A 66,454-nucleotide genomic window follows, 5' to 3' on the forward strand; every position below is an offset into this window, starting at 1 on the left:
TTATAAAAACATTTTTGAGAATTTTTGAAATACGAGGAAGGTCAGAAATCAGTCTCTAATTAGTTAAAATAGCTGTTTAAATTACAGCAACTTCAAAAACCATCTAAGAAAGATGTTTCCTCACATGGTAGCAAGTAATGAACTTTTCATTTCATTTCACATGAATAAATTCGAAGTGCATATTCTATTATGAATATCACGTAGTACTACACTGTGACATATACATGTGGGACAAGGGAAGTTTATAGAATAGGTTTCTCATTTATTAAAGTAATTACAGTAATTTATTTTAATCCAGCTTGGAAGCCTATTTTGGATTCTAATGTAAAGTTCCAGTTAAATTCCACTTATGTAATGGCAGTTCTCAACAACAGTCATCTCAATGTACTTCACATTCTGAGGCACAAACCCAACAATATTACTGGGAGAAACCGAATAATCTAACGATTCCCTGTGAGCAAGAACTTGGCAACCTCTCGTTTAAAACAGGAAACCTCCGGCAGAACAAGGCACAGGAAGGGGCAACCATCTGCTGTGACTGATTGGGAGATGATCAGAAAGAGAAGGCAGGAGAGAGAGAAGCACAGACAGACCACAAGCAACAGACACAAGAAAACAAAAGTTAATGACATGCAAGACTGGTGTATAAATACATGTGGACTGGAGAAGAGGGGAGTGGAGGAGAAGTGCTCAGTGCATCATGGGAGGTCCCCCTGCAGCCTGAGCCTAAAGCAGCATAACTAAATGATGATTCCAAGTCACGCCAACTATAAACGTAACCAAAAAGGAAAGTTTGAAGCTAATCTACAGGGAGCGTATCTGCGTATCTGAAGGCCGTGAATCCCATTGGACCTCTCTGTAGGGACCACAAGCAAGCCTGTAGTCTCTATTGAGATATCGTTATACTACAAGGTCTTTAGGATGTGATGTGTTATGATCATTTGTAATTTTTATGCAAGGAGAGGGGATGAGAAATCTTAAGTTCATGCTCGTAATGTCACCACATTTACTCTGTTACTACATGTTGTTTTCATTTGTTGTGGCTTTTCTGCAAGACTTGTAAAAACAGTGTTCGCAGGGCAACAGTATCACCATTACAGGGGAAGCTGAAGAAAGACTGCTGGACGACACAATTATCTTACTGGTATGAAAACTGCAAGGAAACATTTGCAAGCCGAGTCCATCACCCACCACCGAGCGCAGTGCTTCTTTGCCAGGAGACCATTTGGCCCCTTACAGCTCCACACATTTATTCTACTCGTAAACAGCTAAATATCACAGACCAGAGCAAACAACTATAATTCACATAACTCCCATCTCCCTCCAGTAATTAGCCTCCCCCACCATTTCCTCCTCTGCAAGTACTTAATATTTCCAGAATGCAGCGCTGTCTCACTAATTGTTTTAAACAGCGCGTCTCTTAACATCTTAATGTTTCGCTTTAATTTAATGTAAAAACTTCCTACATAATAAGATAGTAGTCTTGACTCAAACATTTTAGCAATAATAGGCTTCATGAATAATTCAACAGTACAAAGATATATAAATAATGTTTAATTAAATACCACGGGGAAATTAGAAGCCAGCAGTACCAAACAAAACACATAACAACATCCCTGATAACGGTTCTGTTTTTTATGGCCTATTGTTTTATTATTTTGGAACTACTGATTTTTAGTACAGGTTTTAGTGGGAGAACTTGCAGCTCCTATGAACACATTTACAGCAACAGCTTATTTTTAAGAGTACACATTTTGAGAGAGAATAGTCATAATAATAAAACCTTAAAAAGAATCTGCAATTTGCATGTTACTATGTGAATGTTAACTTTTGTTAATCTGCTCTTAACCTGCTCTTTTTGATGCGTGCCTCCTATCAGCTTTCATCCCTAATTTCTGTTTAGTGTTCGGGCGTTTTGGAGTAGATTGTTGGCAAGGCTGCCTGAAATCTCTTCTTTATGCAGAGAGGATGATGCGTAGCTGCCATTTCAAATCTTTGCTTTACTGAGCAGCAATCCTCTTTCTGCAGCACACCACTTTTAAGGTAATTCCAACATTAATGTTAATGTTTAAGGATTTTACTTTGCATTGTTTGCATTGCAAATACTGAACCTATCCACTCCACCCATTGACAGCCCACTCCTCCCCCTATTTAGAAAAAATAAATGTAGGGCTCTTTAAACAAACACATTTGACTTATATTTAACAGATGCTTCATAGATGTTATCATTGTGACTCTAAAGTGCCTTCACCCATGTATTTGGTGGTAAAAATCTGTTATCTATTATTAGGTTGCATGTCTGTTGCATAATTTGTGCAGCCTTGCGATGCTGTGCTTTCTCAGTCAGGCCTTCCTTGAAAAAGAGATTTAAATCTTAAGGGACGTACTGGTTTAATAAAGGTTTAATGGAGAAAGGCCGGGGGAAGGTTGTGTGGAAGAAGGGATGCTCGGTCAGGGTGGACTGAGAGGGAAGAGAGGTGAGAGAGGAGGGGGAGGGCAGAGACTTTAATAGAGTATGGGTGGAGCATCAAGGAGACGGAGAACTCACTGATTTTCAACTTGAGCTTGTCTCTCTTTTTTTTTACAAAACTAAAAAAAGCTTTATATTTAAGCTGCAGTTCTTTACACATTCTCCACTCTCTCATTCTTCTGTGTATTTATACTTTTACTTTAATTCTTTATACTTCTGCTCTTTGTTCTTTTTCCTGTTCTTCAGTTTTATGAATGTCTTTGTCATTTTTCCTTCACTTCACCCAGCTGTTTATACAGTTCCTCCTCTATTTTCATTCTCCTGTTCTTTTCTGATAGCTCCTTATACCTTTTCTCCATTTCTTTGTCCTCCTGCAGATCTTGCTTTTGATTATCAATTTCTTTCTTCAAGTCTGCAAGTTCTTCCTTGTGACTAATGTTTTTGTTGTTGTTGTTGTTGTTTGTTTCTTTGTTTTTTATTCAACAGACCACCGGGGAAACAATTAATACACAATGAAAAGAACAGGCAACAGTAAAAGCTAAGGGTTAAGCCAGCATCACAAAACTCTAATGAAACTAAGTTCAGCTGTATACCAGGTTTAAACAAAGAGCAACACAGCAAACAGGTTTAACAAACAAGCTTCACATGCAAAGCAGATGAGGAGGACACTGCATGTTCACTTCAGAGCAGCAGTTCCCCCATTTTTATCCAGAGGTCCTTTGGCTTATTTACTCGCTCATTTAGTATCGACATTCTCCGAGGATGAGGTTATCTTTAGATGTTTTCCACAATCCAGTGATTTTGTTTGGAACATCTTGGTGAAGACTCGAGTGCGGAGTGCCAACAAATCCTCCATATCCATATTAGGTTCCTTTGGACACGGTTTAGACACGGAAACAAAGACACTTCTAAAGTAAAAGTAAACTTTGTTGGACGTAGTTGGATATGCATAAATTATAGACGGACATTTATCCAAACTTCCAAACATCCAAACTTTTTGAACCAATGCAAATTATTTGAAATCACGCGTTGTTCTTACAAAACAAACCAAAATACCCAGGAAATGATCTTTGGTTTGCAAGCATTAGGAGGCCATGTGTGTTTGTGTGATTGTGAGTCAGTTTCCTTCAAAAAGTGTTTAAGTTACTATACCTGTTCCAAACATCCCAAATTATCGAATAGTAGCTGGGATGGAAAAATTTGAGCTTTTGATTATTTTAAGAACCTTTGTAGAAACATGTATGCACAAAGTTTTTGCTTGGGATATAAAGATAACGCTTTATGACTAAGTGACGCTGTGTAATTTGGCTCAAGTTTTCAAGTTCATAAGTCAAGCTCAGCTTCAGCGCTGTCACCGTCTCACCAGTCTGAGTCTGTAATCTATGTGTAAACTGAAAGCTGACAGCTGATTCCCTCAACTTTAGATTTCACACAGATTTCTATAAATTTTAAAATAATGTATTTAGGTTTTATCAATGAAGTTACAATCCCTTTATTATGCAAGCCAAATATTTTAGCCAAGTGTATAGGCTTGCAAAATCATGCATGAAAAAATGTATGGTAATATTCCTCTAGTCAAATTATGCAACTTTAGTTTTTTGAGATCATTACATAAGATGTCCTCTCCTAGTTTTTCCACCCAGGATTTCATAACACTTCAGCTGAGTCTTCTCTTTCTGTGAGAATTTCAGACTTCTGGTGAGATGCCTGCATGCTATACTGTACTCTTTTTACCATTACTGCAAATATAACCACTGTATTCACAGTGTGTGGTTATATTTGCAGTAGTTGCAAAATGAGGTTATAGTAAATGTGACACAAGGTATATGTCAGGCTTTTATAAACACTGGAACAAGTGTCTGTATAGTTTGTGATAGTTCTGTCTGCTTGAAGATAGATTTTTTTAATAATATGGACTAATCTTGTCTGGAAAAACGTGAATTAATTAATTTAATTAATTAAATTATTATAACAAACAAGTACTATTGTAAAAAGCAAGGAAGTTGTGAAACGCTGGCTTTTGTGGGTTTTTTTTTAGCTTCAATAAATTAAAGTAAAGATGAAAGAGAAAGAATTACATGTTGCTGGCAGTATTTCTAATAACAAACGTGGATATGTCTACTGGCAGCCCAATTTAGAAACAAAAGGAAAACTATATTAGAGATGTTAAAAACAGGCTCAACACACTTGCTGCAGCCAAAGCAGCACATGTGTGGGTGTGTTATAGGAAAAGCATTTAATGAAAGTGTGTGTGTGTGTGTGTGTGTGTGTGTGTGTGTGTGTGTGTGTGTGTGTGTGTGTGTGTGTGTGTGTGTGTGTGTGTGTGTGTGTGTGTGTGTGTGTGTGCTTTAAGAGCTTTGCGTGGTGAGTAAGACTTGAAAAGTTCGCTATAGCCTAAAGTCTATTTAAGGGAAGGATGGAAAGTTGGAAAAGTCGCCTAAATTAAAAAATAAAAAAAAAACGCTCCTTATCACTGCTCTATCTTTAAGACACCAAAATATGACGAAACAATAATTACGGTTTATTTTATGCATTTTTCAAAAAAAAGTAGATATTTTCACAAGAGAAAGTCGTATAGACTGAAATAGCTTCACATGCAGCGAGAAAAAGTGCAAGGTATAAAGTTGCTCCTAAAAATCTATATGTGTTAGATGCTCATGGGGGAAATAGAAAAACTTTAAGGTCTACTAGAGACCCTTTTACAACCCCGTGCACAGGGGTACATGAGATTTCCAAGGAATGGAGTTGTTATTTTCCCGAGAACTGTTTGGTCAGTACTCAGTGGTTTTGTACTTATTGATCTCCAGTTTCAAACATAAGATGAGGTCTGCCATTACCGTGGTGACTTTTGATGGGTTAAACCTGAAATGACCCCGCTAAGCTTTAATCCTGCTTCATTTCAGGTGTGCTGTTTTCCGTTTATGCGTTATTGGCTGGTTCGTGTGTTTCTGTGCCATTAAACAACAAAAAGCACAGCTTTTAAGTCACGGCTCGCAATTTTTGAGGACATTTTTCTTGACATTCCCAGTACTTTAATCACTTCTCAATAAAAGTGAAATCCCCAGAAATGTAATAGCTTTCTATTACTGAGATCTAAACTTGAAAATCCACTTTCTCGTTGAGAGTTGGAAGAAAGCTCTTAATTGTCTATGCTAGACATACAGCCAGGAGTCGAGTAGTTTAGTTTAGCCCTAAATATGTCAACAACTCAATAAGAGAAACAAAGCAGAAAAATGATAATTTGTGGTTTTTCAAGGAATTTGTGGCAATATATTTGTTTGTCAGTTGAGGACTTATCTGGGTAACATTTTCCTCCTGCCTTTAATCTTTATGCTAAGCTAGTGGAAACAATATCTTGGCTGTAGCTTCATATTTAACAGACACATATCAGAGTGGTATTGATCTTGTCATCTAGCCCTCAGCAAAAGAGCTGCCGCAGCCATTTAATTTATCTTGATCTAAAATATCCTTGGCTACAGAGAGCATGCTATTTTTTCATCTGTCAGTCTGACCCATGTCTTAATAAGGAGATAAATATAAAGCATAAACACCATTCCATCAGAGCAAATAGCAACATGTATGTGTTGAAGAGTGCTTTTGTTGCTTTAAACCAAACACAGGTTGTGGATAGGAAAGCTGAGCTCTGGTGTGAGTCATACATTTCATATGCTCACTATCCATCCTAATGTTGTGGAAAAATTACTAAAATTATTAAATAAAAAATAATTCAAAATTATCAATGACAAAGCTGAAGACATAGACAAATGCAAAAACAAGTGAAGGCCTAATAGAGCATCTAAAGAGATCATTTGGTGATGCCCATGGATTTTAAAGTTTAGGAAGTCATTGATTGCAAAGTATTGAAAACAATCCTTTCACTGGAAATAATGTTTGTTTTGTACAGTTACCTTTGAGAAAATGGGGGGAATATGTATAAAAATATCTGTAATTCCCAAACAGTGCAAACATTATTGTTAAAGCCCTTGAATTAAAGCTGTATATAATATAATCAATCAATATAATCAAAGAATTTTACTGCAGAGACTCCATATGAGGTGTTTGGAAACTCCAAGAAAGAGAGAGAGGAGAGCTGAAGGAGCCAGGACCGCGCTGTCTTCAGTCCTCTCATTTGTCAGTCGTATTGACCGAGTGCCACTGGCTCCAGATCTGTATCACATTTAATGTAATCAACACTGTGTTTCTGTCTAGAGAAGACTCGGGACGCATACAGATAAAAGTACTCTTAGTGGAGTCCTAAGATGGTGGAGAAGAGCCCTTAAAGCATCCAGCAGTGAAACTGAAGGTGACTAAGGAGCAAGTTCTCACTGTACTCAGTGGTATCTTGCTCTTTTTCTTACTTCTGTCTTTGACAGCTGCATTGTCTATTACCAGTCCACTCAGGCCAGGGACAAGCCTGTGGGGAGCATTGTTTGTCACAATTTCAGACTTTTGACTCATAACTTTGTGCCTGAAAATAGCAGTGGACTCACTTTTATACTCCTGGTACTTCTAGTACAGAGGTTCCCAAAGTGGGGGGCCCGCCCCCGCAGAGCCATTGCAGTGTATGTTGGAGGTTGTGTTTTTACATTTTTCTTGTAAAACAAAGTTTGGGAACCACTGTTCTAATATATCAACTGTCCACTGCTTAAAAACTAAGTGTATACTTATCAGCTAGACACTGTCGATCGTTTGTGTATAATGAAAAGTTGCTATGCACGATATTATGTTTGATTAAACATACATACATATTGTACAATAGGATTCCATAACTTTCATTATGGTTCTATATGTACATGCTTTATGGTTTATCTAAATGTTAATGACATGCATAAAATGAGTCCAGAATAATTTACATGGCTTCAAATTCCAGATTTATACAGATTTATCTGACAGTAAACTTTTTCTCTAGTCCCTATTGTCATGACAAAAAAGTGATATCATGCTTTTATAGGTTATTGAAGGTGTATACGCACTATTTTAGCCCATTGGTAGGTGGCTGCTCGGTAGCATGATGATGTCATACCGTAATGTCTGACAGAAAATAATCTCCAGAGGCCTAAGATGTCTTATAGGAGGAGTTGGTGAACAAACAGAAAGTCAGGCAGACAGAGATTTAATATATTATGTTAAGCAGATGTTCAAATGATAATTGTTGTTGTGAAGTCAAAGCGTCGTAAGTACCTCAGAATCACATTATTTACACATAAAAGCCATAGTAACATTTAATTTAAGTTGGGTTTCTTGTTAGAGAAGTCCAATGTTTGCTCTTTTTTTTAGTCTCCACTTAGTCTCTGAGGAAATATCTAGCAAGGAACAATCTGTTACTAAATGCTCATTTTACCAGTTCTGTTATCCATCTTTATCCGAATCTCTCACACACACACACACACACACACACACACACACACACACACACACACACACACACACACACACACACACACACACACACACACACACACATCATATATTGAAGTTGTATAAGGATTATCAGGATAGTAAAAGACACATGCTAGGATGCTAGGAAACACATCCTCAATGAGCTACCTGATGTTCTTGGATTATCATACACTCTCACTCAGATGAGTTTTTCTTTTTCTTTGTTTGTGGGCCATGATTTTCCTCATTTAAAGCCATTTTGAGCGCCTTTCTGCCACCTCCGTGGTAGATTTGATGGCTCTCCTTTTCGCAGCTCCTGTGATGCAGAGCAGTATATAGACCTTGCACGAGTGTGCCCTCTTCATACCCCTTCGATGGGCTCACAGAATGCTTTCCAGCTGCTCCTCCTGCAACGCTCCACCAGCTCCTGATGACTGAACCTCTTCCTTTCACTCCATGTGTTTCTCCCAGGACACCACCAGCTCTAATAGGTTCACCTGCTTGCAGGTGACTGATGTGAGTGCCACATCTGACCTCAGTTAAGTTTCCAAAGCATGCTCTGGGAATGTTAGCTCCCCAGACTGAAATCACATATCCCAGTTCGACACTAATGTGAATAACTCAGCAGCTGTGGTTTGGGCAGCTAGCTAGCTCTGACAAAGGCAATGTTCCTCTGCTGGCAAATACATATGCCCTTCCCATTGCTTTGGAGATAGTAATCAGCAATAGACATCAGCATCTGAACACCTTTTCCAAAGGTACATTGAAATACACATTCACTTCATGCCTCTTTGGATAAAATGTTATTTTACAAATGAGTGATAATCACTGAAAATATCGGACAGCATGAATTTCATGAATTCAGACAGCCTGTCAGTATAAATGCCTACTTTGTAGCTAAACCAAGACAGCTAGGTCAGCTAATTTCCTGTCAGATGCAGTGTGAAAAAATGTGTAGCCTGCCAACAAATACAAAAGGAGTTTAATTGCTGTACCTGAAAAACCCACATCTCCTTGATATACCTATAGGTTGCTCCTATAGCTTCTTTGCTTTATTTCTCAGCCTGCTTCGGTTTATTGTCTGCACTGTAAGAAAAAAAGCAAAAATTATTCATGAAAAACAATCAACCTCTCTGCCTTATGCAGTTGTATAATGCACGGTCACTCAAAATTTGAATTCTACAGCAGCAGCAGCGGTAGCAGCTCTGGACTCTCAATCCTCTCCACAGAACACAAAAACACAACAAATACTACTAATGAACACTACAGTGAATGTTCCCATTTGCTAAGGAGAAGGAAAATTATGCTATTTGAGCAAACTTGCAATTAGGCAAACTTCTTCTGAAAGAGAGTGAAGGAACAAACGCAAGATTATCAGCCATTCTGTCAGATGTAAACATCCATCACAATTTAGACACCAAGATCCTCATTTAACTTTAACCTGCTGTTCTTACAGAAGTTGTGAAAATATTTTTTTCCCCTGTAATGAAGGATAATCAGGATTTCAGCTTTATACCTGAACTACTGGCTTTTTCACAGCCTGCCTGGTTTTGCCCTGTCAGACTTTATCGTCTGTTACTGTGTGGCTCAGCAGGAATCCGTGGACCAAACGAACACGGGCCAACAGGGATTCATGTTTTGCTTTGTGTGTTTGAAAGATATCATTGTGAGATATCTAACCGGGGACATTCACTTTGGCTAAACTTGAAACAGAGTGTATGTTTTTCATGACTGTGGATTTTGTCACCGATCCTAACAATGACATCCTGCCACGGTTGACAGGAGGAAAGACTGCAGCAACCAACCACCCCTCCAGTGTTCGCATGAATTTGGAGTGTTGTTTTTGACAAACTTTTCTTTCTGTGTGAATAATAATCATCATAATAATAATAATTTAGCCAGACTTTAGATTGCATTTGTTGTTCAATCGGTTGTCAAGAAGTAACCTTTGGTTCAATTCAGTTCAGTTCCACATATACACAATCAGACTGCTTGGAGACAGTGAGAAAGAAAAACTCCCTTCTAACAGGAAGATACCTCCAGCAGAGCCAGGCTGGGGGAGGGGCAGCCATTTGCCACAACCACTTGGGTTTGAGGCGAAAAGTACAAATAAATAAATAAAGCCAACGTAGACAACAGCTTCCCAGATTAAAACCCCACATTTAATCACACACACAAACATGTTTAGCATAGGAAACTGTTTTGGTCTTTGCAGTCAATTTTATCCTTTTCTGAAAAATTCAAAGCACAATTTCTTTGAATAATCTACACACTTAAATTTGATAAACATTATTAGAATAAAGTCCTAAAGTACATTGGTGGCTGTCTGTTAAGCTTTACCTCGCCACATTGGAGTAACCTCAAGTCCCAAAGGGCAAAATACTTTTTTAATTCAAGTACATTTGCTGTTGTAAAAATGCATTTTATTCTAGGACCCGTGCAGTGTTATTTTTACAGACAAACTATGTCGCCATGTACTGCAATGTGCTGAAAAGGAGAAGCACAAAAAAAGTAGGTTGGAGTATGCTCTGTTCATCTCTCTCACTCTCTCCCTCTCTCTCTCTTTTGTTTTATAACCATCTAACCCAATCTGATAGCAGCTAATGAGTGTGATTACTTTAGAAGCTGCTAATAGCTGTAGCTAATCCCCTCTCTGCCCCCTTTCATTTCATCACGCTCCCCTCCTCCTGCATCGCTCCACGCATCTCTTAGCTTTGTGACGTTCCATGCCATTATTATCAGATGTGAGGGCCCTGAGCATCCTCCTGCCGTTACCCTCCCCTTAACTATTATCCATCACTACTGACAAGTGGAAAATGTTGTGCTTGAAGTGGAGTTACTTGTGAGGTGTGTGTGACGGGAGGTATGTTAATGTCGCTCTGTGCAGCGCACACGAGCCACACCTGTGTGGGAGTCAGACTGGCTGACCCATAAGCGGCGTTGTGTGCCGCCCCCGCTGAGCTGAAAGTGACATTTTGCTTTGTGGGAATATTTTAACCTTTCTGCAAACTTAAGAAAGACTCTTTCTTTTCGCCTCCTCTCACTTTGGACAACCGCTAACAAGCCGAGTGGGCCCACGGAGCACAGCGAAAATCACATTGCCTACATTTCTTTGGCATAGGTGAGAAAATTAGGTTTTGAAAATAAAAGTTAAAAGGGAGAAGCCCCCAAAGGTGCGAGTGAAAATGAAGCGCTATAGACGTAAATGTAAATGTTCTGCCAGAGTGAATTACTGATTGAGCTTATGGGTCTGGGTATTCTCATTAATTGATATGGGCAGGGGAAACCAATCTGTGTATGCCAGTGCCAGTATTTCTTTATGAAATATAATCTGTATTACAGAAAATTAAATTAACTCTCGAAAGAGCCACTCCCGTGTTGGAGAGTACTTAAAGCTAATAAGGAATGTGTATGAAATTAATGTATCAAGCCTTCTAGCAAACTAGGATGTATACAACAGAACATACTTGTATGTGTGTGTTGCTTCATCTGCTTAAATTGATGACTCAAAAGCACTTCCTTACTGCACTTTTAGCCTTCACGCACACTTACTCAGGGTTCAGTATCTTATAAGAACATGTTAGAAGAGGCAGGGATCAAACCATTGACCTGCCTTAGTAGACAGCCTGCTCTACCTGCTGAGAAGGAAGAAGGACGTAGACAGAAACCTGCTGTCAGGGTTATCACTCTTTCCATACTGTCGTCCTTTTCTCTCGGCTCATGTTGCACTATGATAAGGTTAATTAAAGCCACATAATATGAGATGGATACATGTAACCTATGCAACTCCACTGGTGCATGCAAACTGAACTGTGAACCTGCTGGGAGACGAAACCTCACATTAAGGCGTGTGCAGCACTCACTCACAGACCAGGAAGTCTTGAGCAAAAATATTCAGTCTTTATTCTGACCTATAGAGAGGATCATGCTCAAATGCAAAAGGCCACTGAGTTTTATTATTGCTGTGAAAATCCATTAGGAGGAGTCCCACCTTTACTGCATAGAGAGCAAAGCAAACATTGCATGCATTTAAACATGGTGGTGTGGTGTTACCTTAGCTGTAGCATGAGTGTGTATGCACACTCAGGGATATAACAACAAATCAAATCCACACAGAAGTGGTGTGTGGGTGCAGAGGAACAGCGCGCCACATATTGTTTTGCCGTAGCTTTCTCTCTGGTTTTGGCTAATGTATATTAGCCCCTCTGCCTGACTTGTTTGTCTTAGACACACACACACACACACACACACACGAACACACACACTTTAAGCCTCTGTACTCCCTCCCTCTTTGCTTCCCTTTCTCTGATTTGCAGCAGGAATATTATAATATTTCTTTTCCTCATAAATCACTGTGACAGAGAAGGGCCACATTACACCTGAGTATAGGAACTCCCCGCTTTCTTTCTTCTACTCTTCCTTTTTATCACACTCCTTATTTTCACTCTCTCCTGCTTCTTCTCTGACTCCCTCAAGGACTGACACATGGCTCCTCATCAGTGCGGGGAGAACGTCAACAGCAGCCTTGTCCCCTGAGTGTGTTTTTTAGCTCTCCCTAATTGGCATGTGCATCATGACACAACAGTTCTCCTGTGTGCACTTTCACAGTTACAGAAGACCTTTAGTAAATCTAACTAGCATAGCCTTTGTGTGACACCTATCCAAAACCAGCATCATATACTTATGAATAAAGAACTCGAAGAGGAAAACAATCACGTCTGCTGGGAAGAGGACAGAGGCACCGAAAACACATTCTCATTTGGGAGCTGCCTTGCCCTGAAGCAGGTCCAGAGACCACACTTATTAAACAGTTGGTGCTATCCCTGCCTACCTACCAGGTCCCAGCTGGGTAATCATTAACCCATGCAGATGCTCACAAGATACAGGGTGCCTGCAGGATACAGCTGTCAGGCACATTAGGTCCTTCTTTAAATATACAAGCCCTCCTTCCTAAAAATTTGTGGCCTGTCAAAAATGGACAGATGAGATATTGAAGGCGACAAGGACGTGCCATGTGGTGGATGATTTTCTCTTCACCTTCTTATGAAGGAACAATGAGCCAGAGTGTCAGCAGGAAGTCTGCTTTCCACTTGTTTCAGCACAAGATGCTTAGAAAACTTGTTTCACACAGCAGGTGATCTGACTGCTTCTTATTAAAGTTCTGGGGTTTTTTTAGGGGAATTTTATAAGATCTATACATAGTATCTCCCTATAAAGTGATTACAGCTAACTAAATGTTCTGGAAACATTACTTTATCATTGATGTTTTCCTTGAGAAAACTGATGTTCTCTTTAGTTTATTCTAAAGAAACACAGTTCTATTAAATTACATTGATATAGCTGTATAATGAAAGGTATTAGAGAGGAAAAACACATGAGCAGTGTTCAAGAGTTGAGTGGTGAGCGGTGAAGAAGTCCCTTAACAACTGGAGCCTGTAGCAGCATAACTAACCAATGTTTCAGAGTCACCTGACCCAGCCCTAAATATAAGCTTTATCAAAAAATGAATATTTTAAGCCTAATCTTAAAAGTGGAGATGATGTCTGTCTCCCGAATCCAAAATCCTGACACCTGAAGGCTCTGCCTCCCATTCTGCTTTTACAAATTATGGTAACAACAAGTAGAGTTGAACTGAAGTGCTCAATAGGGATAATATACTATGGAGCCTTTAAAATGGGTGGAGCCTGATTCATCAAGAGGATTAAATTCAGTTCTAGATTTAACAGGGAGGCAGTGCAGAAAATGTATGGTCTCACTTTCTAGTGCTTGGTTGAACTGTCATACAGTCTAAAGAAAAATCTGATTTGTTAAATATTAAAATGATTTTCCAGTATTACCAGTTTGTTACCAGGGGAGTGAACTGTATAGTAAAACTTATTGTAAAATGAAAAAAGAAATCTAAAATAGTCTTAAAATCCTTTGACTTAATATTAAAGTTAAAGGAAATGTTACCAACACAAAGTTTGATTGCAGCAGTTCTTTTACAGCATTAGTGATGTTTTAAACACAAGATTATTTTTAAGTTCACCACAGGTGTCAGGTTCAATCAGGTGTTAATTCACTTTATGCCATCACCAAAGGTGTTTTAACACATAGATCACAGCCATTAACTTTTTTTTAGACATTACCTGTAGGGGCTATATGTGACAATTTTAATCTGTGACTCATGACTGAAATTTCAGGATTAAGCTTTTAGTATGCAAATACCTGAGTACTGTATTGTGAATTTATAGCTATCCAGTGGGCCTCGGGCAGTAAAACCTCAACTAAACCTTTCCGTTGCGCAAAAGGCTGTGTTCTATGTGACAGGGGACATTTTTGACACCAGTGACTGTACATTTCAAGTGTATGTGAAAAAAACAATCATATGTGTCATTGCTTGAAGTATAGTACATCTATAAGTAAGGACTAAAGGAATAGACCTGTGTTCACTTAGAAATATGGAAAAATGTACAGTGTAGCCAAAAATGCTGAACAGTTTGATAATATAGAGGTAATATTTAGTACGTTTAACATTAAATGGTTTAAGCAGAGAAAGAAAATCTGTCTGGAAATTTGGAAATTTTTTTACTTTCTAGTTTATGGACTTGAACATTTCACATTTTCTGAAATTCTGGGGGGGAGTGGTTTAATTGTTTTTTGTGCTTCCTTTTGTCTTTCAACCAAGAGCTATTGAGATAACTCATTTTGGGTAAGAAAATATAAGAAAACACAATGTGTAATTTTTTCCCAGGCCTCCTTTGTGAGCCCCCATTAAGTTTTGCATTTGCCCAAGGCAATTGAAATGCCAGTAAGCCTTTCACTAAAAGCTCGACAGGAACGTCTATCTCCATTACATGTCAGTTCCTTTCATCGGTCTTCATCTTCAGTGTCCACTATGTCTGCTCTTCTCCCTCCCTGGATACGTATGCTGCTGCAACTTTCTTTGCTACAAGCTGGTTAAAGTTCTCTGTGCAGCTCAGAAGCCCTCATATACGATTCTGTGCAGGTTCAGAGTCATTTGTCTCTTTGAATGCCGGGGCTCTGTCCAGAAAACAATAGACAAACCTTTTGCGAGGAGATCATCAAAACCAGCTCAAGCCACTGATTTATGCTAGCAGAGAATTGGGATTGGGTTAATGTTTTTTTTAGATAGCAGTGGTTGGACTTCAGTCACTTGATCTTCAAATGTCTGTGACATTAAATTAAATAGCTGAGCAGCATGTGAAATGGATGATGGCGTGAGGGTAAAAGAGCGGGATTTCCTATGTTCAGTGTTTGATTCCCGTGCGCCTGATCATGAAATTTAATTTCTGGTGGCGACACGGTTTATCCCTCCCTTCTAGACTTTTATCAATTTGATCTCTTTGATCTATATTTTAATGAAAGCCTGCAGCCAAAAGCATCAGGACCACTTGCAACCCATTGAACTTCTGCTAGCTCGGCAGCAGCTAATGGACTGTGAATTTGAACAGTGAGGCGTCAGTGCATCATTTTGAAACATACACCAGAGACCGGTGCTGGGTAGCTTCCCACAATGAAAAACATCTTCCCTGCTGATACACAGATTTTCTTCTTCCCACATGTTAGAAAATCTGAAGACGAAGAATGTGTTGCTTTTTTTGATATTTCTTTTCTTGTATTGTTGCACTTGCTATAAAGAAAGCCCAGGTGAACATGTTTCCGGTGTAAACAACACCCACCATCATCACATAACGTATACAAAAAAGTAACATGACAGAAAGCTATGTGCTCATTCCTAGCTAGATAGTGATATTCTTGCACTTGGACTAGCTTTGAAACTTTATAATTCAACATAATTCCTATCTACTAATAGTGGGCCTTGGGGCAGCAACACATTTCATCCATTGTCTGAAACAAAGCTTTCTTCCGATTAGCCGCTATTCAAACATAAGGGCTAAAGAGTTTAGATGACCATATAAATGATTAATCACATTACACTAGAGTAAAAGTAGACAACCTCCCTGCCTAATACCTAGCAAAAATATATTTTTAAATGTACTCACCCAGAGGTTAAACATGCAACACCTCTAATCGCTGGGAGATCACTTCTGATCACATAGTGTTTGCCCAGTTGCCAGAAATGTGTCTCCAAACAATTGTAGTCCGACTCAGACTGACTGCAATCACTCTTAGACAGGTTGGCAAAGGTTTGCAAATAACTGCTGTCTAATTTATCAACATGGTTGACATATTGCAATCAGTCTGAGCTGATGAGCACCTGTGTGCAGTATAATCTCTTTGCAGTTGAGTTCAACAGATTGCCAACTGGTTGTATTCTGGTTATTTTACTATATAAAAGCAAAGTTGCCCATGTCATTTTGTAGTAAAATCACTGTGCTGCAGCAAATATGTTGCTATTTGTGGAGTCATTTCTGTATCAGATCTATGAGGTTCTGGCTGCACTCTGAATTTAAGTAGTTAATGTGAATTTCTGTGAATTTCTGTGTATGTATATGGCAACAGATTTTCAACAGAAGGTAAAAGATGTGAGATTTTCGCCAAGTTATTACAGTTAATTATAGGAAAAGGATTGCAGGAAGTGGTAGCTTGACCCCATTCAACTAAAAAACGAATAGAAAACTGAAAACAGACTGACTGTCTTATTGTGGCTTTATCATTGCACCAGAGTTGCTTTGAAGATAGAAGCTGACTGCGAGTTGTCGCAGACCTGGTCCCTGTCTTTCAAGCAAACATTTCAAAAGCACTGAGGTTTCACAAGTTCATTGTCAGCTGCTGATTTTGATGGTCTACAACCGACCTGGTTGATAGGACAGGTTAAACTTCACAGCCAGAGCCTGGATGGATGGATGGATCATCTTTATCTTTGTGTGACTGTGTAACATTTGGAGGATTTTTAATAGACTACAATAATTGCTATGAAACAAGTATATTATTTCCCTCTAAAATGTAATGGAGCAGAAGTGTGAATTAGCATAAAACTAATACTCTGAAGGTACTACAAACATTTTCACAGCAGGGATGTACGATGAGTATCATTGAAAAGGTAATTTAATTTGAGCCACATTAAGTGGGGGCACATAAATACATATGCCATCTTTTTTTCTAGATTTGTTATTGCACAGTTATTGTCAATTGGCTTTCTGATAAAATTAACAAAGGAAGTCCAAATCTTAGCAAATTTACAGCATGATTCAAACATAAACAGCTAGGCTCATGAGGAGTCTTTCCTGTATGAGTCAATCACAATCAGACTGATGCTTAAAATAGATCCTGTAGCACTTAGATGTCAGAGCTGGTGAGAAGAAATAGTGAGTGGGTAAACTCAAGCATCATCTTGTATGAACAAGGTGTGAGGATTTTCATTCAGAGCACTGAACGTATCATCTAAACCTGATAAGAGGCTTTCACACAGGCTGCACTGAAGGTTAAAGGAATGTTTTAGAGATTTTTTTTTTTGAATTGTAAGATCTTAGTGATAAAACTTTGTGTGACTTCTTTATTCTTTAATTGAAGTTTACTTGAAGTTTCCCAAAATAAAAGCATCGTAATGTCATTCTGCCGCTCATACTTCATATGTGATGTATTCATGAATGAAAACATGTCAATCAAAGCACATGAGATTTTTTTGTTTTTTTAAGAAACACGGGGAGATACAGTTTCAGCAACCATGAGTCTGCATCCAATGCCTCACAGATGAAAGCTCCAAAATGTTTCAGGACGAATGGGAAGCTTTGGAAATGTTGCCCGGTAAGAAAGCTGTCTTGTTTTTTGTTTGTTTCTTTCCTATTATTTAACAAACAAATTATAATAGTGTCACACCTGGAGTAACTGACATTTTCAAGTACCTGAGATGACAGGTCTAGAACTTCTGCCATCTCGCCCGTCAACTTTGTGCTACCCCATAATAATAACTGTCAGCTGTCAACAACCCGACAACAAAACAGCCTTTTATCACACTGTTTTGCACTATGCTTGTCTCGCTAACAACCATAGTGGCGAGACCCTGAATGAAGGGAAACACTTGACGATGAACACTGTGAATAAGCATAAAGATGCTTTTTTGGATAATCCATCTGCTCTCCTACAAGGACATGCACATTGTGTATGGCCTACATTGCCAGCTCCAGTGAGGATCCGGAACAGACAGGACATTCGTCATACTCTTCCCTGTCCTCCTTTATGTGCCCACAGACTTCAAGGATTGCACGGCAGAATGACAGCGTCTCTAATAATGTTGCTGCAGAGGACAGCATCCCAGTCCTTCTGCTATAGGAAACAAGCTGCAGGCCATTTTGACCTCTCTGACCATGACTGCTTCCCCCTGTTTTGGCTCTTGGCTCTGGCTGTGAAGTTTAACCTCTATGTCCTATTAATCAGGGTGTGTAGCAGGCCATCAGAAGCAGCAGTTCGCAGTACAGTAAGAAAAAAATGTAAAATCATCACATTGCAAGTATTACAATTCTAGATCTGTAGGGTTGATGTGGCATTTTACTGTGAAAGCTTTCATTCGGAATCATGGTGGATTTTTTTTTTTTAATTTTGTTTTAAAATATTCAATCAATCCACATCAATCATGTATCTGTGCAATAACTATGTGCCTGTTTCCTCATACACACATGCTAATGATTCCCCGTTGCATCTCGATTGCATCTTCTACATATGGTGCACCACTGCCCCCCTGTGGAAAACAGTAAAACGTGATGTCGTGCAGGGTTTAATTCTATTATTAAATCTAGTTTGTCAAAATCCAGCAGAATATTGTTTGATTTGGTAAAATTTATTAGCCTGGTTAGATTTTGGGGGGGGGGGGGGGTTCATCACTTCATCTGTAACATATTGAAAACTGGTCAAAATGAATAAAAGGTATGATTTAACAAATGTGTTTGTAAGGATGTAGGAACTGCATTGTTTTGACAGCTGCTCCAAACCTTTAAAAATTCTAAATTTTCTGGGAGGCAAAATTCACAAAACTGGTATAAAAATAGAATAAATTAAACTCAGAAAATGCCCAGAGAAGTCGTAATTAAGTAGTTAGTCACTTTCTGCATTCAGAATTCCACTGGCTAAAATGCAAAGCGTCTGTAGGTGGCAGATAGCTGTAGACACTCACAGTTGTTCCTCTCTCCTGACCACCTCTGTGCACAAAATGTTGTAAAAAAAAAAAAATAAATAAATAAATAAATAAATAAAACTTTCCAATTTGGAGTCATGACTGCAGATGTGCTCTCACTTATTTTCTTATGTAATTGTGCATACCCCATCCTTTTCTCTCCCTTTCCTTAAGAATAACTTTTTGACAGTCTCTCTTCCACTGAGGCCATTTCATTTGGTGAACAGTAGATGGATCAGCTGAAGGGTGATCTGTATCTCTTAGGTCCTGTGCCAGGTCTTTGCTGGATTTTTTTTTCCTGTTTCTTAAGGACATGACTTTCTGATAGTTTTTTAGACCTGACACTTCTTCTTTTGTCCTTTACTTATCCAGTTTCTTAAACTTTTTTTTTAAAAGACCTTTACAAAGCTTGAAGAACTATTGCTCAAGACTACTTTGAAAAATTATAAGGAACTTCAAAATCCATCCATCCATTCTCTTCCACTTATCCTTATCAGGGTCATGGGAGAGCTGGAGCCTATCCAGCCCTCCCTCCCGCCCAGCTACCATAGTTAGAGAGGTGAAGTACGCCCTGAATAGGTCACCACTCTGTCACGGGGCTTCTCCAGAATATGACAGTATATTGCATCAATGTGTTTTATGGTTGATATTCATATTCTTCCATGAGCTAATTGAAATACTTAACAACATAGTGTTGATAGTTTAGATAAAATGTGATTTTTGATATCTGGTAATTTATTTGAATGTATTTGTATTATTTTGTTATTTTTGCAAGTACGGCCATATTGTTGCGTTTAGGATGCTCACTTTTGCATAACAGGAAATGTGGCACTGGGATAGTCAGTAACATGTTGCAGCAGCCATTCTGGAATGAATTAAAAGTTAAGCAAAAATGAAAAACAGCAGATCAGTTTGCAAAGCTCTCCCCTTCACTCCCTCCCTTTGTCTCAATAAGGGACAAAGTGAGCAGATGGCTCCTCACCAGTGCTGGTGAACATCAGCAGCAGCAGCTTTGTCTCCTGAGTGGGTGTGTGCACGTGTGTGAGAGAGGGAGGGAGAAAGGGAATGTGAATTTTTTACATTTCTTAAGTGGTATGTGCATCACAGCAAGGCAACATGTGGACTTTCTCAGCAACAACAACAACAACAATAACAAAACGTTACTAAGACAAAGACCAAACTACAACATCATCATCAAAGAGAGCAATCACAATCTGCCAGTCTGTCTCCCCATAAAGACCCTATGAGGAGACAGAAGGAGTGAAAATGCATGCTCTGAATCAGAAGTGCCTACAGACAATCACTTCCTAGTTGAAAAAAATCCTGAATACAGAGATTTCTCAAATTTTCACGAGTCACCCTAGTAAATATTCTAGGGCCACATAAACCATTTTTAGATTTACTAATTAAAAGTAGCAGTGATAAATTAATAAGAAAGGACACATTATTTGTGTTTTGGTTGTCAGGGATTCAAGAAATCATAGGTAATTAAATAATGCCTCTCCACTGGGAAAACTGGATTAAATTATTACCTTGAATATGTTCATCACTGCTTTGGGCCATCCGTGAACCCTTAAGAAGACCAGCTAAATGGCAGCTATCACTCTGGAGCGAGTGTGTGTGTGTGTGGAGGGGGGTGGGGGGTGGGGGGTGCTTTCATATTTTTTGTCAAAGGAGACTCGGGATCAAAGACAATGCCAGAATTTTTGACAGAGTCCTTTGGGAGAATGGTACTGCCACTGGAGTTCAAAGATGTTCTGATAAGCAGGCTTCCTGCAGTCTCACATTTGAATTTCACTTTTATCTGTGCTGAAATTCTTTGCTGTTATTTTGTGTTTTTGCAGTTCTCACAAATTTCTTGACTTTTACAGTAGCTGCTCGAGACATTGCAGCAAAAGAAATTCTCATTGTGTCTTTAGGAGTCGGGCTCCCACAATTTACTCTAGGCAGCTCTTAGAATTTTTGCAATTCACCTCACAAAATTTAAAAGGTGTGTAATTTTCTGCTTTTAAGATCCATAAATTAATATAAAAGGTCTTATGATTTAACTTTTTGCCTAAGAACTGATCAGTCGTGCAAAAGGAGAATATCTAGTGCTGAATAATAGTGGCCATTGACCAGCACAGAAAAAACAGCATCTAAGAAGACAACGTTTGTTGCCTTGACTTATCAGAGTTGACTGTCAACACTTTTGCATTAATCAATGCAATTAATTAATGTGCAATTTTAAAAGGGATGAAAGTAGCATTTAATGGTGACCTAGCATTCTTTTTTTCCTAAACCCTAAATCCCTGACCATGTGACTTAACTCTTCAAGTCACGAGAAGTCAACACACAGAAACCAGGGAGCTGGTGGTAAATTGAAGTGTCATCAGTATGCATCAGAAATCATTTCCTACCAAAGGAGAGCAAAGCAGGCAGGGAGTAAGAGGGAGAGAAAGGGTGATCTGATGGGCTATGAAAGCATTAGTCACTACAGTCACTGTAATAATGTAATATATTCAGTCTATACAAAGCATTTTAGACTCTAACATAATATATTTAATATTGACGTAGTAAGATATGATTACCATCATTAGATCAACAAAATTATATGATAATGAAACACTCGTTTGAACTGGAAAATACTTCCAGGTGATGCTTTTTCCTCTCTGTCCTACCTGCTTTTTGCAGGTGCTTATGCACTTCAGGCCTTGTTTTCAGGTGCATTAGTTTAGAGAATTTTGAAAAAAAACATGACCACTCTTCATCACTTATTATCCCTTTAACAGCACGATCTTCTATCTTCATACAGATGCTCTAAAAAGTGGCAAATACTACCTAGTTATGCATGAACAGTATTCTTTTTTTCAGAATCTTCAGTACAAATTCTCATAGGAATTTCCATATGCAGTTTTTTCCTAGGTTAGCTCTTCTTTTTGTTATTTCAGTTATCTATAGCATTCACCCCATGATTGTATTTTCAAAAACCTTTAGATGGTACCATACCACCTCTGAAAAGTTATGAAAATAACTAATGTGACGATATAACATAAAGTTGTGGATAATATATATGTAGTTTGTGATAGAGTAAGTGTGTTTTTGCTAAACTTTCAACTTAAAAAGCTATTTGTTTGTTTGTTTATGTATTATCATTATTTGTTTGTTTATTATTTCTTAGAAAAATCCCATTGGTTACTATGAAGAGTCATATTTTGAAAAGACTAAACGGAAGTAATAATAATTCCTTCCTGCTCTGACTACGCTCGTGAATACTGTAGCTATTTATTACATTTGATTGATTTCAACAACTGATTAACTGTTTTCTCCTGGCTGTGTATTTCAGCAGACGAGTTACAGTGGTTAAGCTATAAGATCGTGGCGTATTATTGTCATATATTTATCAGCCACGTCAATATCCTCAGACCCCGTAAGTGAAACTAACTTCTCGGGCTAGCTTTAGCCAAGTTAGCTCGGCTGACTTGTCCATGGCACCTCTCCGGGTCTTGTGTATCCATGGATACCGTCAGAACGCCACCTCGTTCCGTGAGAAGACTGGGGCTCTGCGGAAGCTGCTGAAAAAACACGTAGAGCTGGTTTACGTGAGTGCACCCCTCAGTGTGCAGCAAGCTAACACGGAAGGTGGGTCACCAACACCTGTTGCTGAGCCTATAGCTAACTGTGTGTTAATAGAACTTAATAATTATTAAGGAATAGTTGTTATTACCCAGTTAAAGTAAATTGTGTAAATATTTGGGCTATCTCTCATTCAAGTTTTTCTACGAAAATGAGATATTGGGTGCAGTGATTTATTGAAACGTGCAAGTGTGCAAGGAGACATGGAAAAACAGAATATGAGGCAAAAGCAGAGTTTGTTCAGTTCTAACATGCTTTAAACTCAATGTTTGCTATGGCCATATTTGGTGTGGTTAAAATTCTACTGAGTTTTAACAAGACAGCTAAAATATAGCCCGAAACAATGACACAGCCTCCACCATGTTTTAGAGATGGCTAAAGACACACATTGTTGCACCTCTCTTTTGACCACCTCTTTATATACTGATGTCTAATTGAACCAAAAGTTTGGATTCATCACTCTATATGACCTGTTGCCATTCATTTTCAGTCCAGTTCTTGTGTGATTTGCCATACCTCAGTCGTTTCTCCCTGTTTCCCTTTCTAAGAACTCCTGAAAACATTTCTAATAAGGCTACAGTAACCAATAATTCAGTTCAACTCAGGTTTATTTATATAGTGCCAAATCACAACAACAGTCACTTCAAGGTGCTAGAGGGAAGATTGATCAACTGAAGAGTTTCTGTTGGATCTTTTAGGTACTGTTTACTGCTGTAGATATTTTTTTATTAAGTCCTGGTGCTTCTTTTGTTCTCCACTTGTCTAGTTTCCTCTAAATTTTTAAGGACGCAGTGCACATCATGATAACTTTTAGATTAGATGGCACTTCAGAAATCACCTTGTCGGTGAAAAAATACAATTTTTATTTCTGTCAAACATTGTTGTCTTTGGCATTTTTCAAAAATTCACCTAAAGAAATTGTGTTTTCTTCTGACAAAGTGCCTAAAGATACAATTTAAAATTGTTTTCATATGTGTCGATATAACACTGGTTCATCTCTTGAGTTAGGTGCCTGTTTTTATTCTTGAATGATTCATAAGAACTGGAGAACTATTGCTCAAGACCGCTTTAAAAATGACAAGAATGTGTGGCTTCTTGAGAGCAAAACAAAGAAATAAGGGGTGACTCACAGTACAGAATATTATATCAGTATGTATTTTATGAGTAATTGACACGGGTATGTATATTCTTTCAGGCAATAATTCAAATACTTAACATTATAGTATTGGTTTTAAATTAAATGCTGGTTTAGATATGTGTTAATGATTTATTTATATTAGTTTGTTATTTTTCAGATACAACCATATTGTTGTGTTTTGTCATCCATATTCAGGATGCTCACTTTTGCATAACAGGAAATTTAGGGCTGGGCCGTTTAGTAATATGTTGCAGCAAGACCTTCAGAAAGCCTGGAGAACTATTACTTGAGACCACTTAAAAATATACAAGTCTGGCTGCTTGGAAGTAAAATATAAAGAAATGAGAGGTGGCTTGAGACTTTCACACAGGATTTTACGATAGGTGCATATATAACTGATCTATGTCTGATCAGAGTTTTTTACCTGTTCTATGCTCTCATTTTAAATTCCACAGGTCAAATTCCACTGTTGACCAGGTCATCTGTGGAATTTGGCTGAAAACTCAGGACAGGTTGTCTGAAAACTAATTTTTATGTTTCTTTAATCTGAACATACCTTCCTGGTTTTATGTAATCTAATATATGTGCCAGATATCACTGTTAGTCGCTGTTTTGTTGTCTGCTGTCAGCCTGTTGCATTGGCCCGAGTTATTATGTCACATCAATTTAGTGCTCGCTAAATGTTCAAAGATGTTTTGAAGAAGAACTGAGAGACTATAAAAGTAGAAACAAATACCCACAAAAATATCAGCATCTGCATCAACCCCAAATCTCTGTTGCCTTCCTTTGAAAGTAGCCACTTTCCTCTTCTGTCCTTTCAGAAGTTGCAGATAAACAGAATGATTCAGCTCCTGAGTCTGGAGGTGATGAGGACCCCAGGGGTTGGTGGTTTTCTGACATCAAGGCTCGGAGTTTCAACGCTCAGCAGCAGTGTGAAGAAAGCCTGGGGCTTGACGAGAGCGTGACAGCTGTGAGAGAAGCTGTGAAGGACCAGGGTCCATTTGATGGCATCCTGGGCTTCAGCCAGGGGGCTGCTTTCGTCGCCATGCTGTGCTCAATTCAGGAGCAAAAACTGGAGCCGACGTTCGACTTTCGCTTTGCCATCATCGTCGCCGGTTTCCGCAGCGCATGTACGCAACACCAGAAGTTTTACAACTCTCCCATCCAGGTGCCCTCCCTGCATGTGTTTGGACTGGAGGACAGAGTGATCCCTGATAAGATGAGCAGGGAGCTCCTCCCCTCCTTCCAAGACCCTCAGGTCCTCATTCATCCTGGTGGTCATTTTGTTCCTGCCGCATCTGCTCACAGGCAGACGTACCAGGACTTCCTCAAGAGGTTCCAGTGAGATTCATAGCCACAGGAAGTCTATGTGAAGATTAACAGAAGTCGACTCAAACTCTAAAATGTGGCTGGTTGATTTTTTTTTAATGTTCAGAAACATCTTGTGAGAAAATAATTGATTCCAGATGCACACTGTTTATTTAAACTACTCTGCTCTGTGTTTCGCTTTGTGAGCTAAGCAACAGCCTTATTGTAACCCTCAGTGAAAATTTATTGCCTTAATAAAGATGAAATTATGTCTTTGTATATGTTTGAGATGCGCTTTAATTCACCAGCATTGAAAAAGCTAAATCTGATTAGCAGCATGGCTTTGTGCCAGTAAAGTGTTATTATATTTGTCTTTTTAGCTGAAGTATTGTAGTTTCCGGTCACTCCTTAAAGTCGGTACAATTTTATGTAGTTATTCTTTATTAAACCAGGGACATCTGACTCTCCAATTCCTTATGAAAGTGTCCTAGCCAGGATGCACAGGAGTTCAGTGAGCAATGTTTACTTGATAATACACAGTATGCATACAGAAATACATAAATGCAAACCAAAATGATAAACTTCAAAGCTAGATAAACATAAAACAAATGTACAGTCTCATGCAGCAACCTTCTTGTCATTTAAAATGACTTTGAATTTATTTACAAAGCACTCTAAAGATTATTTAGAGTGACAGATGTAGGTGAGATGGGGGGCGCAAAAACACAAGTAGCCGAGTCTATCCCTGGTGTTATTATACTGTTGGACACTATTCTACAAATTCTGCTGTCAGCAGGTATGTTCCACACTGAGGTGATATGAGATGTGCTATTATTATTATATTAAAAAGGACGTTTACCCTCTTTCAATTCTACAGTTTTCATATCAAGGTGTCATCTAAAGTTACACATTATTTATTTAATAAGACTGGTCAAAATGCAAAACCAGTGGGTGAAAAACAAACACCCCATTTTTCAGGAGTTTGTAGGACCCCCTTTATCAGGAATAATTTGAAATAAGAGTTTTCTGAATGACTGTCTCACATCATTGTGGAGGAATTTTGGCCCACCCTTCTTTACAGTGTTGCTTCAGTTCAATGAGGTTTGCTGGCATCAATTTATGCACAGCTCTCATGGTCCCTGCACAGCATCTCAATCAGGTTGAGAGCTGGACTTTAACTGGGACACTGCATCACCTTGATTTTTTTTTTCCCAGTCATTCTGAAATTGGCTGCTGTTCTTGAGATCAATGTCCTGTTGCATGACCCATTTTCAGACGAGCTGTCAGACAGACAGCCTCACATTTAACTCTAGAAAACTTTGGTATTCAGAGGAGATCATGCTCGACTCAATGAGCGCAAGGTGCCCAGGTCCTGTGGCTGTAAAACAAACCCAAGTCACCATCCCTTCATCACTGTGCTGACAGTTGGTATGAAGTGTTTGTGCTGAAATGCTGTGTTTGTTTTCCACCAAACTGCATTATAGCCAAACATTCAGTTTTGTCTTGTCTGTCCACAGGACATTGTTCCAGAAGTCTTGTGGTTTGTGCAATTTGCAAACATTAGCTGTGCTACCATGTTCTTTTTAGAAAGATGAGGCTCTCTCCCAAACAGGCCTTACTTGTTCAGTCTTTCTCTAACTTTGCAGTCATGAACTTTAATATTTAACATGCTAACTGGGGCCTGTCAAGTCTGAGATGTATCTCCTGGGGTGACCTTGGGGTGAATTTGCTGGGACGTTCACTCATGGGAAGTTTAGAGACTCTTGAATGTTTTCCACTTGTGAATAATGTTCCTCACTGTATAAATGATGAACTTCAAATTGTTTGGAAATGGCCTCATAGCCCTTCCCAGAGTGATGAGCAGAAACAGTTGCTTCTCTAAGACCCTTTGCTGACGTATTTCCTCTTTGGCATTGTGGCAACACTCACCTGATTGTGGCAACACACACCTGATTGCTCCAGACCTGCAAACTGCCAAAACATCTGCTTGTATAGTGGTGCTCAGTTAATACATTTAAACAGCATTCCTTGGCTGTAACTTACCCCCTTAATTCCTATAGAAGCAGGTTTGATGCACATGACTATATGTAAGCTGCAGGTATAGAATTTGATGAAAGTTACCGAACCCTCAAATGTCAGTCCTCTGCAGATGCTGCAATCAGCAGGGATATTCCACACACTGAGGTGACACAAAAATCACTTTGATGATCACTAAGGCCTTTATGTTAACATTTAATGGGCTATATTAAGAGCATATAAAGGGAAGTAAGGAACGTTATAAATTTCACACTATACACTAATGTCGATATACTTTTCTTTTTTACGCCTGTAAATTCAAGAATAACTTCTACAACAATTTTTCCTCTTCTACAACTATTTTAAAACCAACACTACACCAAAAGAGGGCTGACATTTTTAGGATCTGGGTACACTCCGCCATGATTCTGGAAAGTTATGACATGAATTTTATATCAGCGTGACAGAAGAAACCTCAGTTTAATATGTTTGGGAAATATTTTGCATAAGAGCTTTGCACAAATTCTTCCCTTTTGTGTTGCATCGAGGCGGCTGTGTCACAATGAAAGCTCCCTCTTACAAAAAGACCTTTGTGCTAAGAAAGGTCCACGGTGAACTGGACAATGCTTTACTCCCACTTTTAATTAACGCTATACATCTGTGAAGGAATTAACAAGAAATCATCCGGAGAGGATGTAGCTCAGTGATCGGTTTAGTTGTTTCAGATTTTCCGGGGTGCATGAAGGTGTCGTGCAGACAGGTTTATGCGCACAGGGAAATGTGTAGGACAAGGACATATTGTTCTTTTATAGCAGAAGCATGTGCATGTCAGCCTGTGCTCGTTCAATTGTTTCCAGATGTGCGCTCTCTCCTCTCTACCTCTCTTGCTCTCTCTCGCCCCCTTCCTTTCCCTTTTCTTTCATCTCCCACCAGACTCTTCCTCGCTTCGAAACCTCGTCAACATCCTCCTCCCGTACACATCCTGTATGTCATCGGCATTGGGTGCACCATACCCTATCGCCGTGTCTGTTACATTTATGACATGGACAAAAATAGTTTTGTTTGTCTGGATGTCTCGGAAATCTCCTCTCGGCCCAAAACACCAGGCAACTGTGGGCTCATGTAAGTGCTGAATTGCCTCATTGAGATTAAATTCCACTTTAAAACTGCTTAACTTATCTTTAGCCTCAGCTTCTTCTCATAAAGAAAAGCCCCACTCTGACTCTCTTAATCAATCAGCCTTGTGTTTACAACAAACCACCTCCATCAAGCATCTGATGATCTCTTACAGCCTCTCACACGACTCCTTTCACCACTGTAGTCCTCATATTCATTCTCCCGTGCTCCCCTGTGGCCCCTGTGTCCCTCCAAGACCTCACAGCACACACACACACACACACACATGGTTTTGATAACAAGTAGAGATGAACGGAGAGAGTGAGTGAGCAAAGGAAACAGTAAAAGAAAAACACAGAGGGTCACTCTTGCCAGTAAGTTTTACAACAGAGCCGTGACTCTCGTCTCAGGAATCCATTCCCCCTGTTGCACAACAACCGGGAAATAATGGAATGAGAGACAGAGACGCACGAGGGTGGAGCCATCCACACTCTCTGCCTCCTCATCTCCCTCTCTTACTCGGCCCCACTCTGGCCACTGCGGTTAAAAAGGGAGAGTGAGGGTACATTCAAGGCTTTTTGTTTTTTGAGGGGGGGGTTGCCACAACTTAAGTATCACTTTTTCCCTCTTTCCCTCGGCGGAGGCTGGGGGAATGGAGCAGGGGGCACAGGGGTGTGTCATAGCACAGATGGGGCTCTATTTTGATTATGGAGCGTTTGTTGTTATGGGAGACAGAAGAAGGGGCGGGACAGCAGTGGCCCCTATATAAGACTTGTACTTAAACTCCAATGAGCCTGGTCATCCCATGGCCCATGCTCATCCAGAGACTGACAAAGTTGACCAACTCTGCCTTGTTATTACAGCCTCCACCGCTGACAGCTCTGCGTGGAATAACCTGTGATTACTAGACACTCAGCTGAGGACTTGAGATTTTATTATCTGGCTTACAACTTTTGGATTTACATCTTTTTTCCCCTTCTTTTGGCAGCCATTCACCATCTGTTTTGTTTTCATCATCTTTATAATCTCATTTGCCTCTGATCCCAACAATGAGAAGATGCTGAAACAGAGGGATTTGTGAAGAGTTTGGATTTTTAACTTTTTCACTCCTCTGCGAAAATCAAATCTGATGTTGAATTATTATAAATATAGTTCTTATAAATATATGCATGTCTGCATGCGTTTACATGTGTGTTTGCACAGTTACATTGGTATGTTGGTGCAGAACGGGGTGATATAACACTGGATGTGTTCCAAAGATATGGCATGTGTCCATTTTCTTGTTTGTTGTGAACAAGAAATAGAAGAAAACTTCCAGCTTTCTTGAATGCAACTAAATATTTATATTTTAAATGTGAGTTCTATAAGACTCATACTCCATACTATGATTTACTCATGAAAGTGGATCCTTTTGCGGTTTTCTCATTCATGGGAATGTTTATTTGAGATCATATTGTACAGGAGAAAAGTGAAAGGTGATACCTTTGTAGGAAAATGAAAGCATGAAACATGCAAATCTTAAAAGATCTAGTATACATATAAAACATACACGCTTACTATACTTTATTTCAATATAGGGACCCTTGTGATGTGAGAAGTGGTGTGCTTGATGCCTGTCACGTGTGCTGACATATTAAAGAGGGAACAGAGGGAGTATATTTAGAGCTGTCAGTTGAATTGCTATTTAAAGAACAGAAAGCTGCCACTCAGTTGTCGTCCGTTAACGACATGAAAGCGCACAGTGACAAAATCTGCGTCGTGTGATTCCGAGGCCCAAACAATGCACAGCGGGTGTTTATGTCTGGGAGTGCACGTGCATGTTCATAAGTGTGTGATTTGGTCATTTGTTATTCCTTGGTTTCACACTGCATACTTCTGGTTTTCCCTTACTTTGTGGTTTTCTTGTTTGTGTGGATGAAAGTGTACTTTCGCTGGGGCCAGCGGCTGCTTGGTTGCCTGTCTGCTTCCAGTCATGCGCCCAGAACTGTGACAACTTTACTGCACATTATTATTATTTCTTTGAATAATGGCTGGATGATCCCCGCACCTTGAAAAACAGTTAGTCCCAGGTGGGATCTCCTGTGACTGCTTAACCTGTTCAGTGTGAGCCTGTCTGGTTGACTCTGTAACTGTAATACCAGATGTAAATATGATCACAGGATGTGCTAATGTTCTTTTTTTTCCCTTTTTTTGGCAGAAGGAGGTACAGAGGTGAACTGAGGACACGGACGAGGCTTTCTTGAGTTAGGGCAGCGGTCGTTTGATGTATGATGTCATCTGCAGGCATTTGTCTGCTTGTCTGCTTTACTGTGCTGCTTTAGAGGCTGTGGCTGGGGCCTGGCGTGGACAGCTGTGGTTTGGCTGTCCTTATAGGTGCCTAACTGACACTACTGGGGTAAATATTAGTCATCATGGCCATGAGGCAGGACTGTGGTGGAGTCAGTTTAAGATAGACACACACAGAAGGAGAGCAAGAGGCATGTTTTCACTTCTTTCTTTTTTTTTATAAGTCAACTCTGTTGCGCCGTTATGCACAGTTATGAAGAGGCGTGGAGCGTAAAAGTGGTCATCAAGACCAAGATGATATGTGCAGAGGAATAACAACAGCAAGAACAACAAAGTTTGATGATTGCCTTAGACTGAAAGTGTAAAAGAAAACAGGGCCTAAGACTGTTAGTAGGAATAAGTGGGAATAGAAGTTTTTATCATTGGCTCGTACAAATAGGGGTGCATTGGTTAGCAGCATCACCTCACAGCAAGAAGGTTCAAACCTCCTGATTGGCCTACTGTCTCTGTGCAGACTAAAGCTTCGTTTTCTCCTCATGCCTATGATTTGCATATTAGAAGACCACACGTGAGTGGTACTCAATTCAGAATAAGTAGAATGACTTAGAGTAGACACATGCTGATCTGTTTTTGTAGAAATATGCTTGAAGAATAAATACTTGAACGCTGTCACTTGAAGACTGCGCCTTGTTGTTCTCCGTTGGTATACTTACATACCAGCAAGATGTCCTGCATTTATTTTTGTTTGTTTTCTTTTGTTTTATATTGGATTCATTTGCGGAATGTGCATGTGAGTGTGAGTGTCTCTCTGTTTTAGCCCTGATTCAGTAGCCTGTCCAAGATGTACTCCACCTCTTGCCCAGTGCCAACTTAGGATGTGCTATAGCTACAACCCCAACCAGTCACCCCCAAAGCAAGCTGTGGTATGTTCCCTTTTATGTAGTTTGACCTGCAGCGACTTCTCAGCCCTTAACAGTAAGAGTTTATGTGCTGTTCTTTAACTCTCAGCACATGGGCTTTTACGGTGCAGGGAGGTAGAGGATAAACAACTGATCTTTTTTTTCTTGTCCTTGTTCCCTTTCCTTCTATTTTCCTTTGGCAAATCAGTGAACGACAAATATTTGAAAAGATCAGGTTCCAGCTGGAGTGACGCAATGCAAAAATGTGATTCCTGTAGTGTTTTCTCTGCAAACGTCTTTGAAATGTCTTTAGTAATGACCCTTGTGTGCCTCATCGGCCTCCTTTTCAATAAAGAGCATTTTTAAATGAAAATAAGATTTCTTTTTAACTTGTGTTTATTTGATCTAATCTATAAAGGCTGATATGGTTTACATAGGATTTTTGCTCTGTGCGCTCCCTTGTATCCCGAATCACTCTGTTTTTTTTTCTCTTTTTTTTAGAAACTTATCTTCATTGTCTAAGGGTTTGGGCAGCTGCAGTGCACAAATAACATGAGAAATATATCTTACTGTCATGGAGGAATCTGGAGGTTTATAAAAACATTAGTCTTGTTTTGATTATCTTCATCAGCATCCACTTTTTCGGTTACAAAGTAGGAAAAGCTAACACATCATCGCATTGAAAGGCAGATAATTTCGCAAGTATCCACACACCACTGGGATAAAGCTTTTATTTATATTTCATTTGCTGCAGAACTTTTGAGTCTGGGGAAAAAAATGTGTTAAGCAGATGACCTTGGCAAATTCAAGCCTCTAGAGGGCAGTATAACTCTAAACATTACCGAGTAATGTTTGAAGTAGAGTGGCCTAAGTTGGAGTGCAGTCTTTATAAGTGTGATGTGTTTGTTGTAAGCATACCAAACGTGTGTGTGTGCATGCGTGCGTGTGGGTTAGCCCACCTGTTAGGACCCAGTGTGTGTTTGTATGTGGCTGCAGGTTATAGCGCTGCCCACAGGGAATTCTTGGCTGTGCTGCTTTGAAGTGAAGCTGCTCTTGTCTGATAAACAGAGAGCAGAACAGGTGTTGGAGCTGGCTGACTCATCCGTTCAGCATGTGCTCTGTGCATTCATCACTGTACTCACTAATCAAAAGAAGCATCCTATGTGTAATGAAGTTAAAAAGGAAGGCAGCGTGTGTCTACACGTGTCGCAGCTTAACTTATCGTGAAGGTGTTGGGTGTAGCGAGCAAAACACATTATTAAATAAAGTCAAAACACCATAAGCAATGAATGACATGAGTCATTCCTCAGTATTCACAGACATGAATACATTAAACTGGCATCTTTTCACCTGAACAAATAAGTGACATCTCACCAACTGCACGAGACACCTTAACTGTGAAGTTCACCATGAGCTGCAACTTCTCTCTTTCCTGATGACACCTGCCCCTAACGACCATGGCTGTAGACTGTTACCATGGTGCTGTTGCTAGAGTAACAATCTAAAGCCACGGTCGCCATGGAGACAGCAGGGTGGAGGAGGAACTGGAGTTGGCATGGTAACAGGAAACCTGCAAGGTCTCATTGGCTTGAGTGTGAATGCTACGTGCTTACATTGTGTAGGTCTCCCCCAATGCAAGCCCACACAGGTTTCCTCTCTGAGCGGGTGGGTGGCTGAGTGGGTGGGTGTTTTGTGTGTGTGGGGGGGGCACAGAGGGGAATCTCTAGCAGAGTGAACTCCTGCCATCACAACAGCCATTTAAAAAAGAATGGGATAATATCTTTTTCTTTTTCACTGGGTGTTCATGTTGCCTTCACTGTGGTGTTTGATGCATTGCCAGGCTTCAGTAGCCATGACTGTAGACTGTTACTGTACTTTGATACTGTATAAGCAGTAAGCAGTCTAAAGCCAAGGTGCTGATGCTCTGGCAACAGGACAGGGAAGAGATGGTGAGAAGGACAAACAATCCCCTCATGGAAAAACCTGCATCAGCAAAAAGAGGAGAGGTGTGAGTGTAATTACAGCAGTAAAACTTGACACATTTCCCAAAAGGCCGATCATTGGTACAATCTTTGTTGACCTGGGGAATCCCAGTAGTCTAAATAGATGATACGGAAAGACTAGAACGAGTATGCAAAACGATTCATTTTTGCTGCTTTAACCATCTTAGTGGTCATTGCTGCTGTTTGGGCTTCAGGTTTCCCAATGTAGCACCATCTTTGCATACAACGCAACTGTTTAAACGTCAGGTGAGACGAAATTAGCTTTTGCTTCTGTGCAAAATTAACTGGGAAAATGTGAATTCTGAAACACCCATTACAACGTTCACAAGTGGAAGTCTGCAGTACTCTGGCTGATTTACTCCCTTAATTACTTAGGCATATAATTCTGCTGCGGGTGAGAAAGAACAAGTGAAGGGTTGTGGTGATACGTTTTTTTAAGAAAGCTGCTGTAATTCGCGTTTACACTTCAACACCAGTATAGTTTCTATACATGTTTCATTCACTTATATAAGGTTTAAACAGTTTCTACAAACATCCTAGTTACAAAAAAGATCACCTAACCCAAGAGGCAATCAGTTAATCTCCTAAGCCAATAAATCCCTAGAGCAAAACAAAAAAAGTCAAATTTTGTTTAAAATGAGTCATCCAGTTCATCCTTTTATTTAAACACATTCAACACTGTATAAACATTTATTAAAAAAAAAAAAAAAAAAACCTGAGAAGGGTCGGTATTATTCATCCTCCACCCACTGTTTTCCTGTCTCTGACCTAGTTATTGTTTGTACCTATGAAAGTGCAAGTGAGAGAGCAGAGAGGGAGGGAGGCAGAGCGACACCAGACATTAGGGATGTCTAATAAACTGGTGTTCACATAATAAGCTGTCTCAGAGGAGCTCTAGACATATTTAGGAGTCTCCTCCAGCAGTGTAGGAGGCACCGAGACTGGAACCACTATTGGGATCATACTGTAAATGCCCTTGGCTTCTTTAACCATCCCTAGATAGGTTTTTACTGCAGACTGAAAGATTTAGCATATTAACAAGCGAGCAATTAATCACAGAAGACTAAAAAAAAACAAAAAACCTCCTTTCTCACCCTCAACATCTTTAAGCTGCTGTGCTTTCGACCTGGAAAATGAAGATGTACCTGATTAGAAGTGATGATTATGAGACTTAGCTGGTGAGTCACTGCCCAATCACATGGGACGTTTCAGAGTTATGCAATCATAGCACTGTATACTGAGGAGGGCTAACACAAGACTACTGTGTAACACTTCCTTATCAGCTCATAATAATGACACATCAAAAACCTTTTTTTAAATGAGTTTTTCCCCATAAGCAAACTATCTCTGCATCAGCTTCCTTTATATCTCCATCTTTCTATCCCCCCCACCACCACTACTACTTCTTTTTTCAGCACTACGACGCTGGGACAGCGACACAGCCGCGTCGTGGCTCGGTGCTGTTCGCGGTGCTGAACAGGACGTCACCTTTCATCTGAAAGGCATCGCTAAGGTCTAGTTTTCTTCCAGCTGTTTGTTAAGCATCTTTCTTCTTGTTTTTTAGCGTTTAAATAGTTTCTTACATTATGATCCTGATTTAAAATCATAAAAACCAACTCTACACGTTTGCCTCGCGCTGCAGCGCGCTCTTTTCCACAACCTCCCAGGTCCCCGCTCTAATTTCTTTAATAAACGGCCAGGTGACGAGTCTTGTTACGTGCCTCAGTGCTCGACTAGTCTAAGGGTACGGGCGTATGACGTCCCATCGCGAGCGCACCAATCGGCTCTCGTCCCATTCTGCCACCTGGCTTATCAGAGCGCGTGGGCAGTGCTTCAGTCTGGCTTGGTTTCCATGGCGCTGGGGAGAAACCGCGGAGACCGTGTGGGCTGAGGGTGCGGGACCATCTCGGAATCATCTTGAAGCTGGACTTTGGATCTTCACTATTATATTTGTTTTTAATATAGAAAGCCTACATTAAATATAGACTCATCTCTACGGTTACCGAGTCTAAGCGTCACACTCTTACAGTTTATGGCCCGCACAACTCTGGCCATGATGAATAATATCGTTCACGGCTTTCATTCATGTAATGCACGTCACTAAGTCTTCCAGTGTGATAGATTAGTACGTGATCTCGGCTAGCTTTGCCTTCCTAACACAAAAAACCCTCCGCTCCAAGTCCTACAGGAGCCCGTGGACAAAGACTTGTGAATGAACAAGGGGCTTCATTGACTCGCTCCACCCACTCCTCGCTCGTGTTCTCCGTGCACGAGCCTCTCACATTGCGCATTCACAGCTGCACACCAGAGGATCACACACTGCGGTGTGCGCGTGCGCGCGTGAGCGCAATGCCTATAAAAGGGTTATAGTAGGTGACTGCGTATCATCTGCAAAGTGCGCAAGAATGACGCAGGGGTGACTTCACTGACTGACTACGTCACAGTACTGGGACTGGGGGGGGGACAAAAAAACAAAGATAAGGGAAACGCCGACCGGAAGTGCAAGGAGGGGCGAAAGATGTGAGGGAGGGGGGGGAGGGAGGCGAGGACTGCAACGCCACACCGGCAGAAAGTGATGGCTATAATGTCATCACTACCACCGGAAACCTCCCGGTGCCACGCGCTCCCGAGATTGTAGATGAGGTGGGGGCTGGGTGAGGAGCACTCCCCCACAGCCACACTCCCCTTTATCCCACACGCAGCTATAACCAACTGCGCAGCTACACACACGCACTCACACACACACTGAAGCACAAGAGAGTGTGCGCGCTTTTGTGTCAGTGCACGTGTCAGTGTACATTGCACAGTGGGATTTGCACATCTTTGTTGGACAGAGAGCCGGGCAGGCTACAGAGGACCCGGAGCTGCCTTAGAGGCAGCCTAACCAGCACCTCTCTGTTTGATCAGATACCTGATGTGACCTGGATGGCAGGTGAACGTTAATCACCGGCAGTGAACGGTGGTACGTGTCTTTAAAATGCGCCTCGAGACCGCACAAGACGGCAAGGAGGTACTTATTGAGCGATTTTTTTTTCTGTCTGTAGATTTGATTTTCTAGATATCAGTGATTCTCCCTTTTTCCCAGGTTGCAGGCTGAGTGCTGCCCACATGGGAGTGAAAATGAGTCACACTGCAGCAACTTCCAAGTAAAGATGAGACTGCTGTCAAGCGCAGACTTCTGGGTTTCTTAAAAGGATGGCTCGTCAGTTATACTGTCTCCCTACATTTAGCCTGCTGCACAATTCTTATGTATTTCTTTTAAAGTAACACAAAAAACGAACAACCCTAAAAAAAAAAAAAATAATCATAATAATTAAACTTACCTTATTCAAAGCTCCCTGAGTGTCTGCGGCACTTGGCTGTGGAAATATCTCTGTCCCCTCTCTCTCTCTGAACTCGCTGTCTTCATCACCACAAGACTGTCAGCGCAAATCTGTGCCATGCTGTCTTCGCGCACAGACTCTGCCGTCCCTCTTCTCCAGAGTCGCTTTCCATAGACCGGGCTCTCCCATCAACCTTAGGCTTTTTATAGAGATCCCGTAGTAACTAGTAGAAGGCACGGAGGAGGGAGGAGGGGAGAGAGGGAGGAGAGGGAGCGCTCATTCAAAGATTCACCTACACATGTACGTGCGTATCCCACGTCATTGAGCGGAGTGCAGCTATTTATAAAGGGGAGGAAAAGTATAGCCTGAATCACTGTGCAGGTCTTTTAAAAGGAGAGAGTGAAAATAGTACGTTTGTTGTGCATGCGTGCTCCGGTCTAAGATTATCTCAAATATTAAAAAATAAATAAATAAATATTTAAAATAAATCTCGGGGGGGGGGCTCGGAGGTACTCAGTGACTTCAAAATCTATTTCCATTTGTGAATGAATAAGCGATGCATTACATAATTGCTTTGTAACATTTCGCAAAGGAAGCATTTGATCTAAATGTCTATTTATTTTTACCAGGAAGACTCGCAAAAATGTGCCGTAATTGCTCCCGTCGGGGGATTCAGCGTTAATGTCAGGTGGCTCGTTTGAGAAAATGTTATTTGTACCATTTCAAATCAACCCGCATTTCCAGCCTCTCTCGACCGAGCATGTGAATATGTAAAGAGACTTACCAGAACACAAGCATGTAAAGGCTGGAAGTTATGGATGAAAATGTGTTCACCAGTTGCTCGCCGCCGGATCGTGAGATTTGGCGGTGAATCACTGCGGCTGCCTGCTTAAAATTACAACGAAAACGTTTGGCGCAGAGCACCGACTTGTTTTATTCATTGAATTTTATTTTAATTGTTTTAAGGTGTAGATAACCCTGACTCCACATATCTGTAAAAGCCTCACGAGAGATGTCACAAGAGTCGTGCGTAATCTCAGCCCGATTTTATTCCACTCACATATTTAGGGAGATTTGGGGGAGACCCTCGTGCGTAAAGAAGTGTGTCAGACATACGTAGGCGTGTAAAGTGAGAGACTCGTGTAAAGCTGTGGTGGAGGAAAAAACGGAGTCACGCCACAAAAAGAAGTTGAGAGAAAACTCGATGTCCCCGCATGCCTTTAGGAGGGGCCAGGTGTGGCTTGTGACCTGTGTACAACCCACCTCCACACAGCCTCCGCCTATGAAGCAGGGATAATTTCCCTATTAGGAAATGTGGATTTCAAAAGAAAAAGTCTCCTTAAATTGCAATTCACCTTTCCCTTTTAAAGTCCAAATCAAAGCAAGATTGTTTTAATTGTAGCCCACACACTCTGGGAATAAACTTTTTTTCTTTTTCAAAGCCCTATACTTTCTCACACGAATGAATTTAAAATAAAAAATTTAAAACAACAACAACAACAAAGAAAATTAAACACTCTAAAAGGAAATGTACAGACCCTTAAAAAAGTCACAAAGACGTGATACAAAACACAGAGATGCAGTGGTAATAGAGGTGTACATTTTCTTGGCCAGGTCTCAATGGGTGGCTGGTTAAATATGAGTGAGTTCATTTCTATTCCAATCCAGAGAGCATCTTTGAACAGGAAGGGTTACATCCATGTGTCAGGGACCAGAGCCTCTGCTTTCTATCAGCCTACACCTTATACCAGGGTCAACCAAGGTAATGTAGGGCTTATGAAACCATGACGTTCCTTCCATTCATTCCAACTCCAGACCTTTGTTGCACGGTCAGCCACTTCTCTTACCTACACTGCTTCCTGTTTGGAACTTATGACAAAACTTCAGCTAACTTTAGAAAGTTCTAACCATTTGAGGGTTGATTTAATCACATATTGTTTTATTTGATTACCCGCTTAAGTGGAATATTTCTAGTAATTTTAAGATTATCAACCTGTTTTGAACATATTTTTACAGACTTTGTGAAATGTGATCAGTTCTGCGTGGTGTTTCTCAGATCAAGGAGATCTATGACACAGTATGACTATGAATATTGACCACTCGCTCCTTATTTTAAAAAGAGTAGCCCACCGAGAGATATAATTAACACAGTACTGATAGGGGGAGGGGACTTCTTGCAGCAAGCTAAGAAATCAGGACAACAATACACCCACGTGAGCCAGATCAACACTTTAACACCGGGAGTCATTTTATTCCCTCTGTGATTACGTTTCATTTTAGGTCTCGACTTTTTACTTCCTCTTTCAGAGAAAGTGTGGCTGAGAAATTACGACAAAAGAGGAGGAGAGGAAAACTTTCAGCCCCTGGGCCTCAGAACTATAGCATCTCCGCCGACTGCAGCCTATCATTGCTTCGTATGCACGCTGACGTGTGGTAGAGGGTAAGTTCTGGGCAAGTGTGTGTACACAGGCATACACAATCCAATTTCCTCTACTACACCCCACATGAATATGCGAACAGTGGGAGTCGGATGGGGAGGGTGAATAATTGAAAAAGTATGAATGAAGTAATTCCCCACTAATTCCCTTCCTTGATCTTGCACTCCTTCTTATTATAATGCCTCACAAACACGCACGCACACGCGCGCGCGCGCACACACACACACACACATCAGTTGCATCATGATATCTTTCTTATCTTTTCACCATTTAAAAATGATATCCAGATGATTTCAAATTGTGCTCCGGATGCTATATTCATCTTCTACATGCTATAAATTCCTATCAGACGCTTGGATCTATCATCAAGCGATCAGTGCAGAGGCAGCTCGCTCTTATCTCCAAACTTGATCACAAATCGGAATGCAGATCATTTCCTGCTCAAATCTCTCATCTGTTTGTCATGCCCAGTTGTTGGCTGTCTTTCTATCTCCTCATCTGTATTCCAAACAGAGAACGCAGACAGATAAGAGAAAAAGAAATTTAAAAAAAAGAAAGACCTTCTTCTATCCCTCCCTTACTCTCCCTCTCTCTCCTCACAACCGCCTACCTTGCCTTCCCACCTCGCCTTCTCCCATTCTGACTCATACTGAAATCCCAGTGAGCATCCTCACTCAACCCCCCCCCCCCCCCCCCCCCCCAAGCCCCCTTCGCTCTCATTTGTGTTTTCTCTCCCTTTGATTGCCAAGCTGGCTCGAACGCAATGAGCAGGGCAAGAGAGAATGAGCAAATGAAAACGACAGAGAGGGAGTGCAGAGATGGAGATGGGGAGGGAGAGGAGAAGAGAGGAGAGAGAGACAGAGAGAGAGAGGAAGACTCGGTGCTGCCAAACGTGCCTGTAATGAGGATTCTGTCAAAGGAAAGCTGGGGAGGAGGAGGAGGGTGTTTGTAGCGGTGTGGTGGGTGTATGTGTGTGTGTGTGTGTGTCAGAGTGAGATGGAGGTTTTGGAAGGAGTGGGTGTTTATTAGTGAAACCCCTCTCGCCCCCACATCTTCTTGCCTACAAGATTTGTGAGATCACAAAGCCACACTCGCACACAGTGGCAACTCCACATCCACCCACTCTCGCACAAATGCGCGTTCACCTAAGCAGTGACACACAGTGTGAACCCATTCCTACTCAGAAACTTTGAAAAATGTGCATTTTCTTTTTCAGTTTTAAATGTTGCGTGAATCAGAGGAAGTAATGTGCAGTCGGTTAAAATGGCCCAGGCAGAATCAACTAACCCCGGAATGGCATCGGCATCGGCAAGGTCGTTCCCAGGATTAGGTCTCATGTGCCAAAAGCGTGCGGGGCAACCCGTGCCCTGAGGCGATGAGCTCCCAAAGTCACATGCCATCTCTTTTCATCAGCTGCAACTCTGACAGTGACACACGCAAAAACTTCCCACCATTACGCCAAAGTCATATGCTGAATGTAATTAATGTGCAGTGCCAGCTGTGCGTATGTGTAGGCAGCCATTTGTGCGCACACGAGTGTGTCAAAGGGGAGTGCCGGTGCTGGAGTGAGCACATCTGTTTGCACGAGTTAAGCGTGGAGATGACTGGAATTTAATGCGTTGATCACAGGGACTATTTCAGCTGGCATATGATTCCATATGTTGGAAGCTTACAGACTGACCACATGTCATGTCTGCCTGACATGTATTGTTTAGTAAAAACAACGCAGGATTTTCCATGTGTCTGAAAATCAGATCCAAAAAAAGATTTCCTAGATTTTATTTGTTAACAATCACTGAGGTGGGTCAGTCATTACATGATGCTGCACAATCAATTTCCATTTGTTATGTTTACCTGTAGACCATTGTTCCCGTGCAGACAGCTACAAGTGGTGCTCTGTGACAGTGGAATGTGCATCTGGAGCCAAACATCAATCACATACACAGAACCTACAGCAATCCCAACCACATTTACACAAGAACAAGAGAAGAACACAAGAAATCAGACACATAGTTTTCATCTGAAGCCAAAGTTTGGTCACTAATATAATTTAGGGCTTGACCGTTTCACCCAACTTCAGCGAAGAACTGGGTCAGGCTAACACAGACACAGTGTGCAATAAGAAATTAAGAAGTATTGTTCTTTGAGCTATGAAATGTGATTAATATTTTTAATACAGCTTTGATCGTATAAGGTTGTAAAATGCAGTCAGTGAGCTTTCCCTGCTTCAGCCTTTGTCACACTCTACCTCCTATCTCTTTGTTTAAAATTCACTGTCTTCTGTTTGGCTGCTCTGTTGACACATCACTCCATGTACTCATATTGTCTGTTCGCTCATCACTCCCCTGTCACTCCTTCTATTTCTTTTTGTGAATTATACATTAAAAAAACAGTTGAAATGGATAGTCTCCAAACATCTAGTGCCAGCAAATATGCGTCACACAAGCCTCTGGCCCCCAGTCTGTCTTACTCTGAGTTTTCCTGTCTGTCTCTCCTACACATTGCTCCTTTCATTTCTGTCTCTCTCACTACTCGAGATGTGGGTCCCATTGCAGTTGCCTCACTTTCATCCTCCAGCCATTTTTATTCTCTTTTATTTAGACCCCAGTCCCGGCATTTTAATTCTGCTCCACACACTGTTCTACTTCCAGCGAGCGTATTCCCCCATCTGTCCCTCCTCCCTCTGCACTCCAGTCATCTCTAAAAAGTCATCTCCTCCCACCTTCCAGTGTCCCAGTGGGGGGAGGCCAGAGAAAGAGAGAGGCAGAAATGAGAGGGAGAGGGAAAAAAATTAGATTGGGGGGGCAGAAAAGATCGACACTTGATTGGGTCGGAGAAACTCCCCGGTGTCAGAAATTCACCTGCAAAAGCTCCCAGCTTCCCCCGCTTTTCTCATCTGTATTCATGGTCTTTCCTCCTCCTGTTCTCTCCTCTCCTCCTGCATCATGCCTCCTCACCTCTTTCCCTCTTTCTCTTGTCTGCCTCCCTCACAACCTCCCTGCCTCCCTCTCTCTCTCTGTCCTTCCGTGTCTCTTGTCATCCTGCATTGCTCCACCTGCACCGTGGTGCAGCACCGACAATCAGAACTCTGCACGCATACACATACACGACGGGCACGCAGGCACCCACACTTACAGACTCATACACACACACAACACAGGGAGACACACACCCACCACTTCCGGCAGCCCCCACCCTCTCTCACATCTTTCCACTGCAGACACGAAACACTCTACAACCCCTGGTGTGCCAGCGCTTCATCAAGAGACATTGCCAGCATTACATCACAACTGTATTCTGCATTTACACATCATTCGATACCACATATGAATCCTTGTAATGAAAAATGAAAAATATAGACTCACTGAGAAGAGTGAGAGGATAATAAGATCAAATTACTGATCGATTAGAAATATGCCTTGTTAATAAAAGCATTCAGTCCAACCATTTTACTAGTTGCCAATCAAATCCAAGCTACACCATGGACATGTTGGCAGTCAGTCACAGGGCTAACACACAGAGAGGAAACCACACACTCTCATATTCACGCCTTCGGCCAATTTGGAATCACTCTTACACCTGACAAGCATGTCGAGTGTGGAAGAGAGAAGGCCAGCCGACCTGAAGGTTCGAGCCCCCTCGCTGTGAGGCAACAGTGCACCGCCTTGTCGTGATCAGCACAAAGAAAATAAGACAGCGCCATGACAGTGTAGGAAAATCCTTTTGCTAATAGAAAACCACAATGTAAATCTGAAAAATGAAGTGTGTGCAGATCACTGTGTTAAAAAAAATGTTTCTGATTTCTTACAAGTTAGATTTTCTCAAACAGCCGTATGATTGCTTTTGGATTTGGGTTTAAACTTAAGTGGCTATTTGACAGAAGTAACTTCTTTTAATGACACATATAAGAGGCCACATTCCTGATTACTATGCCAAAAAGGTGAGCCAGACACCTTGGATAAATAATTTAGTGACATTAGGGAGGAATAGTTACAGAAAATAAAGTTTAGTTTGCCTCTGGATTAAAAAAAATGTGTGGGAGACTCTACGAAGGACAAGAGACTCTGGCCCTTTAATTTGGTGTTGCTAGGGAAATGAAGCTGTTTACTCTAGCATCAACCACACAGATGATCTCTGCTTAAACTGTACACATACTACCTCATATGCAGATGACTGCCCCCCCCCCCCCCCCCCCCACACACACACACACGTTCACGCTCGCGCACACAGAGCCCCATCTTCATGTATATTTGCTTTGGCTGTTCCACATTACGCCTTCTCTTCACATTTCCCCATCATGCAGCTTGCAAGTTCACATGGAAGCTATCAGTAGAAGGCGTGAGAGAGAAGAGAGTGCATTACATTCATATAAATTACTACAAAGTAGTTAGGGGAAAGTTTGTTGGGCCAATCAGAAGTATTGGACGAAAGGACAGTTGGGTAAAAAAAAAAGGAAATAGATAATCAACCCTGACACCTAGTGGTCATATATGAAAGTCCTGTGCTGCCATGTATGTTTGACGCTAAATACGATCTATATGTCTGTTAAAAAAATCTTTATATAACTTGTTGACCTGTCTCTTCCACACAGGCCTCACATGTAGGTCAATGCCTACGTAATATTTACATCAGAATGACTTCTATAAAAATGTGATAAATCTATCTATCTATCTATCTATCTATCTATCTATTCAATTCAATTCAATTCAATTTTATTTATATAGCGCCAAATCACAACAAAAGTCGCCTCAAGGCGCTTCATAGATACTATCTATCTATCTATCTATCTATCTATCTATCTATCTATCTATCTATCTATCTATCTATCTATCTATCTATCATATAATAAAATGATTTTCACTATAAAAGGCACATCTTATATGGTTTATGTATAAATATAGGGTATATTTATACACAAACTATATGTATATGTTACATTATATTTTAAAGCAAGCAACCACAAATTAATGGTTTAAATGTGTTTATGTCATGTATCAAATGTTTTTATACAGATTGTTGGTAAGTAACTTAAGTTAATAAAGTAATGAAACTGCCTGACTGATTTTTAAAAAATTTAGAACCACAAATTATGTAAAAAAAAAAAAAAAAAAAAAAAAAAAAAATATATATATATATATATATATATATATATATATATATATATATATATATATATATATATATATATATATATCGAAAATTTTGTTATTCATTCCATTGCTTGATTAAAAATATGCACGGGTTGATGTCACTGTGAAGGAACAGTACTGCTGGCTGCAACGTCACCCGGTTAAGATATTTGAACCAGCGGGGCCACCGTATTTGTTGTGTTTGTTCGAGTGAAAGCAAAGATGGCGGCGGAACTGGATAGAGTGCGAATCTCAGCTGCGGAACTCCGAGCTGAAGCGTCGAATTCAGTCAGCGTTACTGAGTGTCACAAAGGTGAGAATAAGTTAATTGGATACGCGTAAAGAACAAATTGCTGAAAGAGTCTTGAAATTCAAGCGAAAAAGTATCCCAAGTTATCTGAAAGTGACCGACGGGAGTTACCAAGTTTGTATCTAGCTAATGTTGTTAGCTAGCTAGCCAGCCGTGTGCCTGTCTACTCCACAGTCCCGCGCTGCCTGTTTTAAACGCCCCCTCTACAAAACGCTCGTCATAGTCTTGTCACGATTTAGTATTTCTACTTTAAACATTTAATCAGCTCTTTCTTACGCGTAATGTCTGCATTTAAAGTACACTACGCTTTTTTTTAAAACGAGAATGCTAGACTCCTCTTGCGGTTAAGTTAAATGATAGTTAATGTTACAGAATTCGCCAACTCTTCCAACCGTAAACTTTAAACTTGCACATTGCAGCTATTAAGAAAGACGTCAAAAGGGTGATGCGGGTTTCTTAGTTTTGTGGATTTATCTGTACCTGGTCATTTCCGCTCATTCCTGCAAGGCGGATTCTGTTTGATAAACGCTATGAGCAGGTGGCTGTGTGTGAAACTTACATGATCACCATGATATCGGCCGACATCAGCCTGTTAGCAAGAAGACAACATTTACTTTATTTTGTGCCGTTTAAATGTTGAAAATCTAAGCGACGTTTAATTATTTTTGACATAATACAAGTGTAGTTATTTCCCGAGGAAAAAACAAGTACAGTATGCAGAAAAACAAAATAGCCATCTATCTATTTGTTTTCGCTTATCAAGTTCAGTGTTTCGGTTGGGCTGGAGCCTATCTTGGCTGTCACAGGGCGAGAGAAAGGAAACACCCAGGTCGCTACTCTATCTATAAATAAACTAACAAAAAAGTGGATAAATTGTTTCTTAAATGTTTTATCCGCGCAGAATTTAACAAGTGGTGCATCACTAAACAAAAAGAAACCTCAAAACTAAACACATCAGTGCTTTACAATATGTTCATAGGAAAGAAAAAAAAACCTTTAACTGATAATGGTTTCCTGTTATAAGTGAAATATTAACTAGAACAGGCAGGGCTAGAGAGAGTTTGAGGTTAGTCTATGGTTAAAGAGCTAGTGGGAGAAGTTTGCATTAAAGGCTGCTTGGTAAAAAGGTTTGTTTCGTTTTCAGTAGATATTTAGTTAGTTTGGGGATAACATATATCCTCTCTGAAACAAGCTGGTCAACGACCATGTGGCAGTCGCTGTTTGTGAGGGGGTGAAAAAAAAGTGTATTCCCGAGTGGTTGCTGGAAGTGGCTAGAAATTAGTCACGAAAATGTATAAGATGGTTCACGAAAGAACTCCTGGGGATTGCTTTGTTTGCTTGCAGTTTGCTGCGGTCACCAGTAGTTTGCATTGAAAATGCCAGCTTGTCTGCAAACACAAAGTACTCGCCAAGCAGTAGGGAAAAAAATAAAACTTGTGTCTCAACTCTGCAACCAGTATTTTTCAAAAGGTGAAAATAAAACTCTGAGACAAGCTATTGGCACGGTGCTAGATACCTGAGCAGTCACAGTGAGGTTTTTGGTCCAGCAACTTCCAGGATCCTGTTTGAAAACCAGTCAGGAAAATACGACTGGAGGTTGCCAGTTGGTCGCTGATCAGTCTTTTGGTCTGGGTGACTGATGCCTCACGTGAGTTAGTATACAGGATGTACAAAAGAAGTTTGCATGCTTTAAAACAGTTAATATGTCCAATATAAGCAAGCTCTAAAAACCACCGTATTTCAGGACAGAGTTGCTAAATGGTACAAGGAGGATGATGGGACTAACATGGCCAACTGCACTTGACTTAATAGTCCTTGGATCAGCCTGTAAGTTAAACTTTGTGGTTAAAAATTAGCTGACAAAGGAACTTGTAAAAGTTAATATCTGAGTCGATGTATCTGATAACAAGTAGTACTTTTCATATGGGGCCGACTGGACTAAAAAGCCAGAGAGACCTTCCTCACGTTTATGGTGTACTGACCCATTAGTTTGACATCTTTTATAATGTCACACACTACATTAGCTCTGGGTTCTGTAGAACTTAAATGCTTCTTTGGATTATTACCATTACAGTGGATTACAGTCCATTAAATATAAACTTAATTTGTTCTTTCTGCAGAGGAACAACAGGAGCATCACACACACAAGCAGCACAGAAGGCGTGAAGGAAAGCGTCCTGATCTGCAACGCTACCAGCCAGTTCCTGGACATGGACGACATAACCATGACAGTGAGCCAGAAACTGGTCAAAGTGAGCCCCTAGCTGCCGAATCACATGAGCATGATCAGCCATCCCAGAGTGAAAAAAAGGCTGTGTCTGGGGAGACACCTTTGGAGAGACAAGGGTGGACAGACAGTGGGACAGGTACCAATAAAAAGGATGAAGACAGGATGAGAGGCGATGGTGGTAACAGTCAGAACTGCAGAAAAGGGAGACATGCGCAGAATAAATCGGATACAAATGATGAAAAATTGTTTGTTGAAAAGGAAAATGAACATCAAGAACCTGTAGGAGCAGCTAAGCCAGCAAAGAAAACCCGAAAACCAGACAGAGAATTTTATCAACCTGGGAGTAGAAGAAACATTCAAGGGAAGGACAGTGGGGCTGGAAGAGAACAGGATAAGCCTCCTAAAAAGGAAGAGCAAAAAACCGAGCCAGAATCTCAGCAAAGTACGAGGGAAAGTGGAGTGGACATAAAAACCTCTATACAGAAGCAGAGTGGAAAAGATAAAAGAGTAAAAGGCACACAAGAGAGTGCAAAGGTGTTTACTTCTAGTGAGGCAAGTAGAAAGCAAGGAAGCCAAGATGTGGAAACACCTGAAATACCCGTTGATGCTTCAGTGGAGAAAATTACTAGCAAAGTTGAAAATCTCAACATGCAAGAAAAGGATAAAGTTGAATATACAAGTCAAGATGCTGGAGAACTAAGTTGCAAGGGAAGGGAACCAACTGACAAGAAAAGGCGAGGTCAAGGGTCAGGAACCAAAGATGAGGAAGAAAAGTCAGAGAAAAAGAGAGAAAGGGGAAACCGAAGGAGGAGAGGCGTGGAAAAGACTCAGGACTCCAGAAAAGAAGATGAGGCAGGTGATCAGGGTAAGAATAATCAAAGGAATACTGAGAGGGAAAAAGACAAGAGAGCTGTAGAAGCAGACGTCGAGAAAATGGATAAAGCAAAGCAAACACACCAAAATAAAGGAAGAGAGAACCGCAGAGAAAACCGAAGTGGCGAAACCAACAACAGCAGATCCAGAGATGCTGAGAGAGATGCCAAGACAGAAAAAAACGTAAACAGAAATCGATCCAATGCAAATGTCACAACACCAACCTCGAAACGCTATTCCAAATCAGATATTCGGCGCTCACGTAATCGAACTTACAGCAGTAGCTCAGCGAGCAGTGTGACTAGCCTGGATTATCCTGGACTAGGAAAGGATGTGGAGAGTACAAATTGGTCACATTCTAGAGACAACAATAAAAAGGGGGCTATTGTTGGTGGAGAAGGACAAAGGCATCCTTTAAAAAGTTGGACAACAAATGAGGAATCCTCTACAGAATCACTGGAAGGAAGTGAGATGAGTGACAGAGCAGACGATAGGAGGAGGAAGAGAAGAGGTGGTGAGGGCCAGTTAAGTAGAGAGAGACAGAGAGGCGAACGAAACAGACAAAAGGGAAACAAAGGTGGGGGTCAGGGAATCCTCAGGGTCTCTTTGGAAAAACAGTCGGACACCTCGTCACATAGTGGGGATGCACAACATCGCAAGGAGGGCCCCATTCCTCGTGGCCGAGGTGGGGGCATCCTGGTACTTCCGGCCCGGACAGATATCTCTAATTCACCTGAAGTGGGGCAAAGGCTTCTTTTTGGTGGAATTAGAGGTGGTGCAGCTGGCAGGAGTAGAGGAGGTCGAGGAGGAGGAGCAAGGCGACTCTGGGATCCAAATAACCCAGACCAAAAACCTGCTCTTACCAGCAATCAGTCCTCACAGCATTCATCTCTTCAGCAGTCTGTATATCTTCAGACAGGTACAGGATATGGACAGCTTCATTTTCTGGACACAGATGATGAGGTAGCAGGCAGCCCTCCAGTCACGCAGGGTGAGCGCTTTCGATCCCAGCAGGCTTCTGCCATGGCCTACTACAAATTTCAAAACTCGGACAACCCGTATTGCTACCCTGTGCCCTCCAGCAGCCCACATAATCCTAACACCAACCAGCGCTATCCATTTCCTTATCATATGGGACACTACCAAATGGCTTACACTAATAGCATGTATCCAAGCCCTGGTGTGGGTCAGTTCTGCAGTAATTACAGGGGATCAGGTTATTCCCTCCCGGGTGCAGGAGGCAGTGTAACATTTGAAGAGGCAGAGCAACACACCAGAGGGGAGCTGGGAAGACTGCTGAGGGCTGCAGATGCACAGGAGCTTCAGCTCAGTAATCTGCTCTCCCGGGATAGAGTGAGTGCTGATGGACTAGATCGCATGGCCCAGCTCAGGTGAGCATTCAGGGACAAAGCTAGACATTTTTCTGTGTTTGTGTTTTTGTGGTTTGTTGTCCTAATGCCAGTTATTTGTCTCGGTGACAAGTGAGCCAATAATCTAGTTGAAAAAAGCACTATCATGTTGTTTCCTTCCATTTTAAAGAGCGGACCTTCTGGGGATATATGAGCAGGTCATCCTGACAGACATCGAGTTCTCAGACTCTCAGAACGTGGATCAGGCTTTGTGGAAGAATGTGTTTTACCAGGTCATAGAGCGCTTCCGGCAGCTACTCAAAGAGCCCACCTATGACAATGCCCCTCATATCAGAAACAAGCTCCTTACACTGCTTGATGAGGTAAGGAGCGTGTTGGAAATTTGCATAGGAAAAGGTTTCCCAAGAAACATATCTAACAATCACTTGGGCACTTTTCTGCCTGTATGGTTTCGATTATGGGTTCATTCATAACCCAAAATTAGTCTGTGTATCACTAGATGATGCAAATTGTATTTGTTACCTAAATCAGGGACAAATTTGTTTCCAAATCCATTTTAGAGAAGTAATTCATGTACTTTTAACAGAGAAGAATAAATTAATAATAAATACAAAGTCTTGTTAAACTTTTACTTCCTTTGCAGGACTTTATGACTCTTGGGTAGGGAGTTGAGTTTGATTTCATAATTAAGAGGGAAAGTCCTTCTAATTTTTATAATATTTTTCTATTCTTTTGTGTTTTACAGGGGGAATTATTCTTTGACGCACTACTTCAGAAGCTTCAGACAGTATACCAATTTAAGTTAGAGGATTATATGGATGGCATGGCTATCAGGGCTCGTCCATTACGCAAAACGGTAGGGAACCATTCCTTTTAGCTTTTTTGCTTCTGTAACATGTTCAATGTTGTACTGAATACTAAATGTTCAAAATGTAGTGAATGAGTTTCCATTGTACATGAAAACATCCAGTAAGCGGCTTTGAAAAGTCACCCGATTTCCATGTTACAACAAATGTTGCGACAATTTCTTAATTTTTTTTTTATGTAGCGAATACATTTTTTTCAGGTGAAGTATGCACTCATTAGTGCTCAGCGCTGTATGATTTGTCAGGGTGACATAGCACGTTATCGGGAGCAAGCCAGTGACTCTGCCAACTATGGCAAGGCTCGCAGGTAGGCTTGAATTTGAGATTTCTCTTGGCATTGTAAAATTTCTGACAAACATTCAAGAGTGTGGGATGTGTCTTGATATTCAAATTTGAGTTTGAACAAGTGAGTAGACTGATATTTTAAAAATCTGACAACTCCTGAATTAACGAATGAGGAGTCACAACTACCATTTCTATTTCTTTTTTTCTAAGCAGTACAGATGTTTTATACCCGTTTTCATGCAGTGCAAGTGGCTGATCATTTCCATTGTTTCTCCCAGATATGCACACCTACAGTTCTGGACTGGTCACTATACTTTGAAACTTTGACTTCTTTAGATGTTTCAGTTATTATATGCTAAAGACACGATAACTTTTTACCTATATGTGACAGATTACTTAAACTTTTAAGGTAGAAACTGAAAACGTTTGTCTCTTTATTGACGTGTCATGACTGCTTGTTTACTTTTCCACAGCTGGTATCTGAAGGCCCAGCAGATTGCCCCAAAAAATGGACGCCCGTACAACCAGCTGGCTCTGCTGGCTGTTTATACAGTAAGTGATATAGATCAGACTCTTAAGTATTGAGAAACTTCACTTTTTTATTCTCATAGCTCCGTGCTTTGAAACATTCATTTTGAAGTGGTCCTAATCCTAACTAATTTATCCTACAGGAAAGTTTTAAGTTCAGATGCAACTCTTGTAGGTTGATGCAATATTGAATGAATGGTGTTTGAGAGTTATTCCTTTTAATACAATGTCCAAATTGTAATGGTTCAAAAGAATTAATGCATAGCAAGTCAAAAATGTTCTCTATGATGTAGGCCTTGATCTTTACTTGTCAAGGATCAAAGGAAAAAATTAATGACTAAACGCTTAGAGCAGGGGTGTCCAAACATTTTTCACTGAGGGCCACATACATAAAAATATAGGAGGGGCTAGGTCACTTACTAGAAATTAGGTATATAGCCTTAACTTTAGTGTATTAAAGTTAGAAAAATCAATTAAAAGTGGTCAAATGTGTTATATTGTTGAATATAATTAAAGACAAAACTGCCTTCATCACAACTTTCCATAAATGGATCTTTACTGATTTATTCAGAAAAAGCTTTGGTAGCTCATTCTCAGAACAGCAGCCTCAGATTTCTTCTTAGACAGAAGATTTACATTACAGAGAAAAAACAATAAAGAGGAAAATGGGACGGATACATTTCGAGTTTGTTATTAAAGTTATTAGGCTTAGCAACACACCTATTAACGTTCGTTTGAAACGGTTATCGACATTAACAGATTAAACTGGACTTAATTACAGGAGTTCATATAATTTTAGTAAATTATTCTGGTGAGTATCAGCTGCGCTGGGTATGTAAATCGGGCCATCCAGCTGCGGTGCTCCTCCTACGCCCCTTGTGCCAAAAATCCAGACAAATGTCACTTGATCAAGGAGCAAATCTGCATCAGATGAGATCAGCTGACTTTGCGTGTGCAGTGTGTGCGCTGTGCACAGCGGTGTGTACTCTGTGTTAACAAGAAAAATGCATATAAGAAAGTGGTGCACCAAAGCAGGGTAGTGACAGAATTGATGCGCATTATTGATATTTGAAGCATGTGTACTTGTACATGCATGCTCATTAATACACGGGTACTGTGGAATATATTTTTTACTCACCTTAAGTGGGAACGCCATTGCACTCAGTGGGAGCAGTGATGCTGCACTTTGGACCGAAGGATGGCTGGCAGCCAGGTCTCGATCATGCATTGTGTGCACCTGCCATAGCTGGAGCCCCGTCTGTTATAACTCCCATTGTCCCATTTAAGTCTCATTTTGTCAATTGAGTCTGACACAGCTTCAAAAATATCCATACCCGTTGTTGTGCCTTAAGATCGAGCAGCTCCTCTGTAACTCCAAAGTTCTCGTCCACTCCCTGCAACAAAATTAGCAGCTGTGCGGTGACTGTGACATCAGTGCTCTCATCGCATGCGATGGAGTAAAAATCAAAGGCACAAGCTTTATCAGACAGCTGCAGTTTAATGTTGGCTGACGAGTCTTCAATGCATCGCACAACTGTATTCTGGACATGCTGACGTTGTTGAAGTCCTGCACTTTTTCCGGGCACATTATTTCAGCGACTTTAACGAGGCTGTGTTTTATGAGGTCTCCATCTGAAAAAGGCTTGCCATGTCTTGTGATGAGTTGGGCGACCTCATAGCTGGCTATTGTAGCCTTTTCCCAGACTTTGGGCACGAAGAAAATACTGTTGCTGACCCTGCAGGAGAGCTACCCTTTGCTTTACTTTCTGCTCTCGCTCAGCACCAGTGTAGGATGCATAGGCCTGATGTTTGGTTTCATAATGACGTCGTACATTATACTCTTTCATAATTGCCACAGTTTCAGTGCAGATCAAACAGACACACTTCCCCTTGAATTCTTTGAAGAAATATTCACTCTCCCACCGTGTCTGAAATTTTCTGCTCTCACTTCCTACCTTTCGCTTCTTTGGTTCTGCCATGTTTAGTAACTTGGGGTAAATTTCTTCTGTGATTGTCCTTTTTGGTGGAGCAACTGGCTTGATCAACAGTAGCTCCCCCTGGTGTTAAACCTAAGACGTGCAATACACTCAAGCAAAAGTTGAAGTGCGGGCCATATTCTATTCTATTTATAAAATTTCTTGCGGGCCAATTGGACACCCCTGGCTTAGAGGATTTATCCAGTGTCCAACCCCCCAGTATGTATCTGAAGCAGAAAGACAAGGTTTCAGTTTGCAAGGTAAAAAAAGAAACCAGTGGAGCTGTTTATATTAAACAAAAACACATAAGGTGGTTAGTTATAAAATCATACTGATGATGTAGATGTCTCAAAAACTTGTGTATCAAATTTGATACATTTGGTGTTACATGCCTTCATATTCAACCAGCTGAATCTAAACTCATTGGAAGGCAGGCCTCTGCATTTGATCATTTCTGAAACCCTAAACCTTTGGCTACTTCTGTATCTCCCACAGTTCTCTGTCTTGATGCCCTTGGGTTAAAAATGAGACCTGCTGTAATGTAGTATTTCAAATTGTAAAGCACAGTACCCTAATAATGGAAAATGCATTGCTGTACTTAGGTTCAGGACTCCTAAGGGTAGAAATGTTACAGTTTGAATTAAGTAACTGGATTTGTCTTTTAGTGACTGTACGTCTGTTTGCATGTCCCTGAAAATGGGGAAAATATAACTGTGCTTTGAATGTGTGTGTGTGTGTTACCTCCCTCTTCTTATTTATGTCTTCTCCATTTCTAACCTACAGAAGCGGAAGTTAGATGCTGTGTGTTATTATATGCGTAGCTTGGCAGCTTCCAATCCCATTCTGACTGCAAAGGAGAGCCTCATGAGTCTTTTTGAGGAAGCCAAGCGTAAGGTCAGATACACGTTTCATGGACATTAACTTTTGTCAGATTTCTACAACAGAAAACACTTGAGATCACATCAAGTAAGATCTCAAGAACTTAATTTGAGAAGAACTGTCTAGCCAGTAGGGATTCATGCATAATTATAATGCCAGTTTTTGCCACAGGGTGTTTTCTCACCCCGCCTAATAGACCCTACAATAAATTTGCTTAATAAATTGCTTTATGAGAAAAATTAGGACTTAAGGCACTGCAAGTGTTTCTTGTTGACAGACTGTTTTTATCTTTTTTTTTTTTTTTTGTAGGCAGAGCAGCTTGAGCGAAGGAGGAGGCAGGAGCATGAAGGAGGCTCCAGGGGTCCAGCAGTGAGAGGAAGAGGAAGAAGGGAGGAAGGCGCACGTGTGGAGATCTGGATTCGCCCCAGTGGACAGGCAGCAGCACCTTCCTCTCAGAGAGGAGGTAGTGAGTCCAGCAGAGATTCTGAACAAGATGGAGAGCTGGGCAGTCTCAGCGTTGCTGACGTAAGTCTCTGTGTACATATCAGCTCAAAGTCCTCTGTTTTTCCTCTGCATACTTTTTTTTTTTTTTTTTAATTTGCACAGCAGCCAGACTTTGGGTTCCTTGAAAAAATAATATCTCCAATAAGGTTTTATTTGTAATCCCATGTAGTTTTTCCTCTAATTTATTTCCTCTCATAGAGTCTATATGAATTTGTTTTGGTGCTCATTTATGCCCTCTGTCATTTTTTCGTTTTCCCCCTAGGCTGTCGTTCGGTCGACTCATATTTTCATTTCATTTTCATTTCCCTGCCTGAATTGAGTAATGTCTTTAAACCTCTTTACTGTTTTTATTTTTATTTACATTTTTTGCTCGCAGTGAAGCACCATTATTTATTAATTGAAATTGGTATAGACAGAGTATTGCTATTTCATCATTTATCACAGTGCTAGCTGAGAGAGTACGGTAGATTAAACCGGGTCTATGAAAGCATATTATGAGCAGCTCATAAGAAGAGGAGCAGCGGCTCCAGTACTGTCTTTGGCTGCAGGAACAGTATTGAGTAGCTGGACTCCAAGCACTTTTTTCCCAAATTAATAAATAATTGGGTTCAGATCACGTATATTAGGGTTGGGCGATTGGACAAATATATCGACTATCATTTTTACAAGGGCGATTTATTAATTTATTTCCCCATCAGTAAGTTTGCTAATAATGATGGAGCTAATAGAAGCAGTCAACAGGTAAAAAAATAATAATAGTACTGTTTTAACAGCACCCTCTTTCATTTGCAAGTAAGTGCACCCTCCTCAGAGTGCACCCAAATGCAGCGATTCATTTACTCAAATTCATAACGGAAAGAAAGAAAGGCAGTAGCCCATGTTCAGAAAAAAACATTCAGATGGTGGACACGTACATGCTCATGCAAGTTAGTCGTGTTTGAGTCCTTTGCTTGCACTATACGTCTGCACAAGCGTCACACCGCTTTGGTTATATCTTTAGGTTTACCTCTGTCATCTGGTTTAAAGCCAAAGAAATCCCAAATTAGCGACTTTATATTTTTTGGGGCATATAGTCCATGTTTAGACTTCTTCTGTGTTGTAAACGCGCAAATCAGTCCATGCATGATTACATTGCTCCGCCCATCAAAAAGTCTGCGCATGCGCAAATATATCGCCCATCATCGATTATTGGACTTACGATTGTCGGGTGTAAAACTTTTATATATCACCCAACCCTTATGTATATGCAGTGGCACACAGAAAAGATAAAGACACTATCTGCTTTTTCTACATTATTTACAGTGTAAAACCTGGGCTATTATGCTGACGCTGCCTAGTCAGCTGATGTAGGTACTGACAAACTCCCTGTAACTGCAAGGATGATGAAGCTCTGATTTCATTTACAATTTAATATTACACAGCAAAAAATATGCTGTTATAATTTATTACACACCTACATTCCAGTATCATTTATATTATGATATATCGGCTGTAGCGTCAGAAGAAGCAGGAGCAGCCTTTTTCTGTTCCCATTTTATTTTATTTTTTGTCCTCCTCCACATAATCAGTCTATTATTTGTCAGTGGACACTGTTGAGAGGCATGTGTATCCTCTTTGCTGTCTCTTAGTCCCATTTCTTCCTAACCCTATTGTTCAAAATACCAAGCGCACTTAAATGTTGACGTCATTTCAAAATGTGCGTCGTCTCTGGATGAAAACATGTTTTCTTGCAATGTGTTGCACTTGTGGATTAGTAAGTAAATAAAACTGTTGCACGAACATTAGTAATCCTTTCCCCCTTTCTGATTTGGCCTTGTGTTTTTTTTTTGTTTTGTTTTTTTCTCTCTCTACAGCTCAATAAGAGATTCATTCTGAGTTTCCTGCATGCTCATGGGAAGCTCTTCACTAAAGTGGGGTGAGTCTTTCAGCTCTTAAGTTCATAGACTGACTGTGTTTAAAAGAATGATGATGATGATGATGAAAAATAGCACTGAGGCTAGCCCAAGAAAATGTGCTTGACTAAAATGTTGCCTAGGCTTTAACCAGAAGATCAATCTGCGTGTTTTGTAGGTTAACTAAATTAATCAACAATATACTAGATTAACTAAATTGACTGCAGTGCACTAAGTGCACTCTACCTGCTGCCTCATTAACATTAATTAGTTCTTAATAAACAAAGGTAGTGTTTGTAGCAAATTTAAATGATTTAACATTATTTCGTAATAATATGAAAACTGCATATTTAGATGATTTCTGAAAATAGAACTATATCAGCGGGTGAGCACTATTATGGAATAATGCAATAATGTTAATGGCGCTCTTGATCTGAGCAATAAATTGGATTATTCCCATTATGTTATAATGGTTTCTGTTTTGAGAACCAGGATGTAGCTGCTGCCTTTGGCAGCGGCTGAAGCAGTCAGAGCTGTGTGTGCCATTATAAAACAATTATTACTGAAATACATCAGTTCACATGTTTTCACACTCAAAGCCTCAGGTGTCTGCATAAAATAAAATTCTTTATTTAGACCTGATATTGAGAAATTCCTCTGTTATAGCAGCCAGAATGTCAAATACATAATATAAATAGAATATAGTAAAGTGTCTACTAAATGAAATGCCTCAAATACAAGAAATCCAACACAAACGGAGTGCAGGCAAGCAGTGCAGATGTCAGATGACATTAAAGTGGGTCAGTATAACAGTGGAAAGAGTGGTCAATATAATAATGTGACTTGGTGTGTGGAGAATGTTGGGTGTTGTGACAGCACAGCGTTAAAATAGAGATCGACAGAGCACGTGACTTTCGCGCATTACATTGTGGGTAAGAGTGGCACCAAAATCAAAACACTGCATCAAGCGCTAGCATTTCCTGTACCGGTAATCATTCATTCTGCGGTTTTAATCCCTACTTGCATTTTATTTGCCCCAAAAACAGTTATGTACAGAACGACGGAGCTGCCCAGCTTTCGTCACGCACATATTTATTATTATATGGTCCTAAGTGTGAGTGCATACACTCACAAAATGTTTAGTAACTTCAGATCCCTGCAACAAGCCCAGATCCAGTTTACTTTGGTGATTTGGACTATTCCATTTCACAGCTGTTGTTACATTTTTTTCCTTTATCTCCTGTACAGGCCAACGCAATCTATTTATCGTTTCAGGTTGTTGTATTACACAACATTTTCAGATCTAATAGAAATAAAATGAGTGTTTCGTAATTCATTTAATGTATTGTCTTTATTTATAACTGGCATTGTTTCATTCTATTATAGCCTCTTACAAGAAAGAGGTAAAATTGTATTCCATCGTGCTTTATTAGCTGCTTTGGTAAAAAAACAAATCAACAATGCAAAAACAAAACAAACATTGCAAAACAACATACTGGAAAACAGTTATTTATCACTTGATTGCTTCAATACAACACTTGGGCACATATATGCCTGACTTTTTGTGTCTGTTTTGATCTCGCTCTCTCTCTTAACCAAATCTCGCTGTGGTAGCAGCTTTAAACTCTGTATGACCCAGGTTGATAGAGGGTGCCCAGTCTGGATCGCATTCCAGCATTTTGTAGGCTGGTTTTCCTACAAAACGCAACAAACATTAGCCCGAAAAGCCACAGTGAACAAAGCAGCATAGCGCAACGAATTCAATTCAAATCAATATGAGACTTATTTGTAAACTACATGAACAATTATGTTATGATAAATTATGTAATAACTACAACAGAAGACTTACCTTTGTGGAAATGCTTGGAGCAGACTAACCTGTGAGCTGGAGTGTTCTGGAACGTTATATTTGGTCTTCGAATGGCTGCAATCCAGGCCATCCGTCAGCTCTTTGTTACTTCGGAAACACGGCTTGAACAATTTCTCTTCCACGACGTAATCCGATTTAAAAAAAAAAACAAAAACCATCTCTTTACCTGTTGGCTTCCCGTGGCTAGTACTGCTTGCCACTCGTACCTACAATCCTTTGCGGTTTTACCCCGAAATGACGTCACATTTTCAATCTCTATCAAGTATTAATGTGAGCGAGCAGATGTAGTACATCCTAATGTAGCCAAGTTTCTATTTCGACTGAATAGCTCCGTGAGCTTACAAAAGCATATCGACTCAGAGACTACTACATACTGAAAACTGTATTTTTCTGTTTGCCTCTGTGCCAGTGACATATCATTGGAAATGTGTGTCTTATCTGTATAGCATGGAAACGTTTCCTGGAGCTGCGACCCGTGTTCTGCAGGAATTCAGGACGTTGCTCCAACACGGTCCACACATGCTGGGAAGTACACACATGCTGCAGATCATCACCATTAATATGTTCGCCATACACAATGCCAACAGCAAAGGTAATATTGTGCACAACCTAATGATAATGATGATGATAATGATAATCATCATTTTCAAATGTCAAGTTGTTTGTGGTAGTAACACTGGAGGTTTATTTGCAGTATTATCAGAAATGGCTGGTAAAAATAGTTTTCATGAAGCTTTTAACATGGACTTTATTTTCTGTAAAATTTGACTCCGTTTATTAATAGGTTGGCATGTTTGAACACGATTAAGTTTAGTGACCACTGCAGACTGATTCTAACTGATTTTAACATACTTTGATTCTAATCTTTTCATTTCAGGTCTTTTGTTATGCAACTGAGCATGGAGTTCTTTTCCAACTCAAATATGTATAGACCCAAGCCGTGGTTTCACACAAGGCAGTGATAAACGACTGTTTGAAATTCTGTCTTTCAGGTGAAGAAGGAGAAGTGCGATCTGTTTTACAAGAGCAGAGCACTGCCCTGGGTCTCGGTATGTTTGCACTGCTGGTGCAGCGCTGCACAGAACTTCTTCAAGAAATTCCTGCAGGTATTCACGCTTTACACATCAAGCTTTTGATCAACAGCTTTTTTTTTTTTTCTTACAGTTCAGCCACAATATTCATATCATAAACTGTTCAAATAAATTAAAGAAGCAATTTTGAAAACACATCAGATCACATTGTTTGATGGAAATGAAAATTCTCAACCTGCAGAAAACTGAATTCAAAGACCCTAAAAATCAAGGTGAAAAAAATGATGTGCAGAAACTCAGATGGAACTCTGTTTTTATGGCCCCCACATGCTTCTATAACTGCATGACGAGATGTTGGGAAATGCACCTAATGAGAGTATGGATGGTCCTCTGGCGGATCTCCTTATAGATCTGGAGCAGGGCATCATTGAGCTCTTGGACAGTCTGAGGTGCAGCCTGGGAGCATTGGACAAACTGAAACATGATGTCCTAGAGGTGTTCAATTGGATTTAGGGCAGCCAAGAATGAGGGGCCCCAGTCAGTGGTCTTAATTCCTTCATCCTCCAGGAACTGCCTGCATGCTCTCACCACATGAGGCCAGGCATTTTCATACACCAGGAGGAACACAGGACCCACTGCACCAGTGTAAGGGCTGTCACATGTGCTCAGGGGGAACCTGTGAAAAGCACAGTGTGCCACTGGTGGATCTGCCAGTTCTGGTATTCTGTGGCAAATGCCAATTGAACGTCATAATGCCAGGCAGTCAGCACAGGGCCTACTAGATGAAATCAAGACCTCAGGCCACCCCCGTGAAGTCTGTCTCTGACCAGACAATCAGAAACTTTCACACTAGTGGTCTTCTTGAAGTAGTTTTGTAGCTCTGGTAGTCCTCATCTTGTTCCTCCTTGCACAAAAGAGCAGACACCGGTCCTGCTGATGAGTTAAGGACCTTCAACAGCCCTGTCCAGCTCTCCTAGAGTAACAGCCTGTCTGCTAGAATTTCTTGAGACTGTGCTGGGAGACACAGCAAACCTGGGAAGTCTGCGTAATGTAGTACTGTCTTGGAGGAGCTGGACTTAACTCTGCAACATCTGTAGGGTCCAGGCATTGCCTCATGCATCCAGCAGTGACGCTGACCAGCTAAATGCAAAACTGATGTAAAACAGTCAGAAAAGATGAGGAGGGAAACATGTCTGTCTCCACCTGTAAAGCCATTCCTGTTTTTGGGACTTATCTCATTGTTGCCACTTTAGTGCACCTGTTGTTAATTTCAAGACCATCAAAGCAGCTGAAACTGATTAACAACCCCCTCTCCTACTTAACTGACCAGATCAGTTACGTACTATAATATATCTGCTAATGCCTACTATAGAATTGGCAGGTAAAAGCATTCAAACATGTAGTCAGCCCTGTCTCCCTTCGTCTGTTACTTATCTTTAGACAAAAAAGTTCAGTTACGCTGATAAATGCTTTTGGAAAACTTTAAATGAATCCTAAGATTTTCTTTAACCTTCTGTGAATAGTGTAGACTGCAAAGTGAGATGTGGTTTGCTTTTGGTTGGACTTGGGTCGCACCATTACACTTGATTGAAGATGCATCTTAATTTTTACAGCTGTGATAACATTTTGTAAATTTTATGTTTGGACTTTTTTCCACTTCTGAAATTGCCCATAGTGTTAATTTCAATGGTTTTGTGTGATATTGAAGACTTCAGTTCGAAAAACTCTCTTTCAGAACCAGTCCCAATGACAGATGGAGAGGAGGAGGGTAAAGCGGAGGAGATGGAGGGTCTTGTGAGAGTCTCTGCCTTCCCACTAGAACTAAGGGAAATGCTGCCAAGCATCAAAGTCTGGTCTGACTGGATGCTGGGACACCCAGACCAGTGGAACCCACCACCATGCAGTATAGAGTGCGAACTTTAACCTAGAGTAAACTTTTGTTGTTTTTTTTTCTCCACCTGGCGGCAGCAGCAGAAACAAGTTGTAAACACATCACTTAGATGACCTAATAATACTTATTAACTTTCATACACCAGCAACAACAGAACATCGCCATCCAAGTCATGTTTCTGGCTACCAGGAAATATATTTAGTTTCTAAATTGTTGCCACTCTTTAAACAATATAGTTACTTTTCACAGTGTGATAATGACCAGGTAGTATACTATGCCTATTGCCGCCACAGTATACTATACTTACAGTATACTTATTATTATTATTATTATTATTATTATTATTATTATTATTATTATTATTATTATTCCTCGCCCCCCCATTTGAACTTCAGCAGGTCATCTTCAGCATTTCTGCCCTATACAATGAGGTGCTGCCATGTTAGAGGCTGATTAAATATTTTCAAAAAAATAGCCAGAAAATTCATATTTTGTACCTGATGTACCTAATAAAGTGATCAGTGAGTGTGAGTTTTAGGACCACAAATAGTTACTGTTTCTTTAAATTTACTGTTTAATTTTTTAATTCATTTTTATTTTATCCCTTTCTCCTCCTCTCTTTAAAGTTGCAGCCCCAATGTCTGGCAGTGCCTGGCTGATCTGTGTAACTTGCTGGCGCGCGTGGACCATGGCGAAGTACCCCTGTACAAAGTGGATAGTGAAGAAGGAGAGGGGGATGAGGAGCTTATGCTGCTTCAATTGAAGGAAGACCGTCTGCTTGCTGGCTTTGTACCGTTGCTGGCTGCACCACAGGAGCCATGTTACACAGACGGACACACTGACATGGTTAGTGGAAAGGAGAGCTGTATTTCATTACATCATAACTTAAACGCTTAAGTTAAGTTCACTTATTGGATATTCCTCTGTTTAGTCTTCTGTCACCTACTGAGTGCCAGGCTTTGTATTCACGCTCATCCTCTGCTTCTCTGTCATGTGCATAAACCCCAAACTTCTTTCCTCAGGCTATAGCAGCAGATTGTAAGAGAGTTACTGTGCTGAAGTACTTTTTGGAGGCTTTGTGTGGACAGGAAGAGCCTTTGTTGGCTTTCAAGGGAGGCAAATATATCTCTGTGGCAACTCCTCCTGCACCTAACCACTCAACAGATACAAGAAGCAGGCAGGATTCTCTAACAGAAAAAGAGGTGACTTTCTTCTCCTACGCATCCTCCAATAATCCTTCTACTTCTTCACTCTCTCCCTCTGGTCTTTTTCTTCTGAGAGCCTGATTGCCTTTCACGCTTTTACCTATATTAAATTTATGTAAACACTGGAGTTAAAATTTCCAGAGGCTGTTGAAACAAGAGGTAGAAAATGTCTCATTATCGTCTGCATCTGTTTAACAGGGAGATGATGTCATACTCGAGGCAGTGTCTTCTCTCTCTGCATCAGAGGAAGAGGAAGTTGAGGAGGCCGGAGACAGCGAGAATGACATCAGAGAGCTCAAGGCACGACGCCATGTCCTTGCCAATAAACTGGCACAGCAACAAAAGCGAAGGGATAAAATAAAGGTAAAACAGGCTTTCACGTCCTAATATAGTAGAGTCTGAAGTTGTCGCAGAGTTGAATGTCATGTAAAATATAAATGTGTGTGTTCCAGGAGGTGCTGCAGACTGGCGGGCAGTTGGAGCTTGAAGTGAGGCCTCTCTTTCTGGTTCCAGATACAAATGGATTTATTGATCATTTGACAGGGCTGAAGAAACTCCTGCAGTGTGGAACATACATAATAGTTGTGCCACTCATCGGTAAGAATAACAAACACAGACAAAGAGAAGAGGAAATGAATAAAAGCAGGTGGAGGAGGATTAGCTTTTAGTTCAGTGACATTTAAAATGATAAGGATTCCACATACATTTCCATGTAGAAATCATATGTATGCTCATGACGTGGTCTGTTTTCTCTCTGTCAGTGATTACAGAGTTGGATGGCTTGGCTAAAGGCCAGGACAGTTTTGGTGGAGGAGTGGAGTCAGGAGGGCGCAACTATAGTGTCAGTGCGGCCCATGTGAGGGCTGTGCAGGAGAAGGCTCGGATGGCGGTGGCTTTCTTAGAAAAAGGATTCGAAGCCAGAGAACAGTGCCTCAGAGCTCTAACAAGCAGAGGAAATCAACTTGAGTCTATTGCCTTCCGTAGCGAGGATATGTCTGGGCAACAGGTAGAAACCCAGATTAATTAAATACAAATTAAAGCCTGTTTCTTTTGCTTAGAAGCAAAGGTTGGCTTCTTAAATCTACTGTTTTTTGCTAACTGAATGGTCTCTTCCTTTTCAGGGTAACAATGATGATATTATTCTGTCCTGCTGTCTTCACTACTGCAAAGACAAGGCTAAAGATTTCATGCCTCATCAGAGAAGTATGTAGCATTAACCTACCATTTGCTCCATGTGTGCATTCATATTTCCTCACATTCATGCATATGCATTAAAAAGTGTTTATTTCTTACTCCTCTCTGGCTTCCTGCTTCAAAAACAGATGGCACCGTGAGGCTCCAGAGAGAAGTGGTACTCCTCACAGATGACCGTAACCTCCGTGTCAAAGCTTTGACCCGCAACGTACCTGTGCGAGACATCCCTTCTTTCCTCAGCTGGGCCAAAGTGGGCTGAACCAGAGTAAGCCTAAATACAAGGAACCCAACTGCTGAAGTCTGCTTGTCAGTCAGCCAAGACAGAAGACACACTTGAGCGGAGGAAGATAACAGGGGACAGGAAATGATAAAGAAAGTAAAGAACCACTTCTTATGAAAAACAAGCAAATGTAGAGAGAGCAGAGTGGTTTCAATTAGCTTTTCCCCCTTGTGACAAAGTAAGTGTGTGTATGTGTGTGTTAAGATCAGAGAGCTTCCCTGGAGAGAGGCAGGAAAGACTTAAGTCTCAGAAAGGCTGGAGTGGAAAGGAGGAAGGAGGAAAAATGGAGTGAATTGATTTGTAGGTTGCCCTGTCCAGCCGCAAACCTCTGCTCCTATAAATCGTATGCTCTGCAGGCAGTGTTAAAATTTGAATCTGATGATAGAATGAGCCAGAATGGTGGAAGAGTGTCTATGGTCATTTAATTGATTAAAGACAGCATCACTGAAGGCCATAAATGGCACTTGTACCCCTCTCTGAGGGCCCAGGCTTAGATAAAGCTTCAGCCTAAACAGCAGAGCTAAGAGAATGGCAGGAGGAAATGGCCACAGCTGGGTGGTCTGTGTCAATACAGTTAAAAAAAAAAAAAGCAGCTGATATTAGGTGGGGGGGGGGGTTAATCAGGAGCCTTCATGCAAACTCAGCACTTCCACGGAATCCCATGCAGATATGGCATTTCCTGCTAACCCAGGAAATGCTTGATGCCTGTTTGGTATCTTGGGTTATTCCTCCAGATTGACACTAACAGTTTTTGTTTGTTTTTGTTTCTTTGTAAAGTCAACGGCAACATCGGATATGGTTTAGTCTTCTGTTTGTACTTTTTTTTAAATTTTTATTTTAATTTTTTTTTTACCTGTTGTAAAATATGTTGTTCTTAAAAGCTGTTAGCTCTGATAATAAACATCTGCAAAGTTTTCCTAAAAAGATCTGCTAATTAAGCAAATCCAGTTTTAATTTAAGTCAGGGTGAAAATAGAGTTATAAGTACTCCGAGAGCATCATTTTATTGATCAAACATCAGCACCGACTCGAGCCGTTGAAGACAAATTAGACGCTATTCTGAAATCCACATAAATCTGTGTGATGGAATTTGTGCTCATACAAATATAATGGGAAGGGCTTTGATTCCCTGGCACAAAAGGGGAGTAAATTAAAACTCAGACATCAGAAACCATCACCCTTTTTGTCAAATTGTCATTTTGTTGCTTTGAAGGTTGGATTTGTTTGTTTTGTGTTAGGTTTTCAGTTCTAGAAAATAGGATTTCATTTAAGTGGCATTCGGCCCATATATGGCTTTAAACAATATGAAGCGCAGGATTACAAACGCTCGCTGACCCGGCCCATCGTGTGTCATGCTCTGATCCTTTGCAAAGACTTTGCAGGATTTTTATTATCAAGTATAGACTTGTGAATTTATTTGTGCTGTTTTGTTTAAACCACCGCAGCAGGTTACGATTTCAGTAGCTTTCCTCTCATTACATTATTTGTATAGTTAGTGTTCTTATTTTCAGTGTGACTTTGCCTTTCAGTTTACAAGCACGCTTTTCTAGTAGCTGAAATACATAAACATAGGTTTCAAAATTACCGTGAAAATCAGGCGGCAGACATGTAACAAAAAAACAAAGGAAAAAAAAGTGTTGTGCTTTTTGTTGTAGCTTTAAAAGACAGTCTGGATGCTTTAGATTTGTATTTGTGTCACAATATATGTCAGAAACTACACTTATTCATCATTCACTCATCCCAGTTCAGATCTTTGGATTTAAAATGTTATTGAACTTCTTTCCGTCTTCCATCGCTCATTGACGTTTATGTATTTGTATGAGCTGTCTGCTAGGTTTACTCGTCTTTTTCAGACCCTCTGTTTTGGTGCTGCTGTAGTATTAAGTGCAGCCTGTTGTGTTAAGTGGGCATTGCTGCTGTGTTTTAGTGTTGGAGCAAATGTAGTGCTGTAATCAGCTTAACTCAAATGACTTTTCCCTTCATCCGTCATTAAAAATGTTTTAAAGGCTTTGTTTTCACCTCATTGGCGAGCAGATGAAGAATGCCAGGATGTAGAATATGTTTTTCTTGGCCTGTAATGAACAGACAAGGTAACATCCTCCTAGCAATGACTAGCAGTGCCTCCATTGTTAGAGTCTGCCAGTATGTGTACAATGCCAAGACCCTGAAACTGAACAAACTAAATGCAGATCATTGATTTTCTTCTTCATACATGAGATTCGAAGAATGTCTGTATTTAGGGGTCTTTGTCCTCATTTCAAGCCGGCTATGGAATACCAAAAGCTTCACATGTGTGCCCTCGTGTGGTAGCTGAAGATTACACAGGTGGGAGTGATGGAACAACAGCCGTTATGTATATAAGACCTGTGGGTGTCTTGATAAATGTTTGCTTTAAACAAGACAATTGGCAAACTGATGAGTCGGGTAAATCAGTTATCATAAACAACATAAATTGGAAATCTCTAGGAGGGGAAAAGAGATGTAATGTCCATAATCCTCAGACACCCCCAGAAGACAGTCTACATAGTTATAGACTTACTGTGGTATAACTTTAAATTTGTGGTGTAAATGGAAATTCAGCTACTGCACTTTTAAGTAGCAACGGTGTAAAATGAGTGCCGGGGGGGGGGGTGCTTCCTGGTAGTCCCTGCCACATGACCACAAGCATCTGTTTGTGCATGTATCTCTGGGAAACATGAGGGCAGATGATTCTTCAGTGCATCTCTACACAAGAACACATCTCAAATATGTTCAGTTCTAGTTTGAACAAACCCAAATGCGTCATTACACTCTGAGTGGTGGGTGAAGAGGGGGGGGGGGTGATAGATAGATAGATTTATCTGCGCATCATGGCCTGCGAGATCTGCAGCCTATCCATCTGTATCAGTGTACTTCTGCGCCTGGATACAGACCACACAGGCAGGACCTGATTCCCATCATCATGACAACAGGGATGCCAAGCAACCAATCATAGCCCTTTGAGTTCTGCTCTGGAAGCTGATTGGCTTCCCAGCCTGCAGACTGTTGTGGAATGTCCATCTTTAACCTCTCTGCTGCCAAGCACAGCGCATATACAT

At 40.6% G+C, this 66,454-nt stretch overlaps 2 protein-coding genes across 3 annotated transcripts; both read left to right on the forward strand.

The window, feature by feature from the left end:
- The first annotated feature begins 22,137 nt into the window (after positions 1–22,137).
- Positions 22,138–25,263, forward strand: ovca2 (OVCA2 serine hydrolase domain containing). The gene is made up of 2 exons (XM_026182106.1): positions 22,138–22,544; positions 24,498–25,263. Exons 1-2 carry the CDS (start codon positions 22,391–22,393, stop codon positions 25,019–25,021), a joined length of 678 nt encoding a protein of 225 aa, XP_026037891.1. The 5' UTR covers positions 22,138–22,390; the 3' UTR covers positions 25,022–25,263.
- A 19,119-nt stretch (positions 25,264–44,382) lies between these two features.
- Positions 44,383–65,385, forward strand: smg6 (SMG6 nonsense mediated mRNA decay factor). 2 transcript variants are annotated; one of them, XM_026181712.1, is made up of 19 exons: positions 44,383–44,507; positions 46,625–48,998; positions 49,147–49,339; positions 49,723–49,833; positions 50,026–50,150; positions 50,602–50,680; positions 53,416–53,526; positions 53,821–54,036; positions 55,869–55,930; positions 58,224–58,369; positions 58,770–58,883; positions 60,544–60,718; positions 61,326–61,545; positions 61,722–61,901; positions 62,103–62,267; positions 62,357–62,501; positions 62,666–62,910; positions 63,026–63,107; positions 63,227–65,385. In XM_026181712.1, exons 1-19 carry the CDS (start codon positions 44,417–44,419, stop codon positions 63,355–63,357), a joined length of 4,965 nt encoding a protein of 1,654 aa, XP_026037497.1. In that variant the 5' UTR covers positions 44,383–44,416; the 3' UTR covers positions 63,358–65,385. The 2 variants fall into 2 exon arrangements, with proteins under 2 accessions (XP_026037497.1, XP_026037498.1); XM_026181713.1 differs by having other exon boundaries at positions 50,044–50,150.
- The last annotated feature ends 1,069 nt before the right edge of the window (positions 65,386–66,454 follow it).

Source organism: Astatotilapia calliptera, chromosome 10 (assembly GCF_900246225.1).
Source record: "Astatotilapia calliptera chromosome 10, fAstCal1.2, whole genome shotgun sequence".
Lineage (NCBI taxonomy): Eukaryota > Metazoa > Chordata > Actinopteri > Cichliformes > Cichlidae > Astatotilapia > Astatotilapia calliptera.

What these genes read in the sequence shown, in the direction of transcription:
- ovca2 (XM_026182106.1), top strand. Translation starts at nt 22,391, where the DNA reads ATGGCACCTCTCCGGGTCTTGTGTATCCATGGATACCGTCAGAACGCC. An exon ending in GCAGCAAGCTAACACGGAAG is followed by an intron (nt 22,545 to 24,497) that starts GTGGGTCACCAA and finishes CTGTCCTTTCAG; the next exon opens with AAGTTGCAGATAAACAGAAT.
- smg6 (XM_026181712.1), top strand. Translation starts at nt 44,417, where the DNA reads ATGGCGGCGGAACTGGATAGAGTGCGAATCTCAGCTGCGGAACTCCGA. An exon ending in TCTTCAAGAAATTCCTGCAG is followed by an intron (nt 58,884 to 60,543) that starts GTATTCACGCTT and finishes ACTCTCTTTCAG; the next exon opens with AACCAGTCCCAATGACAGAT. An exon ending in CAGACGGACACACTGACATG is followed by an intron (nt 61,546 to 61,721) that starts GTTAGTGGAAAG and finishes TTCTTTCCTCAG; the next exon opens with GCTATAGCAGCAGATTGTAA.